General features: G+C 58.6%; 1 protein-coding gene across 1 annotated transcript; it reads right to left on the bottom strand.

Annotated features, from left to right (window-relative positions):
* Positions 1-26,417: 26,417 nt before the first annotated feature.
* EPHA2 (EPH receptor A2) lies at positions 26,418-52,242 on the bottom strand. The gene is made up of 17 exons (XM_032392945.1): positions 52,036-52,242; positions 47,472-47,539; positions 45,403-46,072; positions 37,067-37,222; positions 36,631-36,963; positions 36,043-36,158; positions 35,229-35,382; positions 34,458-34,557; positions 33,910-33,965; positions 33,539-33,664; positions 33,252-33,437; positions 33,001-33,062; positions 32,680-32,889; positions 32,319-32,468; positions 31,437-31,630; positions 30,668-30,823; positions 26,418-26,554 (listed from the first exon to the last, which is right to left on the bottom strand). Exons 1-17 carry the CDS (start codon positions 52,118-52,120, stop codon positions 26,449-26,451), a joined length of 2,928 nt encoding a protein of 975 aa, XP_032248836.1. The 5' UTR covers positions 52,121-52,242; the 3' UTR covers positions 26,418-26,448.
* Between the last annotated feature and the right edge of the window lie 17,271 nt (positions 52,243-69,513).

The following is a 69,513-nucleotide window of genomic DNA, read 5'->3' as shown; positions in this document are numbered from 1 at the left end:
AAGAGCGCAAGCACAAGCAGGAGGCAGAGGCAGAGGGAGAAGCAGACTCCCCGCTGAGCAGGAAGCCTGACCTGGACTTGATCCTGGGACCCTGGGATCACGACCTGAGCTGAAGGCAGACGCTTAACCAACTGAGCCCCCCAGGTGCCCTGAACAAACAGGTCTTGACACAGAGATGGGAGCTATGGTTGTTGGGGGCCAGACAGGGATGGTGACCCCCTTGCCGGGGGCTCAAGGGAAACTGAGAGGGGTCGTTCAGCCTGAAGCCCAGGTCGGAGGTCTGGGCTAGACAGCCAGAGGGATAACGTGGAGAAGGAAATCATAGGAGAGGCCTGGGTTCAAACCCTGGTTCTGCCCCCTACAGATAACTTACTTCACCTCTCTGGGCCTCGGGTTCCTCACCTGTAAAATGGGAATGGAAACAGCACCTACCTCACAGAACTGTCATGAGGATTCAGTTAGGTAGGTAACACCTCTAGAGCAGGGCCTGACCCATGCACGTTCCTTGAATGTTGCTAGGGTGATCTCAGGTCGATGGTTTGTCTGTTGGCAACTGAAGCCATGAGGGGCTTGTGTCCACTTTGGGGGCGGGTGATGAGGACAGGTCCGAGGATAGGGCCACCTGGAGAAGAAAGAGGAGAGGAGGGACAGCCTGAGAGATTGGGGGGAGGGGGTGCAGAGTTGGGGGAGGGTACAGTGAAGCAAGGGAGGGAGTTTGGAAGAAGAAAGAGTAGCCAAGCCCCCATGCAGCCCTTGCGAGTCACCCCTCTGGCCCCCTCCTCAGCTGTGTGCCCTTGGGTACATCCCTGGGCCCCCGCTAAGTCTAGGTCTCCTCCTCTGTAAAATGGGGGAATAACTCCTGCATCAGGGGGCTTCAGAGATTCTCCAAGCCCCAGCCTGATTCTGGGAGGAGGGTAAATGCCCCCTCATCATCTTCTATTGTACCCCCCACCCCCCAGCCCCATAAGGGGCTGTGTCTGGCTCTGTCCCCATAGTCACCCAGGCGTTCTGTTTAGAAACCAGCAGCAGAGGAAAACCCCTAAAACAAACCCAGTGCGGCTGGTCTCCCCTGCCTGGCCCTGCCTTCCTGGCCCTAGAAGCGGGTGGGGGAGAAATCACACTTTGGGAAAGGGTTTTCTCCCAATGGGTGGGGGCGGCAAGCAGGTCATGCCAGAGCTGACAGAGGGCCCGCAGGATTCCCCAAGGTGTCAAATATTCCTGTTCCAGCAGGTAGGACAGTGGGCATCAGAATCCCCTGGGAAGGTTCCAGAGCCCTGTTGCCGCCCCGCACACACACCCTCAGGTCCTGATTCCCTCCTCTGCTGAGGAGCTGGTGTGGGGCTGGTGGAGGAGGCCCAGCAGTGGGGCTTTGAGACCTGCTGGGAGGCCCAGAAGCCGATTTGGGGAAAGGGCTGGGGTGGACTGGGAGGAAGTGGGATCCTGGGCACTCTGTGAGGACGGGGGACACTTCCAGCAGACTTGGAGGCCCAGAAGGTAGCAAGAAGGACATAAGGGGGTCAGAAGCGCAGGAGAAAACAGAAGAAAAAAAGGGGGGGGCTCCTGACTGGCTCAGTTGGTGGAGCATGTGACTCTGAATCTCGGGGTTGTGAGTTCAAGCCCCACGTTGGGTGTAGAGATCACTTAAAAATAAAATCTTTAGGGGCGCCTGGGTGGCTCAGTCGTTAAGTGTCTGCCTTCGGCTCAGGTCATGATCCCAGGGTCCTGGGATTGAGCCCCGCATCGGGCTCCCTGCTCCGCGGGATGCCTGCTTCTCCCTCTGCTTCTCTCTCTGTGTCTCTCATGAATAAATAAATAAAATCTTTTAAAAAATATATAAATAAATAAATAAAATCTTTTAAAAAAAGAAAAAGTGCAAGAGAGGACATGGGACAAAGACACACACAGGGATGGCAGCCAAATTCAAATAAAAATAAAAATTCTTAGGATCTCCGCCTCATGAGGTGACGGTCCTTATGCACATTGTCCCTTTTGGTCCTCACCACCAGCCTAGGAAGTGGGGATGACTTGAGCACCATTGTGCCGATAGGAAACAGGCTCAGAGAGGCAAAGCTGGGGTTCCGTGTCCCAGGGGCCTAAGAGAGCATGGGGGGAGGGGCAGCACTCTCAAAGTCAGATGAGTTGGGTCAGCGGGGACGTTGTCTAGGGCTGGTTCCTTTGGGGACCCTGAGCTTCAGAGCTGAGTCACTGTGGCGCCTCCATGGCCTGGGGAGGGGAGCAGGATGGAGGTCATGGCTTAGCAGGAGCAAGGTCAGGCCTTCTGATCCTGGAGGTCAGGGGAAGGGGTCAGTCATAAGGAGTGTATGCCAGGCCTTGGAGATGTGGCTGCAGGGACAGTGGCCACTTCTCCTCCCCACTAGGGGAGCCACGGTGTCTTGCTGGAAACCCAGGCCCTGCCGTCTCCTTGGTTCTCACTTGGGAACCCACAGGGTGCCCTGACCCATGCAGAGTCAGGCAGGGAGGCTTTGGCTGCTCATCTGTGTGTCCCGAGGAAGCTGGTGGCCACTTCCCTTCTCCCCACAACTGAAAGGATCTGGTTCATGGTCAGGCCCTGGAATGGAGAGCCTGGTCCAGATTTGGAGATGAAGAAGAGATGATCCAGGCCAAGGGTGGCGGTGGGGTCGAGGTGGAGACAGGTGGGGAGGATGGAGCAGAACTCTGTAGGACCTCAGGCTCCCAGCCTCAGAAACCCTCTTCTGGAGGGCTTGTCAGGTGATTCTTGCTCCCAAACTGTCTGACTCCTTCCCAGGCCAGGCTGCAGGCCGTTCCTGGCCCCCAGGCTCTCTCCCTGCTACCTCTTCTTCCCTCCATTATCAGCCCCTCTCCCCATATCACCCTAAGCCTCCCCCCACCGTCAGCTGGGGCAGCAGGCCTGGACCACTTGGGTGCAGGTGCTCTCTGACCTCATGTGGACCTTCTAACACTTCCTCTCCTTTCTCCGTGGCGGCCGGGCTGGGTGCCTCCCAGGGGCGGGGAGAAAGAAGACACGGGGTCTGCAGGGGGAGGCGGGGATGGGGAGAGCAGCTCTCTGAGCAGGAGATGGGATGAAGCTCCGGGAGGTTGGACAGATGAGGGAGATTCCACCTGTAGTCAAGTGAGTTAGCCCTACTCTGACCCGACCCAGTTTACGGGTGGCTGTGAGGATGTGGGGGTTCTGCGCCTGGCATGTCCTCAGGGCTCAAGGCAAGTTCGCTGTTATCAATATTGGAGGTGGCCCCTCATGCCCTTGTCTCACCGCCTTCCTTCTCACCAGAGAAACCAAGACTCCGAGAGGGTGTGGGTTCTGTCTCGGGTCACACAGCGCTCAGAGCCAGCTGGGCTGGCGCCTCCCCAGGGCGGGTCCCTTGGGGCCAGCTCCATTGTGCTCTCCCCAGCAGGAAACCCGCTGTGCTCAGCAGCCGGGTGGGAGAGGAGGAACAAGTTTGGCTACGTGACTGGCAGGCCCTGGAGGCTGAGCCAGGCCCAGCACCAGGAAAACAAGCTGCTGGGGGCCGCCTGGGCAGGGCCAGTGGGGTGGGCACCAGTGGGGAGACCTCCCTGCCCGGAGAGGGAAAGTGAGAGGTGCTGCGGTCTCACTCCGGGATGGTGCTGGGACGAGGTCGCAGGGCCCTGTGCCCCCAACCTAGCTGCAAGGAAGCAGAGGGAGTCCTCACTGCTCCCCTGACAAGAGGCTGCTCTGGGGAGGAACAGACATGTGGGCAGCGGGGCCGGTGGGTACACACCTGGGGGTGATTCGGGGCCGGCGGGTACACAGAGCACCCGGGGGTGATTCGGGACTGGCTGACCACCTGTTCCTCAGCTCTAGCTTACAGGAATCTGGGTGACCATGCAGGAGGGGAGGAGGGCTCAGCCCTGCCCACGGGCAGCTGGCTCCCAAGGGGCCCAGGGCCCACGGAAGCAAGGCCCAAGGGAGAGGAGTTGGGCCTCTGCCAGAATGCCTGGCCATAGGACCTGGAACAAGGTGGAGTCCCCCTCTGGGCCTCAGTTCCCCTTGGGGACTCATGGAACCATTGTGTCCCTCACTGCTAGAAGAGGCTCAGGGCAGACTTAGGGCCCGGAAGCCAGCAGTGAGAGGGCCCCACGGGCCCAGGTGGTCCATGGCACTGCCGGTCACCGCAGGGAGAGCCCTGAATGCCAGACCCAGCAGTCAGGATTTATCCGGAAGCAAAGCGGGGCCGCTGAAGTTTTCAGCACAGGGGAGGGGAGTGGTCAGCTGAGGCTGCCGGGAGGGAGCAGACTGGAGGCCCCAGCTTGGGCAGCAGCAAGGGCCTGGAAGGAGTGGGGGGGCCGGGTTTCAGGGAAGAGTAGATGAACTACAAGTGCAGGCTCCCTGGGGTCATTCCTGGCTGCCCCTCCCTGTCGGGGCACGTACATCATGCTGATGGTGTGTTAAACCCCTTGCATCCTCTTTGAACACAAAACAAAGCAAGCTTGGAAGAGGGTCAGGACACAGTGCCCCCCTGCCTCTCTCTGGACGCGCCAGCACGAAATGCCCCAGGCAGGGGATGCCCAGAGCCAGGCAGCGGGGTGCAAAATAGCAAGAACAGGCCCAGCATGGGGAGACAGAGCTGTCACCTGGACAGCAGAAGGGCTGACGAGGAAGCAGGTGTCCCTCGGGGGGCCAACGGTGACCCCGTGAGCTGGGGGTGGCACGTGGTGGGCAGAATCTCAGTGGGGGCCAGGGGGGAACCTGGACACCAGTCAGTGTCATTAGGGAAGCCGGCTCCACAGCTCTGACCCGTTGCTTAAGGGAAGGCAACTGCAAGAGAAGACTCTGCCTGGATGAGAAGTCCCCTGCGACTGGGGTGAGCTGTGACCTTGAGCTTGGCCGCAGTCTCTCCTGCAAGCTGCCACACACCCAGGCTGCGGTACTGTCTTGTTCTGCTCTCTGAGAGAGGGAATGGGGGGCGGGGGGTGGAGGACACAGGATGAACACATCTCAGCTCACCATCAGTCTCCCTCCGACTCTCAATAAGCCCCGGTTTCCTCATCTGTAAAATGGGGCTATAGTGGTGTTTGCATCAGAGGGCTGATAGGAGGGGGAAGTGAAACCACGTGCAAGGAGGCGTGGCATGTAGCAAGTGCCCCCCACAGATACAGTCTGCCCATGGGGCCGAAGAGGACAACTGGGGCTCCGGGAGGTTAAGGGGATCTGTCCCTGATCATCCTGCAGTTCTAACCATACAACTCCCCAGCTTGGCTTCTCTGCAGGGAGATGGCTGGCGGTGTATGAGGGAATGGGTGGGGTGGTAGGCTGGGTGCAGGATCCTCATGCCCTTCACTTGGAATGAAGGAGAGGGGATCCAGCCCCTCTCCCCGAGCCCTCTCCTCCATCTCTCCTGACCTGACTCCCCACCCCTGCCAAAGGCAGGCCCTGAGACAGATCAGGCCGGCAGCCCCATAAGCATCCCTTTCTGACTCCAGCATCCCTCCTTGGGCTGTAATGACTCTCTCGGCTCTAACCCGAATCCTTCCCACTTTAGCAACAGCCTGTTTCTGCCCCACCTGACTCTTACTGAGCCGCACCGCAGCCCACCGATGTGGAAGAGAGGTCACCAACCCCTTCTCCAGGGCATCATCCTTTCTAGCCCAGGGGTGCCTGAAGCTCTACCCAGCGTCCCCTGCTAGAGGAGCAGATGTCCCTCAGGCTCAGAGGAGTTGCTGCGGCCCCAGGAGGGAAATCAGACATCTGGTTCTAAGCAAGGGTCCAGGATCCTCCTCCTCTGGCTTCCCTTCTTGTGGCCAGATCCAGCAGGGCCAGAGCACTGAATGCCGACCAGAGCCAGGCAGGAGCCAGCCGGCGTCTCCTGGCACACCTGGCCAGGTGACATGGCAGTGAAGCCAAGAGCCAGCTCATCGCTTGGGTGTATCCAGCAGCCGGTGCGGAGCTGGCAGCCACCTACTCTGCCCTTTCCCCAGCCCCCACCCCGCGAGCCCGGCCCAGGGGAATGAGGGTGTCCCAACTTGTTGGAAGAGTTTCCATCCCACACCTGTGCCCATACTAGGTGGGTGTGTGGGGTTGGTTGACTGAAGGGGGCCCACAGAGGATCTTTGTCCTCCAGACCCGCCCCCCCCAACTTCTCTTCCCCGATGCTGGGAAGGTGCCAGGGTTCTTGGAACGCCGAGGCCCCCACCTCATCCGACCCATCTCAGATGCCTTGGCCACTCATTCCCATGGCCCACGCCAGCAGAGCAGAGCAAGGGCAGTCTGGGAACTGGATCATGCCCTGAAGGAGGACCCCCTTGGCTCCCGTTCCCACCAGCTGAGAGCTGTGTCCTTTGGAAGAAGGGGTACAGCTCCAAGGTTTCCAGACACCTGAAAACAACAAATCTCCCACCCAACACTTAGACCCTATGCCCTGTGCTCTACAGATGTGATCCAGGGAATGGATATTGCCGCCTCTGCTTTAAAGATGGGGAAAGTAAGGCTGGTTGCATGGAAGCCTGAGCTCTGCCTTGGTTGCCCCTGTCTCCCCAGTGCCTGGCACACAGCTAGAGCTCAAGGTGTGCTCCTGGCATAGACGAATGAGGCTCAGAACACGCAAGTCCCAGGGTCAAGTTCACACAGCCGGAAAGTCACTCAACTGGGAATAGACCCAGGCTAGTTTGAATCCTAAATTCAGGCTGTTTTCAAGACCCATGCACCGAGGAGGGGGTATCACACACGCACACACGAATGTGCACCCCCCTGCTGTCAGATCCTGCCCACGCACATACACACACCTCCCCACACCACCCTCAGCTGAGAGCCCCCACCTGCCATACCACTCAGGCCCATGTAATGGGCCCTCCCCCTGCCACCTCCTGTGGGTGCACAAACTTCCTTCTGTGCTGGCCTCTCACACCCTCCTGTCACCACCCCTTCCTCCACGCCTGGAGAAGACAGGATGGTGCATGCCCTCGTCCACCCCCGCAGCCTTGGCACGCTCTCTGCCTCCCCAGGCCCTAGTCACCACATTGGCACCACTGCTCTGGAAAAGGCTCAGGGGCCCAGGGGACTCCCAACAGACCTGCTTGGGGACCAGCTGGGGCCTTGGGTCCCTGGGCAAAGGGGCCGGGGACTCACTCTCCAAAGCAGGCTGTACATAGAGTGGGCCCCTCCTGCTTCCCCACTCATGAAGGCCCCACAAGGCAGGGGTGGTCAGGGAGGCAGGGACCCCAGGAAGTAGAGATGGCACGGGCCAGACTGTGTTTGAGACTCCCCCCCAACACAGTTTTTCATTGAGCCTTACAGCAACCCTGGGAGATAGGCACTAATATTTATCTTAGGTACCAAGATTATTCCCATTCTCTGGAGGGGTAAACTGAATCCCAGAGAGTGAGGCACTTGCCCAAGGTCCTCAGTCCCTGGCAGACAACAGGTGTTGGTTAAATATCTGTGGAGTGGATGAAGTTGCAAGAGGGGAAGTGACTTGTCCAAGAGCACGAACGAAGTCAGGATTTGAACCCCAGCCTGACTCCGAAGCCTCTTGGCTTCCCCACACAGCTTCCTCTGCAGCCTTGGGACAGACAGACAAAGTGTGACTGACATTTACCCCTCACGGGCACCCTGTGTGACGCGTGGCTCACTTTGCAGGGCTCCGTGCTGGTTCCTCTCACAGGGAGAAAGAGAAAACCAGCCCCTGATAGCCTGGCCTCCCCATTAGGCCATGGCATGCTCCCGCGAACACAAGCAATTTCACAGATCACCAACATCAGACGAGGCCACCCAATGACCTTGATGGATCAAGACAAAGACAAGACCACTCCGTAATCGTGTCTGCACACAGACAAAAATGAACATGGCCCAAACCACAAAAATGACCAGACGTCCCTCTATCTGGCTGAATGAGGGACAGATGCTTCTTTGCCAAACACAGTTTCAGCTTCAATTCATTCCTCTTCCTTTCTAGATTAAAATGATTGAGACGCCCAATCCCAGAATTACTGCTGCTGCCGGACTGTGGCCAATCCAGAGCAGGGCTCCACCCCCCTGGAGTCCTCTCAAGGAGCACCCATCACCCCTTCATACGCCCCGGCCAGCTCCCTCTCACGGGTGCCCCGCGTCTTCCTGAGGGGTGCGTTCTCCCTCCTCACTGGGAGCAGTAAGCCCAGCTTTGTTCAGGTGTGTTTCTGGTGCTCTCTGGCTGGAAAGCATCGACAGTCTTAGGACAACTCAGCAAGACGTGTTTGTTCAGCCCATTTTGTTGGTGCCTCTGGAGGCTTGGGCCAGGAAAGTGCCAGCCTCTGATGAGGCATGACGGGGGAAGGGGAGGAGCCTGCAATCTCCCTCTGTTCCCAGGAGGCCGTGTTTCAGGCTCTCGGGGCTGGGGGATGGTTAACCCCTACAGCACCTGTCAGCAGCATCCACCAGAGCCCAGATGTGAGCCTTGAAACCACCCCCAAACACCACCACCAGGTCTGGGCATCAGTCATCTGTATGGGAGGATCAGAGGAAGGAGTGATCGCTGGGCAAGGAGTTGGGAGACCTGGGTTCAGATCTTGCCTCTGCTTCTCATTTGTCAGGTGACCTGAGCCTCAGTTTCTCTATCTGGATAAGAGGGTGGGGTGGGGATGAGTGGATTAAGTGCAGGGGGGGACCCCTCCCCAGCTAGGATCACTCACCCAACTCTGTGCTATAAACCTTTCAGTGGTCAAGATAGAAACCTAGTCTCCCCTCAACTCCTGGCTCCCTAAGGTTAACCAGCCTTTCCCTGCCAGGCTTGATGTTGGAGTGACCCAGGGAGCAGGTGAGGGACTGGCGTCCTATCTGTCCCCAGTCACTAGAATCCTGGCTGGGTAGAGAACAGTATTAGTTGGAACCATTCCTGCGGGCTCAGGGCTCAGGGCTCCGTGCCCCCGCACCCTGTCCCTCCTCTCTATCAGGGCCCCCGTCCAAGTCAAACAAGATGGAGCCGGAGGTGCCGCAGGAAGGGCCCCAGGGGCTGTACGGAGGACACTCTGGCAGGGGCCACTGAGGAAGACAGTCTCTGTGGCTTCATTCAGCTCCACATCCTGCTTCTCCTGCGACAAGGGGATGTGGCTTCCCTCCGTTCTGCCCCAGGCAGGAGGACAGGAAAGGGGCCGAAGCTGAGGGATTGGAATAAGCCAAGGACTGGGACCTTTCCTGAAAGGAACTGTTTAGTACAGAAGGTCAAGGAAGTTTGCTTTCCCTCAAGTGTAGCCCCATCTCTGTCCAGAAAGTCAGACGGGGGTGCCAAACCCACCTCCCAGCCTCGCCCCTTGGCCCCCTCCTTCTCCCTCCTGATTCACCGGCACCTCTCTGTGAAGACAGCTCTTCGTTCTACCTGGAATGCCCTTCCCTCCCCCACCCCTGTGCTGGGTAATTGCTACACATCCTTCAAGCCTCAGTTTAAATATTATTTCCTCTTGGAAGCCTCCCTTGGTTGGATCTCCTTGCAATGTACTCTGCTGCCCCCTCACAACCTTGATACCACGCAGCTGCAACCAGCTGTCTGTCTATCACCCTCCTCAAGGGTAAGGGACATTATGGTCAATTGATTTTTTAAAGAAGTTTATTTGTTTGTTTGTTTGTTTTAGTAATCTCTATGCCCAGCGTGGGGCTCAAACTCACAAACCAGAGAGCCAGGTGCCCCTGGTCAATTGATTTTTGACAAAGGTGCCAGGAAAAGTAAATGGGGAAAGAATCTTTTCAAAAATTATGCTGGGACAACTGGATTTTCACATGCAAAAGAACAAAGTTGGAACTCTACTTCACACCCTATACACTATGTACGTCCATTGTTAACTCAAAATGGATCAAAATCCTAAATTTAAGAGCTAAAAGGATAAAACTGTTAGAAGAAAACAGGTTTGACCTTGGATTAGGCAATTGTTTCTTAGATACAACATCTAAGCAGAAGCAAAGAAAAAAAATAGATAAATTGACTTGATCAAAATTAAAAAGTTTTATGCTTCCAAGGACACTATCAAGAAGTGAAGACAGGGGCGCCTGGGTGGCTCAGCTGGTTAAGCGCCTGCCCTCGCCGACTCAGGTCATGATCTTAGGGCCTGGGATGGAGCCCCACATCAGGCTTCCTGCTCAGTGAGGAGTCTGCATCTCCCTCTGCATGCTGCTCCCCCTGCTTGTGTTCTCTCTCTCTCTGTCAAATAAATAAAATCTTAAAAAAAAAAAAACCACCACCACAGAATGGAGGAAATATTTGCAACTCAGATTCTAATAAGTGCCCAGTATCTAGAATATATAAAGAACACAGCTCAACAATAAAGTGACAAATAACCCAATTTATTTATTTATTTATTTATTTTTTAAGATTTTATTTATTTATTTGACCGAGAGAGACACAGCGAGAGATGGAACACAAGCAGGGGGGAGTGGGAGAGGGAGAAGCAGGCCTCCCACAGAGCAGGGAACCCGGTGTGGGGCTCGATCCCAGGACCCTGGGATCACGACCTGAGCCGAAGGCAGACGCTTAACGACTGAGCCACCCAGGCGCCCCAAATAACCCAATTTAAAAATGAGCAAGGGGGCGCCTGGGTGGCTCAGTTGGTTAAGCGACTGCCTTCGGCTCAGGTCATGATCCTGGAGTCCCGGGATCGAGTCCCGCATCGGGCTCCCTGCTCAGCGGGGAGTCTGCTTCTCCCTCTGACCCTCCCCCCTCTCATGTGCTCTCTCTCTCATTCTCTCTCTCAAATAAATAAATAAAATCTTTAAAAAATTAAAAAATAAAAAAAATAAAAATGAGCAAGGGATTTGAATGGACATTTCTCCAAAGAAGATATGTGAATGACCAATAAGCACACTTAAAGACACTTACATCATTAGTCATTGGGAAAATGTAAATCAAAACCACAGCGAGATACCACTTCACACCCACTAAGATGGTTACAGTACAAAAGAAGACATTAGCCACTGTTGGGAAGAGTGGGGAGAAATTGGAACCTCATACACCGCCAGTGGGAATATAAAATGGTGCAGAAGGGGCGCCTGGCTGGCTCAGTCAGAACAGCGTGTGACTGTTGATCTCGGCGTCGTAAGTTTGAGCCCCACGTGGGATGTAGAGATTACTAAAAAAAATAAATAAACTTTAAAAAATAAATAAAATGATGCAGCCACTTTGGAAAACAGTTTGGCAGCACCTCAAAAAGCTCACTGTGGGGTTGTGGGGTTACCATATGCCCCAACAATTCCACTCCAGGGAAGATACTGAAGAGAATGAAAAACATGTTTACAAAAAACTTGTACCAGGGTGCCTGGCTGGCTCACTTGGTAGAGCGAGTGGTAGAGCAACTCTTCTTTTTTTTTTTGAGATTTTATTTATTTATTTGGCAGAGAAAACAGCACAAGCATGGGGAACAGCAGAGGGAGAGGGAGAAGCAGGCTCCCCCCTGAGCAGGGAGCCCGATGCGGGGCTCCATCCCAGGACCCCAGGATCATGACCTGAGCCGAAGGCAGACCTTATCCGACTGAGCCACCCAGGCGCCCCAGGAATGAATCTTGAAAATATTTGCACTAAGTGAAAGAAGCCAGACCCGAGGCTGCATATTGCATTTACATGAAATGTCCAGAATGCACAAAGCCACAGAGACAGAAAGTAGATTCGAGGTTGCAGGGGAAGGGGGGGCGGTGTGTGGGGGGGTGGAGATGCAGAGTGACTAATAGGTATAAAGTTTCATCTTGGGGTGACGAAAAGATTCTGGAACCAGCGTTGACGGCCTCACAACCTTGTGAGTCTACTAAAAACGACTCAAGGGTATGTTTTCAAAAGGTGATCTTGGGCGCCTGGGTGGCTCAGTTGGTTAAGCGACTGCCTTCGGCTCAGGTCATGATCCTGGAGTCCCGGGATCGAGTCCCACATCGGGCTCCCTGCTCAGTGGGGGGTCTGCTTCTCCCTCTGACCCTCTTCCCTCTCATGCGCTCTGTCTCTCATTCTCTCTCTCAAATAAATAAATAAAATCTTTAAAAAAAAAAAAAAAAAAGGTGATCTTATGGTATGTCAATCATACCTCAATTGGGAAAAAAGATCCTTACAGATAATGTTAGCACAGAGTAAGGGCCCACATCTGTTGAGCACTAACCGTGTACCAGACTTGTTGTAAGTACTTGACATGTATTAACTCACTTAATCCTGTGGGTAGGTACTATTATTGTTCACCTTTACAGTGGAAAATGGAGGCAGAGAGACGTCACTTGCCAAGGTCACAGTAAGCGGTAGAGTCAGGATTCAAACCCCGGGGTGGGGGGTCTTCACAGGACTGAGTCTCCTTGATCCTCCAAGCCAAATGGTTATTGTTCAGAGCGGGAGCTTGAGGCCCAGAGAGGGATGACGACTTGCTCGGGTCACACAGCAACCCAATGGCAAAGCCAGGATGAGAATCCAGAGCTCCTGCCTGGGAGGCCCTCAGAATCAAGCCTTATCTGGGCTAGGGGTTGCTCTCAGGGGGGGTCTGTCTGTGTGTTCTAGAGGCCTCAGGAAATTCTTCATGGAGAATAAAGAACAAAAACAGCTCCCACAATTGAACACTTACCGCAAGCTGAGCGCTGTGCTCAACACTCTGTGCCTCATCCCAGCGGAGCCTCCCAAAGCCCTAGTTACCTTCCCCATGTGGGAAAACTGGGCTCTCAGAGAGACAATAACACCTGCCCGAGATCACACAGCTGATGAGTGGCGAAGCAAAATATGAACTCAGCCGTGGAGCTTAGCGTGGGTGCTCTAAGCACCGCACTGGGAGAAGGCAAGGCTAGTCGAATGAAGGGGAGTTAAAGCACTTCCTGGCAGGTCCCAGGCCCAGTCTGCCCCTCGATCCACTCCACGGATATGGGGAGAGGGGATGGGGCGAGGGAAAGATGTTTTGGGGCAACTGGGCCAGCTACTGGGTTAATCAGAGAGCCTGGGAGAGGGGGCCCTGGGATGTGGACAGAGGGATGGGCAGTAGGCTGTGAGTGTGCGCGGCCTCCTAGCTGGGAATCCGGCGGCAAAGGGCTCCAGGCAGCCTTCCGAGTTCCTGTGCCATCTCTGGCAGGCCAGGGATCCACAGCCTCCCGCTGTCCCTATGGAGACCGCCCCTCCTGGTTGTAGCTCTTCATCAGGGGCTTCGAGCTAGGCTAGGGAGGGGTCCCGGTGCGGGGCTCAGCCCAGCCCTCAGATTCACCCCATGCCAGCCACCCCCCCTGCCAGAGAGGCACGAGGAAGGCCACGCACCTCCTCCCCAGCTCCCAGGAGTGCCTGGGAGAGTCCACAGGGCAGCGGTCGTGGCCCCAGTGCACTGGCTGTGGCAGGGGATCCCCATGGTGAGGAGCCCCCCAATCCAGGTCCCCGAGTCTCCTCACTGTCAGAATCTGCCAACGAGGGTCTCATCTCCCCACGCTGACTTGGAGCAGAGATGAGGAGCACCCCGACCTCCTCCTTTTCAGAAACCTCACTTCTACCCATAGCAGCACTGGAGGTGGGGGGGTGGGGGGAGGCGAGAGGGCCAGGGTACAACAGGGGGAGAGTCCTTCTCAGGGAGAGGGAGAGATGGGGGTCTGGGTTACAGTCACATTTGCAGAGAGGCTATGGTGTGGCACTGTCAGTTTAGGGCATGAAACTCCAAAGCCAGCTGCCCTGGGTTCAAATCTCAGCTCATGCACTGACTAGCTGTGTCACTTTGGGCCAGTTACTTGACATCTCTGAGCCTCAGCTTCCCCGTCTGTGAAATGGGTATACCAATGGTGCCTACCTCATAGGACTGAAATAAATTCATATATGCAGAGTGTTCTAAGCAAAGTGCTTAAAATAGCCTCTGGCTGTTCTAAGTGAGCTCTCAATTTTAGCACCCAGTACTCAGCGTCTGGGTACTGTTGAAAGCCAAAGTCCCCAGCCTTTGTGGAGCTCACAGCCAAGTGGAGGGTAGACAAACTATAATAAGGATTTGAATAAATAAACAAGATCGTCACGATTTGGGCATAAGTGCTGGGAGGGAAATAAACAGAATGTGGAAGGGGGTGGCAGTGTCAGGAAAAACTGCTCTAAGGAGGGACTATTTGAGCAGATTCTGGAAAAACGAGAAGTCAAGCTGTGTGATGATCTGGGGAGAGCGTATTCTAGTCGGGGCTACCAACAAGTGCAAAGGCCCTGAGGCAGGGACTGATTTGGCATGCTCAGGGAACAGAGGGGAGGGGAGTATGTTGGATGATTCTTTGTGGTAGGGGCTGTCCTGTGTGTTATAGGATGTTTAGCAGCATCCCTGGCCTCTAGCCACCAGACACCAGTAGCAGCGCACTCCCCTAACTGTGACAAACAAAAATGTCTCCAGACATTGCCAGATGTCCTTGGGGGGGGGTGGGTGGAGGGCCAGGTTGCAGGGCCCATGGGGCCTTGTAAGCCACTTAGAAGCCACTTTGGGGAGTTGGATGATGGTAGGGTCACAGGGGCTGGGATGTGGCTGGGGAGAAGGGGACCTGCCCCCTGTATGGGCCTGACCCAGCTCTGCACCAGCGTCCTCCAACACTGCCGCCTCCATGCTGCTCCTCCATCCAAAGTCACCCTCCTGGCCTCCCCCTGCCTCCCCTCCTGGCCCCCGTGCTCTCCAGCCTCTGAGCTCTTGCTTCTTCAGGTAGACCCCACCCCTGGGATGCATGCATAAGAGGTCCTCAAAAAATTGCCCTAGGGACGGGTGATCTCAGATGCACAGACCAGGACAAAAAGCAGACATGAGGGTTCCTCCCTCTGTCCCCCACTCAGGGGCGGCAGAGGGGGAAGCCCCTCTGGCTGAGCCCCCTTCCCTCCAGGGCTGCTCCACCCCTGTGCTCTGTTCTCTGGCTCCCTCTTTGTCAAACTTCCATCCTTTCTCGGGGCGGGCGTCTCTTGGGCTTCTCCTTGGGCCTCTCCTCGTCTCCCCACCACTGCCCCAACATCCTCCGTCATCCTATCTGTCTGTCTGTCTGCCTCCCATCCCACCTCATCCCTCTGTCCCTGTCTTTGTCCTTCGCTGTCTCCTCTCTGCCTTGGTCTCTTTCCCTCCCTCAGGCCCCCCCCCCTACCTCCTCCCCTTGCTGCACCCCGCCTCCCCCCCCCAAGCCTGTCTCTCTCTGCCCCAGTGGCTCCAGTGGTTTGGACAAGCTCAGCTCCCTTCTGCCCAGATGACCTCACTTCCCCACCACACGCAGGCACGCATGCACTCCATGTCATACACAAGTACCCCCAGACGCGAACTGCCCACACACCCAAGCACGCACACGTGCACCAACGCACACTGCTCTCTGGCTGGGTTTCACTCTCAATCTGGGGGGTCCCAGCCCGGCCCTGATCTACCTGGCCAGGTCCTGGGAAAGGGCGAAGCCCAGGCCAGGCTTGCGGAAGGCAGACCGTGCTCGGAATCCACTGGCCTACACCCTACCTGGTCTCTGCCAAGCAGCCCCTCAGCCCCCTCCCATCACCCCCCTGGGGCTCAGGGGACTGACTCATGGGTCAGCCCCCCCGCCCAGGATGGACTAGCCATCTCCACTGTTCCCCTTCCTCTCCTCTGCCTTCTGCAAATCCTGCCAGCCCTGGCCTGGGAGCTGGAGACCTGGGTCCAGCTGGCTCAGCCACCGAGACCCTGGGTGACCTTGGTCTCGTGCCTCAATTTCCTCCTCTGTAACAGGGAATCTTGACGTCAGTCTTGCAGTACTGGGAGGATCAAAAGGGCTAATTTAGCCCCGTGCCTGGCACGCAGCAGACACTCAGCAGGGACAGGCGTGAGGATTCTGTGGATAGCCGCCCGCCCGCCCGCCCGCCCTCTCAGACCCCCCCAGTCTGGGCCCTGGGCACCTCTGTAGTTAGCCCCCCACTGACGGCCTGTCTCCAAGAGAACTTCCCGTCAGACTTGGGGGGTCGGAGGGAAGGGGGAGCCGGCCTCCTGCCTTCTAATTTAGATTCCTGGGTTTATGGCAGGAAGCGCAGGGAAGCTGACGCTGTAATTAAGGCGATTCCTGAGGCTGAGTGAGGAGGCAGGGAGAGGAGCCCACCGCAGGGCTGGCCCCCCACTTCTCTCTGCTCTCTGCCAGGAGTCCCAACCCCAAGCCTGCAGCAGGCTCCTCTGCCTCCAATCCCCTGTTCCTGCACTCCATTTTGCAGCCCAGGAAACCAGAGATGGGCAGCAGCATACCCAGGGTCACACAGCACATAGGGACACAGGCCTGATCCACCCTCAGAGGGCTCCGCCCCGCCCCCACCGCCAGATGTGGTGCCGCCCCCGGGGGTGCAGGGAGGGTCCAGACACGTAGCTTCTTTGTTCTGTCCACCCCTGGACCCCAGGCCCCATCTTTCCTGAGTCCCCCTCCCCCCACATTCCTGAGGTGTCTGGGCAGAGTCTGGCCAGGGCTGCGGCAGGAGGGGCAGATTCTGCTCAGGGGTCAAGACCAGGGCAACAGCCTAGGCCTGAGCACCCGCCTCCAGGTTGGGCCTGCCCTAGCTGAGGCGGCTGGGCCAGGGCGGCGGTGCCTGGGAGGGCGTCTGGGGGCTCAGCACCTCTGACCATCCCTCCCATCCATGGGGGGTGCTTCAGGGCTGGAGCTCAGCTCCTCCCTCTGCTCCTCACTGGGTAACGTGGGGCTCCTCCCCTCCGAGTCTTGGTGTTCTCATCCGTACAAAGGGTGCAACCTTCACCAGGGAGGCCAGTCCCTCTCCCTAGCCCTGGCGGGGCTTGGGATGCGACCCTACAGCGCAGATAGGCGGCCTTCCCAGCACCCCCTCCCCACCACTGCCCCAGTCCCGCCTCACCGGGCTCTGTGGCCTCTGCATCTTCCTTGGTAAAAATGAGGGGTTTGAACAGAGTCAGGGGCTCAGATGCTGGGACAATTCAAAAAATGGGGGGCGCCTGGGTGGCTCAGTCGTTAAGCAGCTGCCTTCGGCTCAGGTCCTGATCCCAGGGTCCTGGGATCGAGCCCTGCGTGGGGCTCCCTGCTCTGCGGGGAGCCTGCTTCTCCCTCTCCCGCTCCCCCTGCTTGTGTTCCCTCTCTCGCTGTGTCTCTCTCTGTCAAGTAAATAAAATCTTTAAAAAAAAAAAATGGGGCAGGTGTGGGTGGAGGAGCTGTGACTTTTTGCTTTGCCAAGTGAGGGTATTTTTTAAAAACATCAGCAAGCACAAAGACACAGGAAGAGCCAAGGTGAGGCAGGGCCCTTTCTGGCCCTTTCTCCAGCCCGGCGGGCTGTGGACATGTTTGCTCCAGACCGCCTGGGATTCTGGACTGAGCTCAGGGCTCCGAGCTGAGGGCTGGGCTGTATGGGGGATGCATGTGGGTATGGGGGTATATGCACATGAGTGTGTGTGTGAGTGCGGCCAGGGGAGGTGCGGGGGGGGGCAGGGGTAAAGGGCCAGGATTGCCTCACAGGCTCAGGGCAGGGCCAGTGCCCAGCCTGGGCCCCACAGAGTGAACCCTGGGGTCTGGGTCTCCACACAGATGGAGGCGGGGGTGAGAGGGGTGCCAGGCATTCCTCAGGATGGGGAGAAAGGGGGCTTTGTTGCCTGAAACGGAGCCACCCCCAGCCTCCCTGCATGCCCGGGGACTCTGCCAAAGATGGCGAGCCCACTCGGGCGGTGGTGGGGTGTGCTGAACCTCTCCTGAAGCTACGGTCTATCCCTGCCGAGGCGTCTCCAGTCGGTTGCCCCCTACTCCCAGCCTAGGGCCAGACACGTCCTTCAAAGGGTCCAATGCCAGCCTGGGAGGGGGCTTGGCTAAGGGCTGACACCCAAGGATGGGGGTCGGGGTGGTGGCGCCAACCCTGAGATGCCCTGCCCCCACCCCCAGCTGGGCGCGTGGGCTATCTCATCCAGTCCTCGCCACAATCCTGGGAGAAGGGTCCTATGAGTCCCATTTTACAGACGAGTACACAGAGGCTCAGTGAGGGGAGGGCATGCAAGTTCACTGCAGAAGAGGAATTGGAACTCAGGCCCTCTCACCCCTGAGCTCAAGCCTCAGGGGGTCCTGCCCCCTCCTCCCTCAGAGACACCTGGGAGAAGGAGGGGGCCACCTAGCTGTCCCCAAGCTGGGCCTCCCCCGCTCCGAGTGCCTGTTCTGAGTGGCAGGTCTGTGGGGTTGGTCCTGGCTGCCACCTTCCAGAGTTTCAGGGATCAGATGACCCACGGCATAGACCAGTGTGGCTCTCAGTAAGAGTTTAGTAAGTGCTCATTGATGAGTGCTCATCGTTGATCCTGCTGGGCGACAAGTCCTGTCCCTCTCTAGGCCTCGGCCCCCCATCTATGCCCCGAAGCTGCCTTCTCTGGCTCCAGCTGACTCCACCTCCTTCTCCCAGCCCGGGGGGCCCCCCGGAATCCCCCAAGGCCTCCGTCATTTCACCAGGCTGAAGGCCGCCTTATCAGCATTTCGGGGACGCAGGAGGAGGTCCTGCCCGCAGCCTCACATCACAGGCTCTGGCCCCAGATCTGAGAGGTGCAGGGCCTGGCATGGGGACGGTGACTGGTGGTGACAGCAGGGCCGCCAGCCTGACCTGCAGGCCCAGCTGGGGGAGGTGGCAGGCTCTGGAATGTACAACCTCTTGCTGTCCCCTCCCTCTGCAGCCTGTGACTCACTTCAGACAGGGTTAAAACACAAAGCGCCTTCCTTTGTCCCCAGCCCATGCTTAATAGGATTGGGCGGGAGTGGGAAGGGGGCCTCTGGTGGGGGGCACCTCGCCTTCCACGGCCACAAAGGGGCCCTGTGACATCACGCTGCCCCCTGCCGTGATGTCAGAGGCCACCACAATGGACCTTCCCAGACAGATGGCTGAGGATGGGGTGGTGGGGGATGGGGCCAGGACACCTGCATCCTCGGTGACTCCATCCTGGGAGTTGTTCTGAAGAGCAGGCCCTGAGCAGGCCCCCACAGGGGCACACAAATAAATCAGCTTTTCTTTTTGCCAACACACACACACACACACACACACTTTTTTTTTTTTTTTACAAGGGGACAGCAAATTTTGAAAAACATGCAAGTTGAGATTTTTCTTGCCCACCTCCCCTTCCCCCAGTTAAAAACCATCGAGCTGCTCCCTGGTGCCCACCCTTAGGATAAAAATCAAATCCTCAGCAGGGCAACAAGGTGCTCTGCGTTCAGACCCCTGCCCACCCCTGCAGCCTGGACCCTCCCTGCTGCCCGCCCTGCCCTCACAGCTGCGGCCACCCCGGTCTGCCTCCAGCTCCTGAGGCGAACACCCTCCGTTCTCCCCCTACCACCCCATCCTTCCAGTCAGCTCAGATACCACCTCCTCCCGGAAACCTTCCCTGACCTGCCCTAGACTGAGCAAGTGGCTCTTTCTCTGGGTCCCCAGTTCCCATGCCTGTCAAGCCACAGAATTTCTCTCTCGGGCACTCTTGATGTTTCCCATGGGCCTTTCTCCCCAACAGACTGGGGAGTCTGTGAGGGCACCACCTGGGTTCTCCCACCCCTGACCCTCTCCCTGGTGCCCAGCACCATTGGTGGATTCCTTCATCGGATAGGCGGGGGGACCCTGGTGGGGAGCCAGGAGCCACGAAAACAGACTTGTCCTCGCCCTCATGGAACTGGCCTCTGGGCAGGGGGTGGGCATCAATGACAGATATTGACCATTGCCGCCCATTGTTGCGAAGAATCAAAAGTGCAGGATAGAAATACGGTAGGGGTTCCAGGGCACCTTTAAGAGGGGAGATGGGGGTACCTTCTCTGGGGCTGGACGCATGAGCCAAAGGCCAGAGGAAGCGGGTGTGTCAGGCCAGGGGTGTGGGGAAGAGCTCCAGGCACTGGATGGCACATAGTAGCCCCTGGAGAATGCCTGGGCTCATTCGTGCCCAAACCCATCAGGGTAGAGCAGGGCTGTGGGGCGAGGTGTCCGGTTCGAAGCCTGACTCTGCCACTTGTTAGCTCTAGGGCTTTAGGAAAACCCCTCCCTTCTCCACGTCTCACGGTGGGGTGACCAAATAAATTATCATCCAAATGGGGACAGAGGGTGAAGAGGAACACTATTACTAATTATATAGGACAGTCGATGTAAGCCAGGTCCTGGACAAATGGGGTACACAGTCCCCCCACCTGTGGCGTACAAAGCAACAGTTCTACTTCATAGAGTTCTTGAGGAAAAGAAGTTGAGCTGCTCAGAGGATGAGGCAGGGACAGATGGACACACGGCTGAGGACCATTGCAGCTCCACGGCCATCCACGGGCTGAAGGCGGCCCTGGGAGAGCTGGGGTGGTTTTTTCCCCAGTTCAGAGCAGGGGTGGTTCCGGGGATCTCTCAGAGGATGGGGAACCCCAGCTGGGTCTGGGAGATTGAGGACAGTTTTTGCAGGCAGAGATAGGGACGGGGGCGTGGGGGTGGGGAGAGCTCGGAATGAGAAGCCAGGGTAGGATTGGGGCGCCTGGCTCGCGCCGGAGTGCGCCGGCCAGGTGCGGAGTCTGGAGGAGGTGGGCACAGCCGATGCATCCCGGGCTGAGGTGGGGAGGTGCATCTGTCTGCGCCCAGATGCTGGGGTTGATCTAACTGACCCCTGAGGGCTGGTCCTTGGCGGGGAGGACCCCCCCGCCCAGCAGGAGACCTGGTCACACAGCTGCCTAGCTCCGCCAGACCAGTGTGGAAACTGCATCCATCCATCCGGGCTGTGGAGGCCACGGGGGAATGTGATGAGGCTGCTGAAATGGGGTCCAGGCTCAGGGGGAGAGAGGGGGCCCCCACCCCTGGCAGGGCAGGATGCGGCCGCAGCTTCCCAGAAACCGGAGTCTGGTTCTGCCGACAGACACTGGCTGACAAGGTCTGGATTGGGAAGCCAGACCCCGAGGGGCTGGAGTGGGGCCTGCCGCTGGGGACTGCCTGGGAAGAGGGCTGGGGCAGGTCTGGGGGGTGGCAGGAGCCCCTCATCCCAGCAGGGACAGACTTCCAGCCCTCCACGTTACGAATGGACAAACCGAGACCCAGAGACACTGAGGGACGTGCCCAGGGTCCCCCAGCAAAATCAGTAGGTGCCCAATAGAGCCTCTGACTTCCTCTTCCCACCCTGCTTCCCAAGAACCCCTAAGACCCCCAAATGTCACTCAGCAGCAGGAGGTGGGAAAAGAGGGCCCTTGTCTCATAATTCTGCTCTGTCACCTCCTGGCTGAGGGATCACGGTGTTTAGCCTCAGTGTTCCCCATCTCTAAAGTGGGGATAAATCCATGTTTTGCAGGGTCATTGTGATCCTTCAGTAAGACAACATGGGCTCAAGCTTGGCATGCTGATCGGCACATAGTAGGTGTTCAGAAACGCTGATCCCTTCTCCTTTACTGCCTGTGTGGTCCCAGCGGCCAGACCAGCGGGAACTGTGTTGTCTGTGTCACACACGCCCCACCCCCAACACCCCCCAACACAACCTCGTTTTGGGGATATTGAATAATCTGGCTCCAAACGGCTCCCCACTGGATCCTAGGGCCCCTCTTCCCTCATTCATTTGTTTATTGAGCAAATATTTATTGAGGGCCTGCTAGGGGCCAGACACGGCTCTGGGGAGCCAGAGATCCAGGCATAAAGCACAGTGTGGGTGAAGGCACAGAGGGCCAGAGCTGAGAACTCCAGCACACATTTCCTCAACCTCTGTTCTAGCAGCATCTGCTGCGCGGCAGGCCCTAGCCTGGGCCCTGGGCCACAGCTGGAGGTGGGGGGGTGGTAGGAGGGCGGAGAGCCTGCCCATTCCTCTAGGATTTGCTAATTAATTAGGAAATCTGAGCCCCGTGTCCGGTGATACTGTTTTAACTTGCCACCTAGACTGGGAGCAGCTGAGAAAGAGGGCAACCCCCACCCAGCACCCTCCTAATTGCTGCCTTCACCTTCTTCAGGGCTTTATTGGGTGTATCAAAGGGCTACCAAGGCCCCTGCAGCTCAGAGCCGGGGGGAGGGCAGCGGGCTGAGAGCCCACTTCCCAGCTGTGACAACTGAGGTCAAAGATAAAGGTTCTGCTTGGGGTGGGAATTCGAGCAGGGCTGGCATCATAGGGCTGCGCATGGCATGAGAGCCAGGGGCCAGGGTGGTTTTGGAACCAGCGCGTGGCTTGTCCTGGTCCAATGGGGGAGACTCAGGCCCTACCCACAGAGGTCGGGAGTACGGAGGGCAGGGACAGGCTCTTCTGAGGGCCACTTCTCTCCACCTCACCTGGTAGACTCCCACTTGACCTGTGTTTCAGCTTGGATGGCTCTTCCTCCTCCAGGGAGCCCACCTGAACCTTTCAGGCTGGGTCAGGTGTCCCCTTCTGGCTCCTATACATCCAACTCCTCCGCCTCTTAGCCTGGGTCCTGCTGTAGGGCCACTCCTGCCCGCACCTGAGAACTCTAGAAGGGAAGAGAGGGGCCAGGTGCATCTCTGTGGCTCCAGCACCCAGCGCCCACTGAGGGCAAGGGGGGAGCAGCAAACCCATCTCCATCCTCTCCTCCCCCTGCCCCAGTCTGAGTGCCTGGGGTGTGGGGCCCTGAGGTATTTGGGGAACCTGGGCAGGTTACGCGACCTCAGTTTTCCCAGAACCAGTGCTTTTCAGATCATATCTAGGGGGGTGCCCAACATGGCAGAGAGAGCAAGAATGTCCTGTCTTGGCAGTTGAGGGTAACAAACGGAAAAGCATTTTTTTTAAGTAATCTCTACACCCAACGTGGGGCTCGAACTCATGACCCTGAGATCAAGAGTCGCAGGCTCCACTGACTGAGCCAGCCAGGCGCCCCCAGAAAAGCATTTTATTAGGGGCTCTGTGGCTTGGGACCAAGACTGCCTGGACTTGATGCCTGCCCCAGCCATGCAGGAGCCAGGTGGCTCTGGCAAGTTAATTAACCTCCCTGTACCTCGGTATTCAAATCTGTAAAATGGGCTAACAGTGACACGCCCCTCAAAGAGTTGTTGTGACTATTAAACAAGTAAACATGAGCGGAGCACTGAGATCAGTGGCTGGCACCCAGTAAATCCCGTGTGTTTGATGATACCCGATCTGGAATTCAAGAAACATATCCCTTCTGCCCTCTGTTTTCGGTACATGGCAGTGTTTGCTGGGTTTCTCCTCCGTAAAATTTGTTTCTCCCTCTTCTTTTTTTTAACCCTTTCTGTAGTCCCTCTCTTTGGAAGGGTAACCCTAGGTCGAGTTCACATTAAAAGCCTGGATCTGGAATTAACCTCCACCCGCTGGAGGTGAGAACCTGCATGAATTATGCGGAGCTCTTCTCTAAGGAAAATTTGTCTAGTCTCCTCTATTTATTTATTTATTTCTTCCATCCCAATTTCTATCAGTTTGGACTCATGGATATGTCTTTCATTGAGCTACAATTTAGTTCTGTGTCATTTGTTCAACCTGCTCCAGGTTTGGCCATGGGGGATCTCTTTCAGGTTGGCTGCTGGGTCTCACATCCCCCCTATCTATTTATTTGTTTTGAGCATTTCCTTACCCTCGATCCCTAGAGGATGCTCCAGACTCATCCTGTACTTTCCCTGCCTCAGCCCTGGAATCAGCCACTTCTCTAAGGAGTCCTGGGTTCTTTCATTAGAGAGTGGTGCTTAGGAGCCAAGATCTGGGGGCTGGATGTGCTCATCGCTTTGGGGGGGTCGCTGCCTCTAGGTCCTCTAGAGGGCAGAGCTGGGTTTATTTTAATTAAAAACACACACACACACACACAATTTCCCCTCTAGGCAATCATGGGGTCCGTTGGGGGCTCCAGACAGCCGCCCACTGGCATTTGAGCACAGATCCCAGTCTGCGGCTCAGAGGTCGGTGTCCTCGGAGAGCTTCATATCCATCAAGGCTTGCAGGGAGAGAGCCCATGAGGCCATCTCTCTCCCGTGCTCAGCCACTTCCCCGTGTCCACCTCTGCTCACCAGTGGGGCCATCGAGTGGCCGAGTTGCTTTGGGATTGGGACCCAGGCCTGGCCTCGGGTGCCCTCGAGTGCCCGGATTGCTGTGGGATCGCAGGCTTGCGCCCTGCTGGACCCACCATTCTGTCGGTGGTGATGGCAGTTGTCACAGCCCCGTAACAGAGCCATGGTGGCCAGCCAGGCAGGCCCAGCAAGGGTCAGGTCCCAGGAAAACCTGACTCAGCCACGGTGCCTACCACGCCCAGGCGGCCTCGCGCTAACGGGAGGAAGGCCTGGCGAGCTGGTCCCGGGCTCCCTTTCCTTTCCCAACCCCAGCCCCACCCCATGTTGCATGGCTCCCTGATGCTCAGTGGGCCAGAGCCAGACCTGGCTCCCCATGGAGGCCACTTTCCTGTGGTGGCAGGGGGTCCGGGCGGAGCGGGCCAGGCTTGAGACCCCAAGGCAAGCTGAGCATCCTCACGACTTTGCTGCCGCAGAGCTCCAGGCTGATTTGGGAAGCAGGGCTCGTGGGCCTACTCTACCATGCCTTCTGGTTGGGGCACAGTCATCACGTCTCACCCTGCTTAAAAATCTTCAGTGGCTCCCCACTGCCCTCAGCTTAAAATCCCCACTCCTGGACCTGCCTGACGAGGGAGGGGAGACCATTTCGGCCCCCCACATCACGCCCTAATAACCAAGTGTTTGCGGTTCCTCCTTGCACAACCACGTGGTTTCACACCGCCAGTTCCCCTGCCTGCACTGTCCTCTCCCACTGCTTCACTGGCTAATTCCCACTTGTCCCTACAATCCCTACTTGGCTCAGCTCAGGGGCCACCTCCACCAAGAAGCCTTCCTCCTCTGCCCCAGATCATCTCCGCTTACCTGGTCCACGTCCCTGGTCACCTGTGGATGACACCTTCCTTTTTTTTTTTAAAGATTTTTTATTTATTTGACAGAGAGAGTCCCAGTGAGAGAGAGAACACAAGCAGGGGGAGTGGGAGAGGGAGAAGCAGGCTTCCCGCCGAGCAGGGAGCCCGATGCGGGGCTGGATCCCAGGACCATGACCTGAGCCAAAGGCAGCTGCTTAACGACTGAGCCACCCTGGTGCCCCTGGATGACACCCTCCTAAGGCTCGCTGTGAATGACCTCCAGCATGCGGGGCCGCAGCATGGGATCATGGAGAAGGCTCAGGGTTTGAAATAAGGACTCTAGTTTCCCTCAACGCCTCTGTTCCTTCCTGCTGTGTGCAAGGTACTGTACATTCCTGAGCCTTAGTCTCCTCATCTGTGAGAAAAGCATCTAATTGGGATTCCCAGCCCTGCTTTCAATTCTGGCCTCTGCTTCTAACTTGCTGTGTGGCTTTGGGCAAGCCCTGTCCCTGGGCCTAGCCTCAGTTTTCCTCTTCTGTACAATGGGGCTGCTCACAAAAACTCCCAGTACTGAGGCTCCAACAAGCCAAAACTTGTGAGAAGCCTTTGTAAACCTCAGGGTCCTACGTGGATGGTCGAAAAATCTATTTCAACAAGCTCTGCAGAGATGTGTGGGAGGGGGCCCATGGCTGCTCTCACCATTCTCCTGCCTCCCAGCCCTCCAGAAGTCTAGAGATCAAAGGTGACAGAGGCCAGTTGGCATGGAGGCCAGGCTCGGCAGGGCCTGCTTCCTGGCCCCCTGCCCACCTCCCACCCACCCCCACTCCCATGATTCCACGACGTGTGTGTGCCTTGGGCAGGAAGCTCTGTTTAAGCGCTCGGGGTGAGCTCCCCACCCCCCACTTCCAACACACAGGGCCTCTCTCCGGCCCCGCTGCTCCCTCCAAAGACTCAAAACCAAGATCAGTTTGAATCATCTGCAACTTTATTCCAGAGCAGAAATAAGTCATTTCCTAACAATAAATATAAAAAAAAATAATAATAAATTAAGGTTCGAAAAAAATACCCAACAAAAACGAAATCAGTAACACTGACATAATGAATGTTGTCTAAAGGGGAGGGAGACCGGATGGACCGGCCCCCAGCCTGGGAATGTCTGACACAGGCCACCGTCTGCCCCCCAGCCCTGGCTGGGCCCCCTGCCACACACACATACTCCCCACAAAGTACAAAATATATATTTAAAAAAAACCTCAACACAACCAAGCATCCTGCGAGGGCCCCAGGGAAGCAAGATTGGGCCCGTTGGGGCTGAGGTCAGGGCCTGGGGGGCTGAGGAAGGCACCAGAGGGACCGGGGAACCACTTTGGGTCTCGCCCAGCTGAGTTTGCTGGCTGTCCTCTTCTCATTTGTGGGTGGCGCTGGAGGCACCCTGTTCACCTGGCCACAGGCTAACCTCTCCACCTCCCCAGACGGCGCAGGGGAGGTCAGTTTGGAAATGTCCTGTGTCTGTCCAAATGCCTTGGCGGGGCTCCCGCCCCAGGGCATGCTGGGAACATGGCGGCGCCTGCTAAGTGCTTGGCAGTCTGTCCTTCGTAGACGAAGAGGCCCCCAGCTCGGGGTCCCTGAGCATCTCCCCAGTATAGGCCAAGGTGTTGTCCAAGACCTCCCCCCCAGCAGAGGCCTCAGGGGGGCATCAGTAAGGAATAACTAGAAATAAATAAGGTCCCTGGTGGCCCGGTGCAGAGCTAGCAGGGAGACAACTCAGCTTCTTCAAGTATTCTTGGCCAAGGGGGTTTGAGGCCTGCCGGGGCTCAGATGGGGATCCCCACTGTGTTCACCTGGTCCTTGAGTCCCAGCAAGCTGTAGGCGATGCGTTTCTGGTGGCCAGGCAGCCGCACCCCAATCCTCTTGATGTCCCTGTGGGGGAGGGAGAGAGGGAGTTAGGGGCTGGGGCTGGGGAGAGGTGAGAAGAGGGAGTTGTGGGGGTGCCGGCAGAGGCTCGATGGGAGGATCCACATCCTGAAGGCTTGCTAACATCAACCAAGTTAGGAAAGCGATAGAAGCACCCACTCTGTGAGAAGCTTCTCCCCTCCCCGGTGCAATCTACACCATCATCTGTGAAGCAGGTGCTCTTTTCACCGCCATTTTGCAGAGTTGAACATTTGAGGCTCAGAGAGCCTCCTCCCGGGAGCAGCGTGGACGCCATCACTGGGGGCTGGGGAGCGGGGGCAGAGACCCTCTAGCTGTTGCTCACAGCTCCCCCCACCAAGGCCTCTTCTCAGCCACCGCTTTATTCCACCCCTCCTCCCTCCGAGTGCCCAATGCTGACACCTGAGGAAGAACGCAGGAAACACTGCAGGGGGACCTCAAGGGTTAAACTTCCATGTGCAGAGGGCTAAGGGGAGGGGCTTGCGGTCACCAATCAGGTGACTAGGTCACCCCAAGGCAGGTGTTCTCCCTTTAGCATCCTCAATTTCCTCACCTGTAAAATGGGATGAGTGCCTAACTGGAGGGTGGGAGATCCCCCGGAAACGGGTGGCAGAGGGGGAAGGCGGCAGCCAGATGGGGAGATGTGCCCAGGAGCCCACGGCCCTCTCCTGCCCCCCTCAATCCCCTTGTAAAACCACTTATGCTCCCAGGAGCCCTGGAGCAGGACGTTTATTGCTCACTCTGGGACTTTTCTCTTCCACCACCCTCACCCATCAGCCCAAACCCATGAAAACACCCAGGTTTTTATGGGCCGTCTCCTGGCTGTAAATGAAACTAATTATACGGTGTGAGCTCCTGTTTGCAATTCCGGAGACATGACTTTCCCACAGGCTCTGGGAGCCCTCAGAGAAGCACTGGGCAGGGAAGGGCAGACCAGGGTGCGTGGGGAGGATGGCTCAGGGACCTCCAGGAGGGGCTGGTTGCTCCCGCTGCAGCAGGAAGGCCAGAAGTCAGACACCAGGGAGAACTTCCCAATCCACCACTGCGGGCCATTCTAACCGAGACAGCTGGGGCTGTTGAAAAAGCAGTGCTGTTTCCCCCACACCTGTAGGTCTCCAAGTGTGGCTTCCCAGGGAAGCACTGGGACCCCTGGGGAAGGAGGCACTTCCTGAAAAGGCAGGATCCCAGGCCTAAGTCCAGACTCACTGACCTTGAAGTTCTGATGGGGGGGGGGCGGCAGGGAGTCTGCATCTTATCAGGTCCCAAAGACCCTGACGTATGATTTATGAACCAGTGGGTTAAGTGAGTGCTAGGAGGGTAACAGCAGACACCTAGTCCCCTGGGCTCCAGGATAGGCCTGGTACACAGTAGGTCCTCAAGAAGTATCTGCTGAGTGAATGAGTGAACATGGAGCCACTACCCAGGCCGCCTTGGGCCCCTCTCCCAGACTGGTGTAGTTAATCTGACAGGGTGGGAGTGAGGCTGTTCCTGAGACTCGTCTAGGAAGCAAAAACCCTGGGCCGGGAGGCAAGAGACCAAATTCTAGTCCTGGACTTCATCAAAGCCTTGGGCAGGTCCTGTCCTGTCTCTGGGCCTCAGTTTCTGTATATGTAAAATGGGAAGCTTTGCTTAGATGCTCCTGAGCTACCTACCCCAGCTCCACTCTTTTTCACACACAAGAGACCCTGACACCTTCCCTGCCTCATCTGCTAACCACAGAGGCACATAAGATGAGAGTCACAGACCGTCCCAAGACCGTTCCTGCCCCAGCCTCAGTTTCCCTCTTGTCACTCCCATCAACTCTCATCACAGGGGTAGGGAGACACATGACCGAGGCTACCTTTTTCCTGAGCACTCTCAATGCCGGCCCTGGCCCTGGGAAATCCAAAGGCCACACCTCCCCAGCAAGCCCCTACTGTGCACTGGCCCTGGGCGCAAGGAGTGAGAGAGGGCTCCTGGAGCCTCGCGCGTCAGTGATTCATTCCCTCGGCAAACTGCACCAGCACCCAGAGCCTATGCTGAGGGCACGCGGCGACCATAAACCCCATCGGCCTGGGCCCCCCTCCTGGAAAGCTGTGTTGCGTCGCCCCAGACACTGGACAGGGCCTCTTGCTGGACTGGGCATTTTCTGGGGCTACAATATCTACCACTTCCTTAGTTCCTCAAAAGACATTTAGAACCACTAGTCTGGCTAGAAACTCAAGCAACTCCAAAATAACCTGGTGAATGCTCAACCTGAGAAAAGGTGGCAAGCAGCCGGCCCCTTGGAGGGGACGGGAGTGGGGGATGGAGGGGACACTGAAGCCTAAACCTTGACCCAACCCCATCCAGGAAAGTGCTGCGTTCTGAGACCAGCTCCCTGCCTCCCACTGGGACTCATGGCATGTGTAGACACAGCCTTCGGGGTAAAAAAGTGCTCTAAGATCCCCATTCATTTCATTTATTTGAAATAAAGAAGGAGGCAGTGGGGGTGAGTCACGCAGGCCCCAGCTCGGAGCACCAGCAAGCTGGTGGGAGGCGGAGGGAGCGTGGAATGACTTCCTGCCTTTATTCGGGCCTTTCAAAACACAGCGCACATGCACTCACACACACAGCCTCCATCCACCCAAGACAGCCCCGTCCCTGCTCGTGGGAAAGGAATTGGCCAAGGAGCACCCCGGGCTATTTCGGGAAGCTTCTAAGAACATGTGTTTCCTGTAGGCCCTTCTCCTTGCCCTCCGCTCCGCTCACCCACAAGAGTAGCTATGCTTCCCCGGTGGGAGCCCCTGGAGGGGCCAAGGGGCTGTTCTAGGTTCCCAGGCAAAAGGAGGGGGTGCAGGAACCCTGGCCTCTGCCCACAGGCTGCGGGCTGAGAGCAAGGAGGTCAAGGTGGGGAGGAGAGTGACGTGGGTTAAGGCCCTGCTGTGTACCAAGCACGTCACCTGCTCTCACCCATGCAAACTGCACAGCAGGGAAACAGGAACCAAGGCTCAAAGATGGAACCGAATCTGACCAAGGTCTCCTGCTAGGAAGTGGCAGATGTGGGACTTGAAGCCAAGTGTGACTGCAGAGCCCGAGCCTGGGACCCACCCCCTCTCTCCGGGCCTCCCTCTGGCCCACTCTGGCTCTGGCTGACTCCCCGTCCCCTGGGATGGGCCACCGCCTGGTCTAAGAAGCTTTGACCAGCAATCAGCAGCCCAGCTCAGCGGTCTTCAGAGGCCCTGGAGAATGTTCTTGCTCGGGCTCAGATCCCAGAACTTCTGTGACCCAGAACTGTGTGAGGCCCGGGTGGACCCCTCCATGTGATTCCCAAAACCTCCCAGCCCCAGGGCCCATTCCGGCCCTGACCTTGGACCCTAAACAAACTGGGCTCTTGGGACTTCACACTATTTTTAGAGGCACAAAAGGCTAAGAGGATCATGTCTTCTCCCTCCAGGGATGAGAAGAGGTATCCTTGCCAGGGCCATGCTGGGAAGGGTCCCTGATGTTGGAGGGGAGAGCAGAGCTCCCACAGGGCAGCCTGACCACCATGTGGGGGGACGTCCCCAGGAGGGGATGGCCTATGGCACTCTCTCCTAGGCAACAGCCAGGAAGTCCAAGGGCTCTGCCCATTTCTCTTCGGCACCCTGGAGAGGCACCCTGCCTCTAACTGGCTGTGTGACCTTAGGCAGGCTACCTACCCCCTCAGCCTCAGTTTCTCCACTAATGACCTCCGTGGTCCCTGAGTTCTGGGCCCTCACTGACCAGGGCTGGAGCTCTACTGGGCCCCTAGTGGCCACGGGACCCTGGGCAAGTCATTGCACCTCTCTGCCCCCCGGTTTCCCACCTGTCCGTGGAGAGATGGACAAGCCCCACCTGCCGAGTTATCCTGAGGCCTGATTCAAAGTGCTCAGACACGCAGTCAGTCCACAAGAAACACTGCTCTGATTAGGACAATGACTATTATTTTCCCATTCGGGAAAAAAGCTGCAGGAAGAGAGGGAAGCCAGGCCTGAGTGCCCAGAATTCCTGGCTGCCGGCCTGGCTCTGCCCTTCCTGGGAAGCCTCTCTGCCCGCAAAAGGAGACAGAAAGAGGAAGAGGGGCGTGGTGGGCAGGTGGGGAGAAGGTGGGGCCGGACTCACTCGTTGCTCATCTGCACCACCTTTTCAATGGCGGTGTAGCCAGCCGCCAGGAAGTGCTCTGTGTACTGCTGCATCTTGATGGACTCGAGCCACTCGGACACCGTGCGGAAGGGCACCCCCTCGGAGCCGCTGGTGCTGGGCAGCCGGATGGACACCCTGCAACGGGAGTCACCCACCTGCCGGTGAGCGGCTACAGCAGCCAGCCCGCCCCGGGGCCCCCAGCCTGCCGCTCCCCAACCTGGGCAATTCACCCCACCCCGCCGCCCCGTGCCTCAGTTTCCTTATCTGGGCAACCGAGAAGCCCAGTCGGGTAGGGTTCAGGGAGACAGGCTGGCATGTCAGGAGCACTCCTGCTGCCACCCCGCCCCACCCCCTGCCACTGGCAACACCACCACCAATAACCACAAAATAACAAAATGTTAAGATTCAGGTTGCTGGAGGCACAGCCCCAGCCTGGCCACCTGCCAGCACATAAAATACTTAATCGCCCTGTCTCAGGGTCCTCATCAACAAAAGGCGGATAATTATAGGACCCATCTCATCGGTCGTTTGAATGAGTTCAAACATGTCAGGCGCTGAGCACAGGGCCCGGCGCGTTTCCCATGTATGTCAACTGCTTCTCCTAGTCTCATCCGAGCCCCCGTCCAGGGTAAGCAAAGCCCACGCGGAAGTCCCGAGCCCCCTGCCCACCGGCCCTGGCCGGCCGCCACCCCGCCGCGGCTCAGGAGCAGAACTGGGGGCCGGCGTGCACGGGGGCTACGGAACTCACCGGGGGTCAAAGTCAGCCAGGGTCTTGAGGGAGTCGGGGGCTCGGATGAGCTTGTCCAGGATGCTGACGATGTCGGCAAACTTGGGGCGGCGGGCACGCTCCTGCTGCCAGCACTGCATCATGAGCTGGTAGATGGCGGACGGGCAGTCCATGGGCGTGGGCAGCCGGAAGCCGTCGTTGATGGCTTTCATCACCTGGGAAGGCCGGACGGTCAGCGGTGCCCGCGCGGCCGCCACACCCCTGCAGGCTCCCTGCGGAGGCCCGCGCGTGCAGGTGGGCACAGGAGGGAAGGGGAGCCCCAGACACAGAGGGGATGAGCCTTCTTTCTCGAGTCCGACACGCAGGTGTCAGACGCACCAAGGGCAGACGCTAAGGGGGCGGTCTCCCGAGCTCCACGGAGGAAGGGGCTCCTGACCCTGCTCCCTCCGGGGCAGCCCAGGCAGCAGCCAGGCTGTGTGCCCTGCAGCCAGCCTCCCTCCAGTCTCGGGACGTCTACCCCAGCCACTCAGCTAGAGCCCACCTCCCGCTCCGCGTCGTCCCCCCACCCCCTCGCTGCACTCAGTCTCCAGGCCGCGTGAGGCACCAGGCGAGCACGCTCACACGCACACAAATGCATCTACCGCACGCACACACGCACACACACAGGTGCGTGCGCACAGGAATGCACACCCCCTCCCCACTACCGTTTCTGTGTCCTGCCACCGACTGGAAGCAGGGGCTGGCTCTGGAGCCCAGCACAAGGCCTGGCCCATAGTAGGCCCTCGATAAACATTTACTGAATATATCAGATGAAGATGAGCCCCCAAAACTCTCCTCTGCCCGGCCGCCGGGGCGCAGAAAGGAGTAAAGGGCTCCAGTTCAGGGCAGGGCGTGGGGCCCTACCTCATGGTTCGACAGCTCCCAGTAGGGCCGCTCGCCGTACGTCATCACCTCCCACATGACGATGCCATAGCTCCACACGTCGCTGGCGGAGGTGAACTTGCGGTAGGAAATGGCCTCCGGGGCTGTCCAGCGGATCGGAATCTTGCCGCCCTGCAGGGGACCCAGACCCGGTCACTACCATCCCTCTGGCCAGCCCTAGGACTCTCGCAGCCAGGCCGGATAGAGCCAGGGCCCCTGGCCCATGCTCCCTGGAGGCGTTCTTGCCTGCGGAGGCCCACGCCCAGGTGCACAGGTGAGGGGACCTAGGGCAGCGTGGAGGCCGCTTCACCCCTGGGGGGCCGACAACTGCCCTAGCGCTTACACTGGTGGTGTAGGTGGCCTCGGGGTCGTCTTCCAGCACGCGGGACAGGCCGAAGTCGGACACCTTGCAGACCAGGTTGCTGTTGACGAGGATGTTGCGGGCGGCCAGGTCGCGGTGGACATAGTTCATGTTGGCCAGGTACTTCATGCCGGCCGCGATGCCCCGCAGCATGCCCACCAGCTGCAGCACGCTGAACTCGCCATCCTTCTCCTGCGGAGCACAGGCCCTCAGCCAGCAGCCCCCGAGCACGGCGGGGCACCCCGAGCAGCCCCCAGCATCCACCAGCCCCGGGTTCCCACCTACCCCGACCCGCAGCCTCACCCGAAGGAACTTGTCCAGGGCCCCGTTCTCCATGTATTCGGTGATGATCATCATGGGCTTGTCTGCAGAGGGTGGCACAGGTGTGAGGGGGTGGCCAGAGGAGTAGACGGGGGGCGTGAGTGGGGGTGGCAGTGGGCACAGCTATGCACAGAGCCCCCCGTTTGGTGGCCCTAGCAGCCCCTCTTCACCCCCACTGGGGGTGGTCAGGTCCCGGGTCGAGGTCCCGTCCCCACCCTGGTACCAGCGCTCACATTTGGAGACAACTCCCTCCAGGCGGATAATGTTGTGGTGGCTGAACTGGCCCATGATGCTGGCCTCGCTGAGGAAGTCCACCCGCTGCTTCTCCGTGTAGCCGGCTTTCAGCGTCTTGATGGCCACGGGCACCTCCTTCTTCCCTGATGCCTTCAGCGTCCCCTTGTACACCTCCCCAAACTCTCCTGCGGGAAGACGAGGCGGGAGGAGCACCCAGTCAGCCCGGCCACTGGCCATCGGGCGCCCCCGACCCGTCCCAGGCCCCCCTGCAGGGCGCCACGCTCACCTGCTCCAATCACCTTCTGCCGCGTGACACAGGAGGGGTGGATCTCGGTGGTGAACTTGAGCACCGCCTGGTTGGGGTCCTCGTACGTGTGGGGGTCCACGTATGTCTTTAGGGGCTTCAGTTGTTCTGGAAGGGAGGAGGAGAGGCAGGGTCCCAGTTTGGGGAGGGGTCACCCAAGAGGAGGAGGAGGCGGCCACATGATGATCACTGAGCTTCCAGCTCAGCCCCTCTGAGGCGCCCAAGGAAGCCCCAGGCCCCCTCCCCGCAGAGCCCTGGGAGCGCCCCAGCTGCCCCATCTCCACCACAGAGCTAGGGGGCTCTGGGGGGGCCGGCAGGGGCGGAGCTGAGCATGGAAGGGCGCTGCATCTCACCTGACTTGGAGAAGTAAACGTCCTCTGAGGACTGGCGAGTCCGCAGGCTCTTCCTCCTGAGAGAACCCCATGGGGAGCCAAACACACAGGGGAGGTCAGCGGCCTGCTCTGGCCATGAGCCTCCTGCCACCCGCCCCCCCACCTCAGCCGCCCCGTCCTAAGCGGTGGCTTGGTGTGCTGGGAGAGGCGGGGAGGAAATGAGCAAGCAGGGCTCCCTCCCTGGGATCTACGCCCCATAATGGCCCCTTAAGTGGCCATAATGAAGGCTTTCCTCATTAGAGCTCCCAGAGCTTCCTGTCTGCGTGTCCAGAGGAAGTGTGGACACACCGTTACTAACGAGAGCAAAGATAATGACCGCCACGTCCCGAGCCCCCGCGGTGTGCCAGGCACTGTGCTGGGCACTTGATAGCTCACTGCATCTTCACGGGCCCCCGCGAGGCAGGGATTAGATTACCATCAGCCCCATTTTCCAGACAGGAAACCGAGGTTCCCGCCCCTCTGCATCCCACCTCAGCCCCCGGGGAGCCGGGGCATGGGCTCCGACGAACCTGCGATGGATGAAGAAGCCGATTCCTGCCAGCACCAGAAGCAAGACAACGCCAACGGCCACACCACCAATCACCGCCATGTTGCCAGATCCTTCCATGGCTGTCAGGGGAGACCAGCTGATGACAAGGGAGCCCCCCTGCACCCTAAAACATGGCAATGCCCCCCTTTTTCTTTAAGATTTTATTTATTTATTTGACAGACAGAGACACAGTGAGAGAGGGAACACAAGCAGGGGGAGTGGGAGAGGGAGAAGCAGGCCTCCTGCTGAGCAAGGAGCCCGATGCAGGGCTCGATCCCAGGACCCTGGGACCATGACCTGAGCTGAAGGCAGACGCCCAACCACTGAGCCATCCAGGCACCAGCAATGCCCGCTTTGCACCCAAGGGCCACTTTAGGGACATGTGCTGGATGCCTTTACTTGTGATGGTTCATGAGAATCTTTATTCCCATTTCATAGATGGTAAATGACAGGTCTTCCCTAGGGAATACGGTAGGAACCGCCAGGTATGTGGGACTTTTTCCACGACACAGGATTGGAACTGCGTCTGCCAATGCTGGACCCCATGTCCCTCCTTCTCACAACACTGCCCTGAATGCATGTCCCTGGGACCCCTCCCCAGACTTGGGGTTGATCCCCACCAGGCTCTCCTAGGCCCTGGCTGACCAGGAGGGGGGCATTTCTAAGTTCTTTGATCCATTTCCTCCTCCCAGACGTCCTAACTGTCTGTTCCAGGGCCCCGACCCAGCCCATGCCCTGCTGCCCAACTCACACAACGTCTGGAACTCATGCATCTTGCTACCAGCACCCTGGCCCTCCTGCGTCAGCGCCTGCACCTGGACCAGGTAGATGGTATCCGGAGCCAGGTCATCCAGGGTCACCGAGAAGCCCTCGGTGCGGCGCACGTTATAGCTGTTGGAGTCCCCCTGCGGGTGCGGGCAGGGCGGGGGCATCAGCTCAACCCACCAGGGACCACCCCCAGCCCAGTTTAGCAAGGCAGCTCACATTAGCAAACCCGATGCTCTTTTTTTCTTTTTTTTAAGATTTTACTTACTTTTTTTTTTTTAAAGATTTTATTTATTTATTTGAGAGAGTGTGAGCACAAGCACGGGGAGGGGCAGAGGGAGAAACAGACTCCCAGCTGAGCGTGGAGCCCAATGCAACATGGGGCTGGATCCCATGATCACGAGACCACGACCTGAGCCAAAACCAAGAGTCGGACACTCAACCGACTGAGCCACCCGGGCGCCCCTTGACGCTCTTAACAGTGCAGGAAACTGAGGCTCGGAGAAATGAAGTGAGTCACTCAAGGTTCCAGCCAGCAAATGCATGACCCAAGACTTGAACCCAGGTCTGTCTGATCGCCAAGACTTGGCTCTTTCCCCCACCCTGACTATCTCTTCTGGGGATTCCAGAACACTGTGTCTTCCCTCCCGTAACTCTCTGCTGTGCTGGCCTGGGAGAGGTGACTCTCAGGAAGACCCCAGACTCAGTGTCCTCATCTGCAGAATATGGTAAGCATCTCTGGGACCGGGCCGTCCTCTGCTTACAGCCCAGCCAGGGTCAGCCCTGACCCCTTGAGTTACCTTCTTGTGATAGGTGACCTCATACTTCCACACACGGCTCTGCTGCGGTGGGGGGATGCTCCAGGAGACACTCAGCGAGGTGGTGCTGCGGCCCTCCAGCTTCACCTTGGGGGGCTCTGGGCAGGACAGTGTGGGGGGGAGTGTGAGGAGCCACGTGGGGGCAGTCGGGGGAGGGGGCTGAGTGCCCCCAGACCCAGTCCCATCCACAGCCCAGGCTCTTCAGATCCCAAGCTGGGATTCTTCTGGCTCCGGCACACACAGAGCCGCAGGCCCTGGACCCCACGGGCTGGCACATCTGGGGTGCCCTCTGAGTAGTTATGAGTGCATAAACAATAAAAGTCAAACAACAGCTAACTTTTGGTATATCCCGTCTGTGGACAGGCACTGCTCTAAGAGCCCTATATATAATAATTTACTGAATCCTCTTGAGAGCCCTATTACGACTCCCATTTTATAGGTGAGGAAACTGAGAGGGGTCCCAGAGCTCGGACGTAACCCCACAGCCTGTGATCTTTAACCACCGGATGCTGCCTCTCTCTGGACGCAGCCAAGCCCTGGGTGGCTGTCCGGCCGACGCGCGGCCCGCACCTGTCTGGTTGATGCTAACACTAGCAGTGCGGAAGCTGCGGCTGGCCACCAGGCCCGAGACACCGTTGCGGGCCTCCACGGCAAAGGTGTAGTTCATGTGCGGCTCGAGGTCACTGACGGTCACACTGGTGCGGGTCAGCGCGTGCGGCGGCTCGGAGTAGCGCACGCTGGCCTCGCAGGGCCCGCACTCGCCCGACTCGGGCCAGCACTGCTCACAGGTGACGCTATAGACGATGTCGTCCCGGCCCCCGCTGTCCTGGGGGGGCGTCCAGCGCAGCTCCACTTTGGCGCCCATGCCCACGGCCGTGAGGTAGTGCGGGGCGGAGGGCGGGCCTGCACAGAGGGCAGAGGCCAGAGTTCAGACCCCGGTAGCCTGGACGCCACGTCCCTCCCCCCCCCTCCCCGGCCACCCTCCCTGACCCACAGCAAGACTCACGAGTGCAGGGCATCGACAGCAGGTCCTGAGGGGCCCGGAAGTAGCCTTCCTCACACTCACAGAAGGTGGCCCCCTCGGGGGCCAGCACCGTGTGCACGGGGCACTCCAAACAGGGGCTCTCGGATGCCTCGGACTTGAAGAATCCAGGCGAGCAGGCTGGCGGACACAGGGATAGACATCAGTTCAACCAGGTCCCACCTGAAGCGACTTTTCTAGTGGGACCTCGTCGTGGGACCCCAGCAGGTTGCTAAACCGCTCTGGGCCTGGTTTCTCGTTGGTAAAGCATCTTGTGAAGACCAAGTGCACGGCAAGCACGCAGCTCACGCTGGGCACCCAGGAAGGGCCTCTCCCGTGTGCTCCAAACCTCTGCACAGCCCCCCACCAGCTCTCGCAACCAGGGCCACAGCTGAGCCTGGCGTTCAAGGCTCACATCTCACCCGAGGATCCCATCTCACACCTGGCTCGGCACCGGACGGAGCATACTGCCCGCCTGCCTCCTCCCCTTTAATCTGTGCAGACCAGCCCGATGGGTCCCCCACCTCCCTTAGAGCTGCCCAGGGCAGTAAATGCATCTTCGCCGCTGGCCTCTGTTGACCCGCTGTCGCCACCGCCTCATCCCAGCGGCCAGGCACACCCGTTCAGGATGCCACCCCTGCGGGTGTCCCCCCTAGCCCAGGACCCGCTTGCCTTCCTGTTCCGGGGCTGGCCTACCAGGAAGCAGGAAAGGCCAGGCCCCCAGCACTTTCTGCGGAGCTACTTCCAGGACCGAGTCATTTCCGCCCCTTACAAGGGCAGCCAGGAAGCAGCATTTCCTCCCCCGGTGGAAGGTCCTGTCCTGGCCCTGCCGGCTAGGGGCTCAGGCACCTGACTCCAGAGGCTTCTTCCTCCCACCACCCTATCCTGCCCCTGCCCCTGCCCCAAGCCCCTTCCTGGCTTCACAGGCAGGAAGCTGCCCAGACACAGGGCCCACGGTGCAGGGCTTGGGCAGCTGCCGAAGTGGCCAGAGTGGGGGGTGGGATCACCCAAGGGACCTCTTCTGCAACCCACCATTACTGTACCCGCCTCCATCTTATTCACCTCAGGACATCACTCTGCGGCATGGCTCAGGGAGTGGGCCTGCGTGACTATGTCTGCCATAAAGGAGGAGGGGAGAGCTAAGGAGGTCTGAGGAGTCATAGAGGGGATATTTCAGCTGGGGCTTAGAGGCTGAGTAGGAGTTCGGCAGGGCAGAAATGTTGGAAGGAAGAGGTAGGGGTGAGAAAGAGCAAGACTCGCACAGAAAGTATGAGTGGCTTTCTGGGCATAAATGCGGGGGGTGGGGGGGAGGGCGGGGAGCAGGAAGCAAGAAGGCCGAGGGGTTTCCAGGGACCAGACTGAGTGAGGCCTTTAATGCCAGGCCAAGGAGCCAGGATTTTATCCAGGGGCAATGTGAGCCATTAGGATTAAAGGTTTGATGTAGAGCAAGATGGCACAGTCCGATCCACACTGTCGAGAACATTCTCAAAGTCTCCCTCCTTGTCCAGTTCCCTTTGTGAGCAGAGGTGGGGAGCGGGACTGGGAGTCAGGGGACAGGCCTCGAAGGACACCTCGGCAGCCCCTCTCGCCCACCGTGAGTGAGCAGCTTGCCCCGCCACGTGCCGCCACCATGTCAGAACCGCAGCAGAGGCCCTGAGGGCGCTTGTCCAGGACACAGGGGGCTGCTCTGTGCAGTGACACAGTGACCGCTGATTAAGCACTCCTGTGTGCAGCTCCTGGACCACACACTTCACATTCATTCAGTCCTCACAACAAGCTTGTCTAACTTGGGCACTGTATCATTCATTCCACTTTCGAGGGGACAAACCTGAGGCCCAGAGAGGCAAGACCACTTGTCCTAGGTCAACAAGCTCCTAAGACACAAAACCAAAGCCTAAACCCAGGACACCTGACTTTGAGCCCCTCTCCTCCCACATGCATCTCGTTTCAGAGCAAAGAGAAACCAACGTTCTGAAACGAGCCTGAAGACACAGGAGATGAGTCCTGACCTGCTTTAATAGCCAGAAGATCCCAAGACTAATTTCAGAGCAGTGGGGTGGTGGGGCGGGGGTCGACATAGGTCTTTTCAAACGCAGCACATTTATGGCCTATGCGAAGAAAGGGTAGAAGCAATCCCACAGCATTGGTTGAGGAACCATCTCCTATTGTACTTCTGCAATCCACATGTATTTTTTTTTAAGATTTTAATTTTAAGTAATCTCTGTACCCGACGTGGGGCTCAAACTCACAACCCTGAGATCAAGAGTCGCATGCTCCACCGACTGAGCCAGCCAGGCGCCCCTCACGTGTACTCTGCATTCCTCCTTATATATCTGTCACATTACAAAAATAGCTGTCTCCTCCCCAAATCTTCAAGTAAAAATGAGACTCCAGAGAGCCGGGCCATTTTATCTTGGGATTTCAATTCCCCCGAGTGCCCTGATTTGGCCCTGGAGGGGCCTATACCCCGGGTAAGGGCTGGCCCCAGCTGTCCAGGCCCAGTGGAGTCGGGGTGCCCGGGGGACCCCTAGAACCACCTTCCAGCTCAGACCCTCAGGCTGGGGAGGGGACCACAGGCCCCCACGGCTCAGGCTTGGTTCTACCGAAGGCGTTAGCCGCCTGCCACCCCCCCACGACGCCCCCGCGCAGCCCCCCACCCAGTCCTATGCCAAGAGGAGGAAGGTGGGGTGGGGGAAGAGTCAGGTTCCATTCTTTGGCCCCAGAGCCCGGGGGTGGCCTGACTGCTGCCGGCAGGAAAGAGGGAATTTGGAGAGATTTCCGCTGCGGATATGCCAGATAATACAGGGGAGAAGCAGCGTCAACAGGGCATGTGCCGGCCTGACGAGAATGCACTGCCCCCTCCTCCCACCGCGCGACAAGGGGCTGTCCCCGGGGCCCTGCCAGAGTGGGCCGGTACTCAGGGGCCCCGGGGTTCACGGGGAGGACACCAGCAAGCCCCCGTGTCTTTCTGACCTTGCCTGGCTGGGCTTCCTGGCATTCTGGGCACACACATCGGGCGCTCACACACACCCAACCACAGCCACGTGCACGAAATACCCACGGTCCCTTAGCCGGCCGGGGGACTCCTATGCACCCTTCAATACCCTGCTTGAGCTCCTCTCCACAGCCCTCCCAGACTGCCCAATTTCTGGCCCTCTTCTGCCCCACGGGGGCAGCTGTTACTCAATCTTATGTTTACCAAATAGAAATGGAGCACTTCCTACGTGTCTGGCACCATCTGGGATATGATGGTGAGGCAGATAAACACCGTTTCTGCTTCAGGGGAATTCACAGCCTGGCTTGCGTACTCCCTTTGAAATGGCTGCTGCTCCTATAGAGCCCTCCGTGGGACTGGCAGCAGGCGCGGAGCCCGACGTCTCTGCGGCGCTCGGCTCAGCACAGGGTCCGGCACGCAGTAGGTGCGCAGCTACTGTTTGCTGACTCGGTGGAGGGACGGGTGAGCGAATGAATGAGTGAGTGAATGTGTGAGTCAGTGGCTAACCCTAGGACGTGTACATTAAACACTCGCCCCAGGAGTGAGTGGTGTCGCCGTGCCCTGGGAGACCCTGCGGGGACGGCGCCCCAGGACGTCCACCTGCCTGGCACGGGAGCCTGGCCTCGGCACACCTGTGGAGAGCTTCTCTGGCCCGGGGTTGACTGGCGGGCCCGGGGCCACCCCAAGCAAGGGAACTGGGCCACGGTGGCTGCACCCAGAGCTGCACCCCGGTTTTTCCAGTTCCCGATGCCCGCCTCTCAGGTGGCAGCGTGGAGTGACTTAGGGACATACACCCTCTGGAGTGACGCAAATCGCCCCTGGCAGAGCCCCTCCCCCCCAGGCCCAACCATCTCCCCAACTGGTAGTGGCGAGGTCACAGGGTCAAGAGGTCGCAGTGGGCCATTCACCTGGGGCCAGTCACCTCCCCAGCCCTGGAGGCAGAGTGTGGACTTTGTCTTGTGCCCTGACAGGCAGCAAATGGTGACCCAGAAGTCATCGACCCTGCCAATGAGGGGAACTGCTAGCTCCCGACCCTGGGGGCGTCTCGTTCCCCAGCGGGCCTGGCGGCCCCATGTGGGGATGTCCCTCTGGCCTGACTGCCCCCTTCACACACACCCTGGAGAAATCTTCAGGCACATTCCTCCCCCCCCCCCGCCTGTGATAAGCACCACTCCCCCGCCCCCGCCCCGCCCCACTGCCCCACCACCAGCCTCCACCTCCTGCTGTCTCCCCACCACCAGCCTTTTATCTTCTGTTTGCTTTCCCTGCCTCCTTCCTTCCGTTCTGGGGACCCACTTACCTCTGGAGGTAGGGGAGGGGCCACCCCATGGAGCTGCCAGCTGAGGGCGGGGCAGGTAGGACGCAGAGGTGGGGGACCAGCCATCCATGGCTCCCACCCCAGCAGGCCAGAGGAAAGCACAGAAATGAGGCCAATGAGGCCAGGGAAGGGACGTGCCCAAGCGTCAACAGCTCACAGAGCCCCCGGCCTGGGGATCAGTCATGTCCTGACTGAGCGGGGCTTCTGCCCATTGCTCCTGACACAGCCCGGGGCCCACCTGCCCCGAGACCACCTGACTGGAACTGTCCCCTGCCCAGGGAGTGCCTCCTCTTCAGCTATGGACCCTGGGCTGGGCCTGGGCCACTCAGGATGCCAGGACTAGGACCCTGCTTCTTGCCCCGCGTGGTGAGGTCATCCAGTCAGCTGCTTACCAGGGCAATCCGGGTTCTCAGACTTTTGGTAAAAGTCACGGGAGGTAGATCCTGATCACTAGGTCAGCAAGGGTCCAACCCACCCATTTGACAGGTGGGGTGAATGAGACCCAGAGGGACTTGCCAAGGGCACACAGCTTATGGGGAGGACACACGTCAGGAGCAGCAAGCTGGGGACAGTACACCGCCCTCCTCGTGCCAGGCCCCCGCTCTTTTGGTCACTGGTCACTGTGTCTTCTCTGGGCCTCAGATTCCTCATCTATAAAATGGAACTAACGTCCTCAGTCTTTCCGGGTTTGTGAAGACTGAAGGAACCACATGAAATGCTCAGCCTGGTGCCTGGACTGGGTAGGGTGTCCGTATGAGTTGCGGGGGGGGCGGGGGGACACAGAGAAATTAGAGAGGAGACATCCCCAGGGGGCTGGGCCCCTTGAAGGAGCCTCCAAAGAGGGAATGCCCCACGGTGCCCACCTCCAGCTCTGGCCTCCCAGCTGCTGGGCTGAGCCTTTGGCCAAAGCCGCCGGCCACCTGCTCACCTGGCCGGCCGTGCCCACAGCCGAGGCGCCAGGCAGGGCCCCAGCCACTCAGCGGCCGATGCCAGCACAGGAAGCAGAGACAAAGCCGCCCTGGGGGAGAGGATGGGGGAGAGGCCGGTCAGCATGAGCGACTCCACTGTCCCCCAGGCAGGGCCAGGGGCAGGGCGGGGGCCTGGAGTGAAGCTGGCTCATTCCTGACATAGCTCGGAGAGCTCTCTGGGCAGGGTGCCCACCTGTCTGACCGCAGCACCTGGGAGGTGCCTCCCTTCTGTTGTCCATTTAACTCTTTCCTGAGTGCCAAGCTTCCTGGGGAAAGAACCCTGAAAAGCAGCAAGCTCTGAAGATGACCTGGACCAGGTGCTCGGTGACCTCAGGGAATCCACACCCCTCTCTGGGCACGATTTGTCATCAGTAAAAGCCCCAGTGGGAGAATCTGGCTCCACAGCCCCGGGGAGGGTCAGGCGGGGAGGGCCGACCCTGCACCTGCCTCCATTTCTCCCTCTGTGTGCTCAGTAATAGCCCCCGATTATCCACCCTCCCACACCAGGAGCCGCCATCCGGGGGCTGCCTGGAGAGCTCGTGCTCCATCCCCTGGCCAGGAGCTGAGTCAGGGATTCCAAAGGAACTGGTCATTTCCCGCCCCATTTCCTGACCCATCCTCCGGCCTGGGCGCCGCTGCATCGCCTAGATTCAAATCCCGCCGTGACCACACATCGCTGTGTGACTCCAGGCGAGTCTCTTCACCTCTCTGAGCCTCAGTCTCCTGTCTATGCAGTGCCTCGAAGACAGGTGGGCCCGATTCAGCAAGTGTGCTGATAAAGTGCTCGCCTGGCTCCCGCCAGCCCGTGGAGGGCACCTGTCTATAGGAGCTCCTGTTTTTATCTCCACTGGCCCCACCGTCGGGAGCTGCTGCGAACATCTGCAGGGATATAGAGCAGCCAGGCTGGGGGTTCCCAGCCATACCGAGGGCCCCTAAGAACCACGCTGAGGGATCTCAAGGAGAAAAAATTGGGGCAACAGGTAGCTGGCCGTTGAGAGCGTTCCACCAATAAAGTCAAAGATTTTGCTCTTGGAAACCAGTCCTCCAGATCCGGGGCCTACGCAGCTCTTCACCGGCAAAGCCTGCCAGAACCCTGACCCCCCACCTCTAGGGGAAGGAAACCTGCTCCCCCCTTACTGGAGAGAGCCCCCCCCCCCCCCCCCCCCCCCGGACAACCCCAACATCCACTTATCTCTGCAGGGCCCGAATCACCAGCCTATGGAAAGTTTTCAGCTGCCCCTCACTCCCCACCCCTGCATTCTTGTGTGAGGATGTCATGTGGGAGGAGCCTGCTCGACCCACTGGGCTGCCTAGGCCCCCCCACCCCGCAGTCATTGTCTGAAACTGGGAGTGTGCACTGGAGGTCACCTAAAGCAGGGGCCGCCTCGGGAAGAGAGACTCGGCATAGGGGAGCTGGAAGGACAATGGGGTGGTAGGAAGGGCTGCAGCAGAGGCTACACCACGGGCCTTCTAGGGAACTTCTCATCCAGGGGTTTACAGCTGTGTTAAGCAAGGTTCTGAGGATTTGTTTGAGGGGGCAAATGGAGCCTATCAGAAAAGGCTTTAGGCTCCTCCAACATTTCAACTTACTTCGTCTGTCACACGATCTATGGCTAAAAAACCAAGGAGAAAGCCTTCTTATTTTAGGCCAGAGATGAAGAGAGATTTACCCAAGATCTCTTGCCCAGTGGGTACATGCAACTGCAGGGACTGAACCCCAATTTCTCAACACCCCGCTTATCTCAGCAAAGAAATTCCCAGAGAGAGCAGATGAGCTGGCCTTCCAACTGTTGGCCTGCATTCCACAAATGCCCTGCCCCACAGCCATTTCTAGAAAAAGTCACCCATTGAAAAAATCCACACTGCTGTAGAGATTTCCGCTGTCACAGGCCCCGGCCGTGCCAAGCCACAGCCTCCTGATGTGAGCTCACTGATGCCCAGGCCCTGTTCCCAGACAGAGTCCCGGAGAATCGGGTCCCCCCACCCCGGCTTCTATTTGTTATCAGTTAGAAGATTCATCAGGAGAACCTGGGTCCGCGGCCCCGGGGAAGGTCGGTAGGGAGGGCAGATTTTGCACCTGCCTTCCACTCTGACCTCAATGCAGACATTTTTCAAAAGCTCCCCAGGTGATTCATGTACACCTGGGGGGTGTGAATCCTGGGTCCAGTTCCCTCACCACCATGTACCAAAGAGCAGCCTGAGACCCAGAGAGGTTAAGTGACTTGCCTAAGGTCATGCAGTGAGCTAACAGAGATGGAACGAGCTCCGGGAACAGGACCACGTGTCCACGGTCCTGGTATATAGCCGATACTGAAGTTATATTTGTGGAATGAATCAAAAATAACAAGCACACTTAAAAGCACCTACGTATTAAGCACTGAGCTAAGCACTCCATGAGCGTGAGGTCATTTGATTATCATAACAAGCCTACAAGATGGGCACCGTGTTCCTCTCCATTTTACAGAGTGAGCAACCAGGCACAGAGAGGTTAAGAAACTGGTCAAACGTCACACAGCTAAATGTAGAGCTGGGATTTGAACCCAGGCATTTTTGTCCTAGAATCCTTGCTCATAACCTCCACAGTATACCGTTTTTTAATTTATTCCTTCTCAGTGAATGAGTGATTCCAACCATAAATAAGGAAACTGAGGGGCGCCTGGGTGGCTCAGTCGTTAAGCGTCTGCCTTCGGCTCAGGTCATGATCCCAGGGTCCTGGGATCGAGCCCCACATCGGGCTCCCTGCTCCGCGGGATGCCTGCTTCTCCCTCTCCCACTCCCCCTGCTTGTGTTCCCTCTCTCGCTGTGTCTCTCTCTGTCAAATAAATAAATAAAATCTTTTTAAAAATTAAGAAAACTAAAAATAAGGAAACCGAAATCCAGGAAGGCTCTGCGATTTCCGCTCACAGAACCACCACACGTCAGAGCAGGGGCGACCTTCCCAAGGTCCCAATGGTGCCAAAGCCGACCCTAGAACCCAGGAGCACAGCCTCCCCCCACCCCCAGCACCCCCTTGCCCCGCCAGCGCCGCACCACCACTCACCCTGGCAGGCGTCCTCCACCTTCTCGTAGCCAGCCCGGCACAGGCACTGACCGATGGGCACCAGCCACTCGCCGTCCACCGCGCAGTGCATGCGGGGCTCTTCGCCCCCCGGCGGCACCACGGCGTGCTCCACACACGTGCCGGCCACCGTGGCCAGGGAGGGCGCGTCGGAGCCCGCGATGGTCTCGGGGAAGCGGGCCAGGCCCTGCAGCAGCTCGGGGCACTTCTTGTAGTAGACGCGGACGGAGAGCAGCGCCACGCAGGCGCCGATGTCCTGGAAGGCCAGGTAGAAGCCCTTGCGGCTGAGCGGCCCCACGGAGCGCTCCTCCACGTTCAGCTTCACGTGGCGCGCCTCGAAGTCGCTGCTGACCGTGATCTCGTCGGGCGCGATGGTGTCGATCTTGGTGAACTGGCGCTTCTGGAAGTTGGTGCCATAGTCCACGTCCGACTCGGCGTAGTAGAGGTTGAAGGTCTCCTTGCAGGAGCTGGCGCCCCCGGGGAAGCTGTTGCAGTCACGCACGGTGAACTTGAGCTCGATGAAGATCCGCTCGGCCTCGCCGCGGTACACCCAGTTGGTGCGGAGCCAGTTGTCCTGGTCGCCGGCCACCACGTTGCACACGGAGTACATGTAGATGGGCATGTCGTCCATGATGTTCTGCATCAGGTCCCACTGCGCGGGGGCCGGGGGTAGGGGGACAGGTTAGTGTGGGCAGGCGCCCAGGGAGAAACTGAGGCCCAGAGGCAATGCCCAGGTGGCAAGCATCAGGACGGTGCTTTACAGTTTTTAAATCTTGGATTTGGAACAGATCGGCACATGTTCTTCCCTCCTGAGAACATCAGCTCAGTCTCCTCTGGGAAGACTTGGGCCAAGTGTCTCCCCCTCTGGCTCCCACAGTCTCCACATCCCCTTTATCACAGCACTTGGTGCCTATGTGGTGATACCTACATCTGTCCCCTACTGGATTTTGAACTCACTGGGGCAGTGGGTACCCCGAATTCATTTATGCATCCCCAGGGCCTGCATGGAACAGAGTAGGTGCTCAGGAAAGTATTTGTTGAATGAACAAGTGAATGAATGAATGAATGAATGAATGAAAGAAAGAAAGCAGAGGAACTGGGGATAGAAGCCTGGGCTACACTACATGACACTGGCCAAGGCCTCACTCAACTGCCCTTGGGCCTCAGTTTCAGTTTCCCACTCTGTATGATGAGTGGGTTGGATTAGGTGATCTGTGTTTCCTCCCAGCTGGACATTGCAGGATCCTGGAAACCTGCAGAGCTGTACCTCAGGCCTGCACAGGGCTAAGGTGACCAGGGACAAGCACGTGACCCACACAGACCTGGCCAGCAGTGGGAACTGCCCCAAGTAACCCCCTGGAGACGTACTTCTCCCCGCCTCAGGGCCCCAGGACAAACTCAGCAAGGGCCTATTATACAGAGGGGAATACCAAGACCCAGAGAGCAGCAGTTAGCCTCCCCAAGATCATGCAAAGCCGGGAAAAGGATCCATCCCAGTGTCTTGCCCTCCAGTCCTGGTGACAGTCGGGCAGGGAAGGGGGGCAGGTCTTGGGTGGGGATAAGGCAAAACAAACTCAGCCCCTAACAGGAAGGGGAGGTAACAGCTGGGGGAGAAGGGAAGGGGGCCGAGCAGGAAGGAACTGGATCCCATTTCCCAGGGGCTATGGGGACCCTGTCTCTCCCTTACCCCTCACCTTCTAGGCTGGGACTTTGAAGACAGGGAGCCTTTAACCCCTTCCTCCCAAGAGGTAGATGGAGAAAACTAGAGGGGGTTTCTCTGAGCATTGGCCGGCTGGGCATCCAAGGGTCCCCTGCTCTGCTGGGGCCTCCAGCTGTCTCCCCAACCCTTTCTGCCTCCCCCTTCCCCACCAACCCCCAGCCCCCTGCCCTGGTCTGGGATGGCAGACTCTGAGCCCGGTGTGGGAAACAGGAGTTTGGTGTGGGAAACAGGAGTTTGATCCCTGACTGAGCTGTTTGATTTAGGTGGGCCCCATCCTCCCTGGGTTTCAGTTTCCCCATCCCCATGCCCGCGCTTGACCTTGAAGCCTTACCCCTTTGCCATATGGGTGCGTGAGCCAGCCGAGTTCCCCTTTAGCTGCGGCAAAGTCCAACAGCACAACTGGAAGAGACAGGAGGGAGGGCCCGTGAGCTTGGGGGCATCTCCAGGAGTCAGGCCGTGGTGGGAAAGGTGAGAGTCCCCCAGGAGCCCCGAGAGGCCTTTACGGCTTCCTCAGCTTTCATAGAGAGACCCTACTATATGGGGTTACTATATCCCAAAGACCTGTCCCTCAATGGAGAGGGAAACAGGGACCCAAGGAAGGGAGGGGACCCAGTCAAAGCCATGCGACAGGCTGGGTGAGGACTAGGCCCCCTGTCTCCCAGGCCACAGCTCCAGCCACGCCACCCCCCCCTCTATCAGCCCCCAGCTGGGCAGAGCAGGACAGAGCTCAGCTCAGCAGGAGGGACAGCAGCTGGGCAGAGAGCTGGGGCGGGCAAGGCTGCTAAGTGACACCACGCCCACCACATCTGCTTCCAGAAACAAGGCCCCTCAGCAGCACTTCACATGCATGTGGGCCTCGGGGGCACTCGTGTCTGCTCCTGCCACATCCCCCCCCCCAGCATGAAACACCCCCATCCTGCCCAGGCCACGTAGCACACACAGACGAGGCACACATATGTGCATCATGTCTCGTGGCACTCCGAGAGGGCTGTTAACAGGTGGGAACAACTCCAGGGGAGGAGAGGGGGGACGATGAGAGGGGGGTTTCTGGAAACTGATCTTCCCACCACAAAAGCCACAGAGCAGGCAGGATAAAGCTCTGAACCCGTAGGGCCTCTAGGAGGGGCCCAAAGATATACACAGCTGGCGAGGTCCTGTCCCTGGGAAAGTCGCTCCCACTGCCCTGTCCTTCATACCCTGGCTACTGCCCTATCAGCGGTGCCTGGGGGGAACAGAGCTGGAAACCTTTAGAGGGGACTTCTAGGCCCAGAGGGATCAGGGGCCAGGCTCATGCTGTCCCCAGAGAGGCATCTGGAGCCTGACAGAGGGACACGTTGTCAGTGGCCTCCCCTAGATCTAGCCCTGCCCTTGGGCAGCTCCCATCAGTCCACCCCTGGCTCTTTGCCAGGCTCAGTGGCTATAGCCAAGACCCAAGACCCCGGGGAGCATCCCTCCTCCATTGCCAAGTCAAGTCCAGGTAGCTGCCAATAGGCACCACCCTCCCTAGAGAGAAAGGACACTGGGGGAGCTCAGGCAGAGAACCTAGACAATGTCGCCCCCGCCCCCCGGATTCAGAGGGTAAAGCCGTGGGGGGGTGGTGAGGACCAAGCACTCACTTCCTTGGACCCTGGAGCATGAGGAGTATGGCCTCAAGAAGCGGCATTCCTCAAGCCTAGGACTTGGAAGAATAACTCTGAGGGTGGAACCCGGGCAGGCAGGGAGCAGAGATGGGCCGGATTTAGGGGTGGGGATGGAGTGAGGGGACTGAGAGAGGAGTCTTGGAAATCCTCTCCTCGGGTTAGGATGGCCTCCTCCCCTGGGCTGAAGGCCCCCAGGCCTGATGTGAGGCATGGCCACCCGCCGCTGAGCTGGGCCAAATCTCTCTAGGAAGGGCCCCGCAGCCCAGACCGGGAAGAGGAAATCCGATGTGGCACCTGTCCCAAGGCTACAGGGATAGGGGAGGGTGGCTGGAGCGGGTGGGGTAGGGGCGCAGATTTGTTCGGGCATGCCCGGGGCCCAGGCTTGGAAAACTCACTCACCCCACTAGCAAATGGAATGTTCTGGCTACAAAGGAAGGAATCTGGGGGTTCCTGGCTCCAGTGGGGTGGGTAGGAGGACAATGGGGAGTGCCCCCCACAGCTCTGTATATCCCCTCCTCCCCAGACCGGTAGGGAGCTGCAGACTGCCCCTGAGGGAGGGGGCTCAGGGCTCCCAGGCCCTGAAGGGTTAACCTGGCCCAGAGGGACCCCACCACCCCTGCTAGAGCACATTCCCCTTCCAGCCCCAGGCCTGGCTCTAGAAGTATCACGGGGCTCCATCTGAGAAGAAAAGAAGCCTTCACACAGGAAGGAGCCCCCCCAGGGGGCTTCCAGCCACAGCCCCCTCCCTGAAAATTCCCTAGAACCGATCACCAGGAACCGGAGCCCAGCCCTGGTGCAGCTCTCTCTCCCTGAGCTCTTCAGGGACAGAGGGCTCCGGTTCCCTGGGAGGAGTGGGGGGGCCAGGGAGCCCCTTGGCTGCCCCTGAAACCTTCACTGAGAGGCCCTGGCTAGGCAGGGCTCATCCAGGAGCCCTCAATCCCTGTCGCCACCCCCAGGAAACCTCCCTCTCTGACTTCGCCTTCGGTTCCATCATGAATGTCATATTGCTTTCTTTACTCAAACACAGCACTACCTGGGGTCACCTCCCTGCTCCCCGCATCCCACTTTAACCGAAACCAGCTAATTCCTAAAGAAAGGGGGGGACACAAGGGGCTCTGTGGGGAAAAAAGGAAACAGAGGGCAAACAGGGCTCTTACGGAACCCAGCCAAGGACCTTCCAGGGCCCCGGAGCACTCTCCAGCCCCCTTCCCATCAGCCACCTCAGCAGCACCACTGCATCCGTGCCCAGCTATTTTGCTTCCTAGGAAAATCAGCCACAAAACCACAATGCCAGGGGCCCAGGGCTCCAGCGGCCCTAGAAGCCAGCCGCTCAGATCTGACCCTCTGTGCAGAGGGCCCTGGCTGGCAAGGGCTTAGCTTGGGCCTCCCTCAGTTTCCCCATTTGCAAAAAGGGGACAGATACAGTGGCTGCTGAGAATCCAGATAGGCTCCATCTGGGTCTCCAAATACATTCTGGCTCTTCTACCCCCAGGGAGGAGGCAAGAAAGGAGAAGGGAAGTGAGCAGAAGCCTGGGTTAAGGGTGGAAGGGGCCTGTGCGTCCTTCTCTCTGCCCACACACCCACCCCCATCTACCCCCAGCAGACCCACCACCACCACCGTAGGCATACCTAGTGAGTTGTTCACAGGGACTCTTGGAGCCTAAGCAAAAATGTTCCCCCACCCAGGACTCTCCAATACACACCCTCTTCCTCCTCAATCCCATGGAGGGGGTGGCTAGTGGGCTAGGCTGGGGAAGGCACAATGGGGCACAACGACCAGGCGGCTCCAGGCTTCCAGGCTGGCGGCCGGGCACCCGCTCAGCAGCTCAGTAGTGTGGGTTCTGTCTAATCCCCTCATCCCCAGGACAGCCTTCCAGAAAAGCCTGTAGTGATTCCAGCTGTCTCTCCCCTGTTCTCCAAGCACAGTCCCCCCAGGAAGGGGGAGGACCAAAAGCTGGCGGGTGGTGGGGTGAGTATTGGAGATGGTAGAAATCCGTGCCGCCCACTCCCGCAAGTTGGGACCCGGAGCCCTGACCCATACAGGAACTGGGACAGGATGCGCCCCCCACCTCCACCTCCAAGAGCTCCAGCTCTGGCCTCTTTTCCTCCCAACTTGGAAAAGCAAAACCTCCCACCCCTTTTTGGGAGGCAGAAAAAGAAAGCAAGGCTCAAGGAAACTTCTCACCGGCCCGGGTTTCCTCTGCACTTCCCCCTGCTGGAGGCTGCGGAAGCCTCGCTCTGCCCAGGCCGACGGGGAAAACTTGCTCTCACTGTTGGAAACCGAAGCCGGCCTCGGCTGGACAGGAAGGTCCTCGGCCAAGGGCAGGAGCCCCCATCCGCTCTGCGACCCTAGCCGAGGGGCAACGCCCCCATTCACACACCTGCCCCGCCCAGGGCAAAGTCTGCGGGCCCCTCACCCGGCGCCGCTCCGGGAGCGCTGGGGCGGGGGTGGGTGATTCAGTCCCCCACCCCCGGATGCCCGGACTCCCCGGTGGCCCTGGGGTGACGGCTCCACACCTTTAGAGACCGCGCCCCCACCTGCCGCATTTCCTCGTTCTGAGTCACCCCTTGCTCAGAACGCTTGACTTTGGGACTTCCTGTCCGCACTCGCGGCCCCGAACCTGACCCCCGAGCCTGGGAATGCGGGTTGGGAAGACAGGGAGGCTCTGCGTGGGCAGGTTGGCCCGAAGCTCCCCCCATACTCTCCTGCCCGACTGGACGCAAAGGGAGGCGTGGAGAAAATCTCAGGGGCCAGGGGCTTCCGCAGGGGGCTCCCTGCCGGGTGGAGAGCCCCCTCCCCAAAAATGAGGGGCCTCCACAGGAATGCTTCTCCGCAAAATCGGGGCAAGCGGATTAGTGAAGACAGGTCACCAAGAGGCTAAGTCCGCGGAAAGCCCCTCAGACACCCCGTTCTCCAAGGGACCCCCGCGCCCCCGTTGGGACGTGTTTCTGAAGCCTCCGCCGAGGCTGCGACCGCGTGGCCGGCGCCGCGGCCCCTTCTCGGTGGCCTCCGAGCTCCGCGCGCCCGGCCGCCCCCCTTAGTCCCTGGAGGCCCCGCAACCCCGGGCGGGGGGTCCCCGATTCGTCGCGAAGGCAGCGCGCGCGCCCTCCCGACCCCAGCACGCCGGGGCTGGCGGTGCCAGGTCGGTTTCCAAAGTTGCGCGCGTCGCCCCGCGGGGCTCCGAGAGGCTCGGGGTGCCGGGGTCGGGCCGCCCGGGCTGCGGCGGGCCGGGCCGGCCCCGCGCGCACACTCACCTTCCTTGCCCTGCGCCGCGGCGGCCGCGGCCAGCACGCAGCCCCACAGCAGGGCCAGGCAGGCGCGGGGCTCCAGAAGCTCCATGCCGCCTCCTCGCTCCCGGCCGGGTCCTCGGCGCCCGGCTCCCGCTCGCCCGCACGCCCGCACGCCCGCACGCCCGCCTCGCTGCCCGCTCCCGCCCGCGGCCCGCGCGCAACTTCTCGCCTCCTGCCCCAGTCTTAATGGAAGTTGGGTGAGAACCGGCTCGTGTTCATTCATGCCCCGCGCTGACGTCACCGAAGCCACGCCCTCAGGAATGTCTTTAAAGGGGCAGGGCTGGCACCGGGCTAGAAGGGAGGGGAGTCCCGAGGGGTTTGGGGAGGACTTTGGGGCCCTCTGGACTCCCTGGCGCCCCCCAGGCCCTCCCAAGTTTCAGCTCTGAGCCAAGATCCTCGGCCAAGACATGGGGATGGTTGGCCCTGAGCCATCCGCACTCTCGCCCTTTGCCCTCGGGATGGGGCTCAACGTTGGCCGGCAGGCCTGGGCTGACGTGGGCTGGGGGGCAAGAAGCAGTTGCCTCCGCAGCAGCACGCCTATGAGGGGAGCTGCGAAATAGACCGGGACGCCCCTCTTTCTAGGACCTCTGAAGGGCGCACCAAACCGGTGGAGGTCGAGGAGAGCATCTCTGCTCAGGAGCCTTCAAGAATATCGTAATCTAAGAGCAACCACCTCTAGGAATGAGTCAGACACGGATTATCTCATGTAACTCTCCTCTGGGAGGCAGGTATCATTATCCCTATTTTACAAAAGAGGACACTGAGGATCCAAGGGCTTACACACATGCCCAAAGATTGCACAGCTCAAAGGAAGTAGAGCCAGGATTTGAATCTAGGTAGTTTCTGCTTCAACCGCTGCCAGGTGCTGGGGAAGGGCAGGCAGGAGGCTGCTGTGTGGAGCACCCCATCCCCCACCCCTGGCAAGGCTGAATCTGTCAGTCTGTTTCAATACCTTGGAGGGCACCGGCCTCCTACCTGCCCCTTCAAGGGGCCCCTCCCCAAAGGTTCCTCAGACATGAGCTCATCTCCCCTCCCAACGGAAGCGGCTGGACTTAGTGAAACAAACGGGAAATGTCCTCTCACCCGCCTGCCGGCCACCCACAGTTACCTGTTGCCCGATCGCCATTTGGCCAGTCCGGGAGGAGCAGCTGTAACAGGCCTGATTCCCTGAGAGACTCCAGGCCCCTCCGTCCACCTCCCTTCTCTTTGACCCCATCCTTGACTCTCCTTGACTCCCCTGGACCTGTTTGGCCAAGCTGGGCTGCTCCAGTACCCGCGTCCTCCCTACCAGATGTGGACATCTTGGCCTCTCGGCCTTGGCGCCTGCCCTTGGGAAGCGGGTCCAGACACTTCCTCTGGAGAAGGAGGAGGGCTAATTACAGGTGTTGTGGTAGCATAATTAAAGCCTTTGACCAAGATAATAGGAGAATCTTGGTGTTCTGAGAGTCTGTGAGCGTGCAAGTGTCCATGAGAGTGAGTGTTGGTGTGCGTGAGTGCATGTGGGCCTGTTGGGGTGTGTGTGTGTGAGTGCATGTGCATGTGTGGGTGTGTGCGTGAGTGCGTGCAGACGTGCGGGTGTGTGCGTGCGGGGGTGTGTGTGCATGCGTGTAAGTATATGCGGGTGTAAGTATATGTGTGTGTGAGTGTGCCGTCCGTGGCAAGGGCTGAGAACATAGGCTGTGGAGTCAGCCCATGGGGTTTTGGACGTTTCCCTTCTCTGAGGCTCAGTCTGCTCATCGGGAAGATGGATAAACCTCCTTCAGAGGGTTATGGTGACGATGGAGGAAGGTCGCGCACGTCAACCACACAGGCTGTGGCTGTGGGACGTACTTGTTAAACCCCAGCTGTGACGACAGTTACATGGAGGAAGCGGCATCCGTGCTGGGTGGGGCCTGTGGCGGGCACTGGGCGCCTCGATGGCACGTGCATTGTGTGTGTGTGTGTGTGTGTGCGCGCGCGCGCGCGTGCGCGTGCGCATGCGCAGTAAATGTATGGCTAAGTGCTTTGCATATTGTGTTGGACGCTCTGGGCTGTGGTGAATGGAAGATTTCATGTGTTGTGTGTAGGGCCCCGCCCGTACAGGTGTGTTACCTGCCACGCAGGCTCCGTATGCTGGATGTCAGGCCGGAAGATACGCTCCAAGAGTGTGGGGACGTTTGTCTGTAGAACACAGTGTCTGACACATGGCAGGTGTTCAGCAAACACTCGCCGAGGGAGCGAAGGAAGTGATGAGGGCATGAGGGGGTTGGTAAGCTCTGTGTTGCCTGAGAGTCTCCGTGCGTTGTGTTGGAAGGTCCTTTGCGTGGCAGGTGTCGCATAGGCTTCCCTGCGTGGCCCCACTAGGTTGGCTCCACGTGCCAGGGGCGCCAGGGGTGCGGGAGGCCCTGCTGGTTGCCCGCTGTGTGCCTGGAAGTATGTGCCCAGCTGGGGACCCAGAGCGCAGAGACAGGTGTCGCTCATCTATGACATGTGAGCGGAGGCCTGTGGGAAGGGGTGGTGTGTGCGAGGGCAGGAGGGTGGGGGGCGGGGGCAGCTGCTCAGTCTTTAGTCACTCACCTGGTGACACGCCCTTCCCTCTCTTCCTGTCTGACCCGACCCAGAGTCCTTCCCGCTCAGGTTGACTGGATGCTGACAAGGAAAGTTCTTTGGTGAGTCTTATGAAGCGGCAGCACTGAGAAGTGGTATTTATTGTGACATAATAAAGCCCTAATGGAGATAGAATTACCCCATAAAGGCCCCAAAAAGCCCGCAGGGTCTGGGTGCCACCGCAGGAAGCGAGGCTTCGGGTACAGGCAGGTTGAGGCTGAGTGTGTTTTTGTGTGGCTGCGCCGGCCTCCTTGCCCACTGTCCCCACCTCCAGCCCACCAGCCTGCTCAGGTGTCCCCCTTTGCTAGGACTTGGCTGTGGGCTGGGGACAAGGAGATGACAGAGATCAACCCTGAAACAATAGCTTCATCCACCCCACCTTGGATCTGTGCCTGCCCCTGGCCAAGACTAGCAGGAGGAAAAAAAACCACTGTAGCCAACACTTACAAAGTGCTTAAGCGCCTGGCCCAGCCCGGTTGGTTCTAGGCCCTTGACCTACACTGACCCCCTTAGTTCTCATTATAGCCGCACAAGGTGGGCGCAGTGACTGTCCCCATTTTGCCGAGGAGCCAAGCTAAAAGTTGCAGCTGGCATTCTAGTCCAGGCAATCTGGATCCGCAGTGCACATCCTCACGGGTACCTGTCTTGTCCCCTACTTCTGGAAGCTGAACTCCACAGACCACCCCCCTTGCCCCGAGCCGTTCCCTGGCCTGGAATGAGGCACCTGCTTTCTGTTGCAGGTGTCTCGGAGGCCAGTCTGATGATTCCGTCTTCGGTGAAACCCCCCCGGGGATCAGGCCTTCCCCTGAGCCCCTGGAGCCCCCATACCACATGCCCCCCTGGACCCTGGCGTCAGCCAGCTAAGCTCTTTTTGTCTCCCCAGCTAGACTGTAAGCTCTCCAAGGCAAGGAAGGAGTCTGACGCCCCTTTGCCTTCCTGGCACCAGCTAGAACAGTGCCCTGCGCCCAGGAGTCACTCAGTAGATGCTCACATGTGATGGTGACATTCTATTTTTTTTTTTTATGACTTTTAACTAATCTCTTCACCCACTCAGGGCTCGAAACCACAACCCTGAGATCAAGCGTCTCCTGCTGTGCTGACTGAGCCAGCCAGGTGTCCCAAGGGTGACATTCTACATCAGCTCCCTCCATTCGTTTCAATTCCCATTTCTTGAAGGCCTTCGATGTGCCAAGCCGCCTTCACGTAGAACTCATTCACCCTCCCAGCAGCCCTGGAAGGAAAAGCTAATATTGTGGCCATTCTTGTGGATGAAGACTGAGGCCCAGAGAGAATGGACTTGTCTAAAGTTACAGCTAGGACTCGGCAGAGGTAGAACTAGAAAGTTAAGTGTGTCTCATCCCAGAGCCCAGTCTCCCTGCTCTTTCCTGAACACACTATGTGTTTTCAAGCCTGCATGCCTTTGCCCAAGCTGTATCCCGCATCTCCCTGGCACTCTGTCCCCCTCGGCAACCCCGGGAGAAGGAACACTGGAGAGCCCCTGCTCTACAGTGAGCACCGAGACAGACTTAGTGGGCCAATGAATGAATGAATGGACAGTGGGTCCAGCGGACCTGGATTCTGCCGCTTAACCAGCACTGTGGCCTTGGCCGAGCCTTATAACCTCAGCTGCCTCATCTATAAAATGGGCACAATAATAATGGTCTCAGCCCTTCAGCACTGCTGCTGGATTAAATGAGAAGACATCGTGTCTAGCTCTTGGCATAGTGTCTGGCACACAGTGAGTGTGAACTAAATCTTAGCTATGTGTTACCTTCACAATCAGAAGGCACTTCTGAAAAGCTGCTGGGCTCCCCCAGGCCAAATTGTTTCACCCTGGAACAAACCTCAGCTCTCAGGTCATAATTACTTCCTCACCTGCCCTCCCCTTTAGGCAGGGAGCTCCTTGAGGGATGGAGGCCGGTGTATTCCTTCTTGCCATGCCCTATGCAGCTGGGCATGCAGTAGGCGCTCAGTAAATGCTTGTGGGCTGCACAGACATACAGGCACCAGGACTCTTTTTTTTTTTTTTTTTTTTCAAAATAACACATGCTTCAGTTGCAGCGGCAATTGGAAGCGATGTTCAGGTGAGGTTTTGGGGGTGAACTTGCCTGAACAGAAGTTTTGCTGAGCTCCCCTCCCCCGATGGAACAGTTTGAGATTGGGGGAGGGGGTACTTAAATGTGCGCTCCTCCCGCATTTGGAGCGGAGGCGGACAGCGTGGGAGGAAGCCCTCCCCCCCCATAATTGCGGGGCTTCCCCCAATCCCAGAGCTGGGTCGGAGACTGTGCCGCTTCCTTTGGGGCTTGCTCAAGCTTCCTGGGACCCTTTGAAGTGGGTTCCTGGCAAATCCTGCCCCGGGGCCTGGATACGGGGCGGAGTCTCGGGGGGCGGGGCGGGGCCTCAGCCTGGGCCAGCCGCTGGGGGCTCGAGGGCCAGTGTTGCTGGGGGCCATCTTCCGCCTGGTGCCCCCATCTTCCCGACTCTGGCTCCCGGTTGTCACCCCTCATTTCTCTGAGCCTTCCCTTCCCACTCTGGCCACATCCTCCTCCTCCCTTTCCAAACTCAGCTTGGACCCTCCACTCCTGGAAGCCTTCCCTGACCATCCTGGGCCACCAGCCCTTTCTCCCTTCTCTGAGGGCCAGTCTTTAACCAGGTGTCTTAAATATCAAAGGAAAAGCAGTGCCCACTTGTTGAGTACCAGTGATGAGCCAGGCCCTGGCTAAGAGCTTTGCAGCCCTGCCTCATCCCAAGCACACAAGCACCCGGAGAAGTGGGGGCTCTACTCCCATTTTACAATTGGAACTTTGAGGTTCAGGAAGGTCTGAGTCACTTGATCAAGGTCAGGAGCCTGAGGGGCAGAAGGATCTTCAAAGTCCTTGCTCTCCCAGCCCCTACACACACACACACACACACACACACACACACACACAACCTTGACCATGCTTAGGAAACTAGTCACAGCATGTCCTGTGGAACGGGACCTCAGAAGATAAAGTCCAACCTCTGTATTTTACAAAACTGAGGCCCATGGACGGGAAAGGCCTTGCTGGAGGTCACAGAAACAGCATGAAGACTGGAACCCCGGCCTTCTGACTCCAAAGGCTGTCAGGTGCCTGGAAGGTGCCTCATCAACCTTTGGATTGAGAATTTCAAAGACAGAAATAGCCCTGCCTTAGGGCCTTTGCACTTACCTTCCCCCTGCCAGGATCACTCCCTCCCACACTTCCTTCCTCACCTCCTTCAGGTCCCTGCTGGAAGTCCATTCAGCTCACTGGGGTACTTTACCTGACCATTCTATGTAAAAGGGCAGCAGGGTACCCCACATTGGACTCACTATCTCCCTTCCTTGCTGTGTTTTTCTCCATGGCACTTACCACCAGCCCCACACTCTACTACGTAGTATTGTTAATCGTCTGATCTCTCTCTCTCTCTCTCTGTCAAATAAATAAATAAAATCTTTTTAAGATTTATTTAGCCACCCAGGCATCCCTAAATAAATAAAATCTTAAAAAAAAAAAAGAAAGAAAGAAAGGGTGCCTGGGTGGCTCAGTTGGTTAAGCATCTGCCTTTGGCTCAGATCATGATCCCAGGGTCCTGGAATCTAGTCCCACGTCAGGCTCTCTGCTCAGCGGGGGGCCTGCCTCTCCCTCTGCCTGCCCCTCCCCCTGCTTGTTGTTTCTCTCTTTCTCTCTGTCAAATAAATAAATAAAATCTTTTTAAAAAGTTGCCTGTTGTCTGCCCCATTAGCGTGTAAGCTCCAGGAGGGCTGGCGCTGCTCATTTTGTTCATGGCATTGAGCTTTGTTGAACGAATAGGCCACTGTTGAGCTTCAAACAAACAAGCAAAAAACAGCCAGTTATTTTATCAGTAAAATGGGTTTACTCAGGAATAGCAAAGAATTGCAATTCAGGAAAAGCAAGCCATAGGCAAGTCCAACAAGTAAAGGAGAGGAATGTTACTTTATGGAGAAAAAGGAGGAAGTTGGGAGGGATTGTTCTGAACAAAAGTCCACCGGAGGGTTCAGGGTGGTGACAGTTTGTCATTGGCTGAGTTGCTGATCAGGGAAGGAAATCTTCCTTCCGCCTGGAGGGGTACAGTAGTATTGACTTGCAAGGCACATCTCTTCCTCTCTGGGTCTGTGACTGACGGGTGGCAGAGTGGTAGTGCATGAAGGCTCCCCCTTTGGGCCTCCCAACTCCGTTGTAATTAATTAATTAATTACTTTTAGCGGGGGAGGAGCAGAGGGAGAGAGAATCTTAAGCAGGCTGCACGCCCAGCAGGGGGCTCAATCTCATGACCCTGTGATGGTGACCTGAGCTGAAATCAAGAGTCGGAGGCTTAACCAACTGAGCCACCCAGGTGCCCCCTCCCAACTCCATTTTAGATGGGGTCCTCTTTTATTAATTTTCACACTTCCCACTGCACTGGTAAGAGAATTCACTCAGTGTGATCTGGGCTAGTTACTTCTCTCTTTCCCTCCCTTTTCCTCACTAACAGGGGGGGTGGGGGTGGGGGGGCGCTCCAGTGGGGTGTTGGGGGAGGTCTTCCTCTTAGATTGGGGGAAGGATGCCTCAAGCACAGTGCTCAGCCACACCCAGAGGCCCAGGACGAATTTGGGAGACAAGGGCTGATGGGACTTGTGGGGGATTCCCGCTGCTGCAGAAGGTGGGGAATCTTCCCTAAGTTCCAGGGTCCCCCCCCCCACTGTGGCCCTGGGGTGCTCTGACCTTCCAGGTGCTTTTCCTGCATTATCTTATTTCATCCTCATGGCAGCCCCTGTAAGGAGCACATCCCCCATTTCACAGACAAGGAAACTGAGGCTTAGCCAGTACAGTGACCTGCCCAAAGTCACGCAAGCAAGTGCAAAGCCAGGATCCGAATCCAAGCCCATGGGCTCTATGGTCCCAGCGCTACTGGGCTAAGCATGACCTTTGGAGATCACTCTTGTCTTCTTTCCCCCCTGGTCCCCTCCTTGTTGTGAGTTGTGATGGTCCAGCCCGACAACCAGGGGTTGTGCCAGGGGTGGCGAGGGGCCAAGGGCACACTCCTGGCTTCCCACAGCCACCACTGACAGTGAACCCCGGACGAGGAGCTTCTGTTTTCTCCTTGGTCAAGTGGGGATAAAAATATTATCTTTTATTTTCTTTTGTTTCGGGGATAAAAATATTATAATACCCACCTTGTGGGGGGAGCCATGAAAGTGTGAAAAACTCTTGGCACAATGCCTGGCACATGGCAAGTCCTCCGTAAATGGCAGCTGTGATTATTTTTATCACTGACACCATAGTACCTGCCAGGCGCCGCCCCGCATCCTGCATCCTGACAGTCACTGCTGGCCCGGCGGAGGCTCTGATGAGGAAGGGAGGAAGGGCAGGGAGGCCGCTCTGCTGGTTTTCTGAGAACCTCCAAGTCTGACCCCAGCCACTTCCCCTCCCTGAAGGCCCCATTCCCTGGGAACCCTGCCCCAGGTCCCCTTCTGGCCCTGCTCCCTGGATAAACCTCTCAGGATCCCATCAAGCCCCTAAGGGAAGGGCAGGGACCCCACCCTCCAGGTCCTTCTTCCCTTGCCCAGCATCAGGCCTGTGCCCTCACGAGTCTACACACATATTAGGAAGTGCTGTGAACACAATCACATCCCCAGCAGCACACATATCTGCATGCACACGCGGGCACGTGCGTGCGCGCGCACACACAAAAACCTGTCCAGGCACACAGGTCTCTGTAGGAACCACTGCAGGACAGACAGAAGCTCCTATCCCACCCCACCCCTGCCCCTCCTCCCTATCCTGTCTCCCTCCATCTGTCTATCCATCTCCATCTACCAGTCCCAGTGGAGCCCTGGTCACTCCTTTCCGACTCCCCTCCCCATCTACCCACCCACCCATCCATGAGTCCATCTGTCTGTCCTGCTGTCTGTAGCCAGCCCAGCAGTAAGCAATCCATCCTCACCCAGTCCTATGCATCATCTCTGCCACAACCTCCCCAGCAAGACCCTGTCCCCACTCTCAGCAGTCTCTCTCATCACTCACCCACCCCCTCCCCCAGCCCTCCTCCACTCCCTCATCTGTCTCCCTCATCTGTCAGTCTGTCCATCTATCCATCCTTCCTTCCTTCCTTCCCCCATGGGCTCAGCCCCATCCATCACTTCCCAGACAGTCCTGCCTAGCCAGGTAGTCACCTCTTGGCAGCTGCTGTCTGTCCGTCTGTCCACCAGCCCATCCATCCATCTGCAATCCTATCCATCACCCCACAGCCACTTGTCCACACTAGCCACCGTTCACATAGTCCCTGGTTGGGCCCCCTGAGGTGCCCCTCAGCCAGCCCTGGGTGGGGGTGTGTGCGTGCATCTGGGCACGCTGCTCACGTCTGTAGGGCCTCGGTGACCTGGGACATGCATTGTGCTGAATCCTGTGCCGAGCAGGAGGCACCAGAGACCTGGACACAGCCCTGCCTTGAAGAGCATGTGCTGGGGGGGGGGGGCGGGGGGCGGGCAGTAGAGAAACTAGGAACCTTGGTGGCGCCTGGGGGGTTGGTGTGACTCTGGCTGTGTGTCCTTCCTGCGTACCGGATGCATTTTGCACCATATTCATCAGTGAGCTATACAAAAATACGTACATGACTTGAAAAAAAGTACCCAGCCTCTAACCTTATCTCCTGCTTGCCGAGCAGGGGCCTGAGTAGGGCCCCACGGTTAGGGACCCCGGCTCCCCCCCCCCCCCCCCCCCGCCCCAGCCCGGCTACTCCCTCTCCATCCCTGGCCCCAGAAGGGCCCTACCACCGCCGCCCCGCCGGCTCTTCCCGCGGCTGAGGGACAAACTCGGAGCCGAGGCGCTCAGAGCCGCCAAGGAGCCGGCGGGAGAGTCCAGAAAAGGCCCGGGGGGGGGGGGGGGGGGGGGGGCGGGGGGGGGGGGGGAGGGGGGCGACGGGGGAGCGGCGGGAGGGGGCCACCTCCCCGCTCCGTCTAGCGCCCCGCCCCCCGCTTCCGCCCCGCTTCCGCCCCGCAGGTGTCGCCGCGGAGGGTCTCGGCTCGCGCTTTGCGACCCGGCAGAGTCCCTTCCCCGCTGCGAGGAACCGCCTCTGCGCCTCCCTAAAGGGGTCGGAGCCTGGGGAGCGGCGGCCCCCCGTCGCCATGGAAACAGGGGCGGTCCTGGGGACGACGACAGGGGACGCGCGCGTCTGGGGGCGCGCGGTGGGCGACAGGCGCTCCCCCGTGCACTTTGCAAACAGTTTGCTGGTTCTTCCCCTTGGGTCCCAGCCGTCCCCCCTCACCCCACCTTTAAAAGTCACCTCCTCCTGAAAGCCTTCAGCCACTACCACCTCACCTGGCGGCCTCATTACAGTAATGATTAACAACGATCCCAGTGGGCGTTAGCGAGCTCTCTCTCCGTGCCAGGCACCAGGCTACCGCTTCTCATTCATCACCTTTTGCCCTCATACCAACCCTGTAGGGAAAGCAGATGAGGAAACTAAGGCTGGCTCAAGGTGTCACAGTTAGAAAACTCCATCCTCATTCTGGTCTCAGTTTCTCCGCCTGTAGAAGGGGAAGGTTGCCCCTGGGACTTGCCAACTGACCAGCCAAGGGCAGGAGCAAGACCACAGACTTGCCTGGGTGTGGGATGAGTAACATCCCGGCTTCCAAGGTCTTTAGACAGGCATGCACGCACCAGTGTGCCCCAGCGCTGTGCACCACACCCAGTGCCCCCATGGTGAGTCCTACCCCTGTGATCCTGAGTGGGTCTGTCCAGGCCAAACCCCCGGTGACTCAAGAGACATCTCCAAGGGGCCTCCCAGCTCCCACATTATGAAGAGAGAGTGACCCACTCTGACTAGATGCTGGGGTGGGGGTGCCTCTCCCATTAGATTGGGGTGTTCCTAAGGGTCAGTACATTTCTGCCACTTCTCCAGGTCTGTGGTCACCAGAAACACACAGACCCAGGTGATTGAAGGTGGTTGACTACGTCTGTCCACGGACGAGCACGTCCTGGGGGTCTGCCCCAGCCCCTTGCCCTGCCCCAGAGATGTGGCTCCACAGGACTGGGTTCCTGGTGAGGAAATGCAGGCTGTGCGGTGGAAACAGACTGGTCCCAGACCCTCAGACCCTTCCCACACACAGGCTCAGAGCAGGAGAAAGGGGTCCAGGGACCACCTTCAGGGAGCCGCCACACCAGAGTCATTAACCCTTCTGCTTAGTGAGCTATGGGTCTAGCTCGTCTTGAACCAGCCCAGTGAGGTAGTTATTATTTTCATGCCCATTTTATGGATGGGGAAACTGAGTCTCAAAGAAGGAAAGTCACTTGACTAAGATCACCCCCAACAAGTGGCAAGCCCATTCTTTCCCCCAGCACCCTGCTGCCTCTCTATTCAACTCCCAGCGTAACTCATACTGACTTGAAACTGGCTGTTGACACAAGTCTGCAGTATTGGGTGAGCATCTTGGGGGAAAGGAGGGAACAGGGCTTTGTTTTGCTTTGTCTTAAATCTGAGGCCCCAGTGCCCAGCTCAAGGCCTGGAACATAACGGGTTTGTTGAATACCCTGATAGTATCTGTCATCTTCCCTACTCCAGGCAGGTTCTGCCTCCCCCCGGCAATCCAGCCAGCGTTCACTGAGCATCTACTATATCCCAGCACTCTATCCATGTCACACTTGATACGGATCATCCCATGGTCTGTATCCCTGGCCCTGCGATCTCTCAATGACTATTCATATCCCCATTTGACAGATGGGGAAACCGAGGCTCAGGGGCAGAGTTGGCGTTCGAAGCCGGAGCTACAGGTCTCTCATGCACTACCTCCCCTGAGCCTGGGGACTTTGCCTGGGGCCTGGCTGACTTGGGGGTCCACCCCAGAGACAGAATGCGGCTGGTGGGGGTGGTGAGGGCTCTCTTTGGGGTCCTGGGAACCCTGCCATGGCCCCCAACTTCACATCCACGTGTGCATGCAGCTGCGTGAAGGTCTTTGAGCGAGGATGTGTGGGCACCTTGCATGAGAGTGAGTGGGGGTGCTGAGCAGGGCATAGGTGAGTGTGTGGGAATGCGTGCGTGCCTGTGTCTGTCTGTCCTGTCCTAGTGCAGGGGCGCGGGGGGGGGAGGAAGGCACCGGCCTCTGCGGATACTGTATACGCAGGCATGCGCGCGGTTACGATCCTCCTAATAGCCCTGGAAACCGAGGCTTAGGGAGTGGAGGGGCTTGCTGTCTGCACGGGTGTGCACGGGTGTGCAGGTGTGTGTCTGCGCCTGGGTGCGTGGGGGGCAGGGGGGTGGCGGGAGGGCTGCCTACTGTTCCAACCCTGTAATAGAGCCCCCCCGCCGGCTTGCCAGGCCTGGAGGAGCAGGCCATAATCATTGTTTTGCCTAGGGGCTTCACCTCATGTCACAGCCTGAAAATGTGCCTTGGGGCCAATCTGAGAGACCACCCCCCTCCCCTGCCGGGGGCCTGACCCCAGGCTGATCCCTGTGGGGCTGGATCTCTGGGCCCTGCTCTGCCTTCCTCACCTTCAAACTGCCTGCCTGCCTCTGTCTTCAGACTGTGAACCCCCCAAGGGAAAGGGGCAGGGACTCCTCCAGCCAACTGGGGGCCTTTTCCAGGTATGGAGTATATGCCCTCTGATCAGAGTAGAGACATTCCCAGGGCAGAGGCCAGGCCTTCCCCCATCAGCCTGGGGTGCCTCCCCCAGCACCCCCACTCCAAGCCTCACAGACACTGCCCCGTTCAGCCCTAACCCCCAAATCATTGTCTTTGGTTCCAGTCGCCTCCCACCGAGCCTGAGAGGGGAGCCAGGGCAGTAGGGACAAGAGTGTCTGGGATGGGACTTGCTTCCCCCCACCCCTGCCCGCCCTTCCCCAGCCCTGTCATCTCCGCTTCCTTCTCTTATCAGAAACCACCAAAACCATTCAATCAGTTGAGCATCCGACTCTTGGTTTCGGCTCAGGTCACAATCTCAGAGCCACGAGATCGAGCTCCATGTCACGTCGGGCTCTGCTCTGGGATTGAGCCTGCTTAAGATTCTCTCTCTCCCTCTGCCCCTCCCCCACACCCACTCTCAAATACATACATACATACATAAAATCTAAAAAAAAAAAGCCCACAAAACCAGACATCGAAACTCCTGGCCTTCTGACCCCCACACCTCACCCTGCCCCACCCTGTCTCCCGCATCCTGGCGCCCAGTGTCCATGACCCGCCACTTCTGTTCCAAGGAAGACCCAGGAGGGAGCAGAACTGGCATCCAAACCCCTCTAAGTGCTAGGCCCTCTCCCGGTGCCAGTCCCTGCACCTGCCCCTTTCTGCCCAGGATGCCCGAGTGGGGCGGGGGTGGGTGAGGGTGGTGCCCGGGGCATTGCCCATAAAGATAAGGACACCTGAAGGCAGACACTTCCAGACCAAAGTCTGGGGGGGGGGGCGGTGAGACCAGCCAGGGGCAGTGACTTGTCCCTAATCAAGGAGGAAGTTGTGCGGCCTCCCACTTTCCCTTCCTTGTCAGGGCTTGGAGAGACACCAGGCTGACCCCAGCAGATAAGGGAAACTGAGGCCCAGGGGGAAAGGCTAGTCCAGGCTCCTAGAGCCAGGCCTGGCGGGGTCCCTCCCCATCCTGGCATGCTGAGCACAGGCCTGGGTCAGAGGCCAGTCTGTGCCCTTTACTCATTGAGGACCTGGCTGCACCTCAGTTTCCCCATGTGAACAATGGAGGTTATCAAGAGTGAATTCGTTTTATTATATGCGATAAGGACGCAGACAACACAGCTCGCCCGGCGCCTGGAGCGCAGAAGGCACTTCAAAGAGCCGCTGCCTCCCTGCCAGTCTGAAGTCCTCCTCCCCGGGGGCCCCCGGCCCCACTGCCCCAGCGTCTTTGCCGGGACAGCCTTACCTCCCCCGTGCAGACCTCAGACGTCCACCCTCACGTCCCCCACTGTGTCCCCAGATGGGAGCCCTGGGGCTGCCCCCGCCCCCCTCCGAGGGAAGTAGAGCTTCGTCCTCCCGCCTGCCACCACCTTCCCGGTGCTCCGCGGTGGGGGGGCCGGGGCTGCCGGGCCTGCTGACTCAGCGCCTGGAGCCGGGCCTTGCTTAGCAACAGGCACCCGCCTCCGGCAAACACGGCCACAGGCAGCCACACCCCCGCCACAGGAATGCAGCGGCATTCCTGGGGGGTGCCGTGGCACTGCGCCCGCAACTGGGTGGGGGGGCAGGTGGGCACCTTCCTCTGCCACCTGGGCACCAGCAGGGAAGGGGCCTCGCACCGGGGCGCCGGGGTCCCACAGCCGCCCAGGCCCTGGGGCCGGCCTGCGGGGTCCCAGCCCACACAGCCAGGGCCTGGCATCCCGGGGAAGAGAAGGCAGGAATGAGGTCCGGAGGCTCTGACTCTTTCCAAGCTGTGTGACCTGGGCCAGGCCTCCCTGAGCCTCAGTTTCCTCCTCTGTCACGTGGGCAGGAAAGAATAGCAGCCTCCTGGAAGGCTTGCCGGGAGGACTGGTAGAAAGAATGCAGGTCTGGAGCTTCGCACCGGCCTGCCTCACTGCAGGGACTCAGGGAAGGGGACCCTGAGTTACCAAGCCCGCATCCCCACCACAGAGCGAGGGAGGTCTTCTGACTCTGGGGGGGCCTACAGGGAGATCGAAGCCCAGAGAGGGATTTGTACCTCCCTGGGGCCACACAGCAGGGCCACGGCCGAGGGCCCAAACTGCCCAGTGTGCTGTTCCCTCAGTCCTCTCTGCCCACCCACGCTCCCTTCTCTCCTGGGCAGGTCTGAGTCCCCAGACCCCACTGCTCACGGCGGCCCAGGGCCCCCAGCAACCCCCTCAGGGGGCCGGGGGAAGGGACGTCCCACAGGAGGCCCTCTCTCTCCTGGGTCTGTCCCTGCAGCTGGTGTCTCAGCTTCCTCTCTGTCTTCAGTGCGCTTTTCTGTCCCTGCAAGGGCTGTCTTCAGCACAGAGGAGCCTTGTTCATGGAAAAAGCCCTGAGTGGGAGCCGGCTTACCTGGATTCACACCCTGGTTCTGCCTCTGATTTTCTCTGTGACCTTGGACCAGTCCCTTGCCTTCCCTAGCCTTCGCTTTTCCCGCCGTCACCTACCTTGCCAGGGCCCGTGAGGACTACCCAAGATCAGGAAGAGCCCAGCACATAGTAGGGAGTCCCATGAGAGCGCCTCCAGCCAGCATCCCTGGCCTCCCACAGCCTCCCGTAATCCCCCTAGATCTGCCGGCCTTTGATACTCCTGTCCGGGCTGAGCTGGGGCTCTGAATAGGAAGCTGAGGGCTCAGGGGCTGTGGGGAAGCAGGCAGGAGCAGAGCCTGCCAGGCCGGCCCGCGGGAGGGGGCTGCGGGCCCCTCGCCATTCACCACTAAGCCTGGATCCGGACTCCTTTGTGCTGAGAACAAAACCCAGGGGATCAGCTGTTCTCAGACCTGCCTCTCTCAGCTCCGGAAGGGACCGGAGTCTGGGCCTGAGGGTGGACTGTGCCCCCTCCATGGGCCCAGGAATGCAGGGGGGGTGGCCCCACACCCAGAAGCTCCCCACTACCTCGGGGTGTGGGGCTGTGGTGGGTGAACAAACCTGGGTTCAAATCCTGCATCTTGTGACACTTGGGTAAGGGTATGAGCTCCTCGGAGCCTCAGTTTCATGATCTGTAAAGTGGGCATTATAACGGCTCCAGCCTGGTGGAGCCTGAGGATTTGCTAAGATGATGCATTCGGGGCTTGGCAGGGCCCAGGGCCCAGCAGGTGTTCTAGAAACGGAAGCTGCTATTAAAGTACTTTTCTTCTTGCCCAGGTACGTGGGGGTATAAGCCAGATCAAATCTTGGCTCTGAGTGCAAAATACATGTGGGGGGGGAGGAGATAATGGGGGGCTCTGAGCAAGCCTGGCCAGGCCCTAGATCCACACACCTGCCTACTCTGCCTCCCAGAGCACCCTCCAGAATGCCCAGGGCACATGGCTCCCTTCCAGCCAAGTGCCCTGGGCCTGGGGCTGCAGGCACTGGGGATGGGTCCCTAGAGAGGAGGGGTGGAGGGACTCCGAGCATCTGGGGGATGCCGGGCCCCTGCCGACTGGGCCCCAAGGTAAAGTCGAGCCTGAGCCTGTCCCTTCTCAGGCTTCCTTCTGGCCCTCAGCCCCAGGCCTCATGGTGACCAGATGCTCCCAGTCTGGAATGGTCAAAATGCTCTGGCAGGGGCTGCCCCCTGAGGTGTAGCTGAGAGAGGCCTTGGGGGCTCTTCCTGCTCCGGGGGTCTCTCCCAGGACCCCCAGGCCTGAGCTGCTGTCAGGGGACAAGGCTCTGTCGGAGGTGGCTGGGATCGGGCCCCAGGCAGTCATTGCTTGTGTTCCCCAGGCAGGGGGCCAGGAGGCCCGTGGTCACACTCTGCCTGGGACCTGGGCTCCGGCCAACCATCAGCAGCCAAGATTGTTGGTTCGGTTTTATTTTAAATAAGAACTTTGAGAGAGACACGTGTCTCTCCTTCTCCCCCTCTCCCTCTCTTTCTCCCCCCAATTCATTCTCAAGTATTTCTCTTTTTTTGTGTGCCTCCTCTTCTGTTTTGCCCTATCTCTGTCTTCTGTTTCCATCTCTCTTTGTCTTTCTATCTCTTAACTTCTCTCTCTCTCTCTCTCTCTTTCTCTCCAGCTATCAGGGGTCTGGAGTGGTACCTGATTTCCTCCCCTGGGGTATGGCCCAGGCCCCTGGCATCCCACGGCTCCCTGCTGAAGGAATCCCCAGTGGGTACCATGGCCCCATGCAGGCGTTCTGCCCCCAGGGAGGGCTAAGAGTCTCCTCCAGGGGAGAGGGGATTTGAGCCGCCGAGGCTCCGGAACCCAAATCCTCCACCCTCCTCTCCTCCTTCCTAAGCCCCGGCGTCTCCCAGATCTGCCCCTCTTGTATCTATGTCTTATACTAGGCATCTAGGAAATAATTCTGCAGCTAGAACAAGTTTTCAACCACTGATCTGGTCCAAACCTCCCATTTTGCAGCCAGAGAGGCTGGTGTCAAGAGGGACAGTGACTTGTCCAAGGCAACACAGAGAAACAGGAGCAAAGCTGGACAGACCTAGGTCCCCATTTTTTGGGCAGCATCGCCTACACATCAGGAAGAGGAGTGTCCCACCCCCGGACTCGCAGTCACTGCACTTCTCAGGCCCCAGGTCTTCCAGAAGGGTGGTCTGCTTCCTAGGGGGTGAGAGACCTCCCCTGAGGGGTCACCAGCACAAGGGACCCCCCTAGGAAATGGCAGGCCTTGGCTGGTCACCCCTTCCCTCCAGGACAGCCCTGTTACTGGGCCCCCACCATCCAGCCCCTTCTGCCACTCACCAGGTAGCAGAGAGATGAACATCCAGACACTGGGTCCATGTCCCAGCTCAGCCTGAGTCCTTGTGTGACTGTGGACATGACCTTTCCCCTCGCTGGCCTCAGTTTGCCCATCTTTGTAGCAGAAGGCTTGTTTTTGTCACTAGGCACCATTTTACCCTTATATTTTATTGTGTTCTCGTCTCTTTTCATGGAAAGAAACTTTTGGAACACCTGATCCGGTATGCAGTTTTCCCTCCCAAAGTGGGAAGGACCCTTCCCAACATGACCAGCCCCCTTTAACCTCCAGGCTCACCGTTCCCTGGGTGCAAATGCCTTAGATGCCACAAGCAAGAGGAGAGATGCAGAGTGGGGACTGTCACCCCTTGTCAAAGGAGCGCCCCTCTGGGTGCCTAGGATCCTGCCAGAGCTCAGGTAGGAATAGGAGCAGCTGCCCGGGTGGCAGAGGGGAATTTCTCCCCTCTCCCATGGTGCCCGGAGGTCAGCCAGGGTAAATGAGGGGGATTAGCCAGCCGGGGGTGGGTGAGCTTGTCTTTCCAGATTTGGGCAAACTCTGTCATCGCCACTG

Source organism: Phoca vitulina, unplaced genomic scaffold (genome assembly GCF_004348235.1).
Source record: "Phoca vitulina isolate PV1807 unplaced genomic scaffold, GSC_HSeal_1.0 scaffold2, whole genome shotgun sequence".
Lineage (NCBI taxonomy): Eukaryota > Metazoa > Chordata > Mammalia > Carnivora > Phocidae > Phoca > Phoca vitulina.
This window is presented reverse-complemented; position numbering and strand designations above follow the sequence as displayed.

Coding starts and splice junctions, on each gene's coding strand:
- EPHA2 (XM_032392945.1), bottom strand. CDS start 52,120: ATGGAGCTTCTGGAGCCCCGCGCCTGCCTGGCCCTGCTGTGGGGCTGC. Junction 33,438..33,538: donor GCAGAAGGTGATTGGAGCAG/GTGAGCGTGGCG, acceptor GTCTTCCCGCAG/GAGAGTTTGGGGAGGTGTAC. Junction 33,063..33,251: donor GGAGGGAGTTGTCTCCAAAT/GTGAGCGCTGGT, acceptor CACCCTCTGCAG/ACAAGCCCATGATGATCATC.